This window comes from Nicotiana sylvestris, chromosome 10 (assembly GCF_000393655.2).
Source record: "Nicotiana sylvestris chromosome 10, ASM39365v2, whole genome shotgun sequence".
NCBI classification, from domain to species: domain Eukaryota; kingdom Viridiplantae; phylum Streptophyta; class Magnoliopsida; order Solanales; family Solanaceae; genus Nicotiana; species Nicotiana sylvestris.
Window position 1 is genome coordinate 22604391 of NC_091066.1, and position 72089 is coordinate 22676479.

General features: G+C 38.2%; 3 protein-coding genes across 5 annotated transcripts in view; 1 reads left to right on the forward strand and 2 right to left on the reverse strand.

Moving 5' to 3' along the window:
* Positions 1 to 7156: 7156 nt before the first annotated feature.
* Positions 7157 to 50682, reverse strand: LOC104249419 (ADP-ribosylation factor GTPase-activating protein AGD3-like). 3 transcript variants are annotated; one of them, XM_009805847.2, is made up of 20 exons: positions 50396 to 50681; positions 39048 to 39124; positions 37562 to 37662; positions 36984 to 37054; positions 36611 to 36670; positions 35683 to 35727; positions 35064 to 35129; positions 34896 to 34943; positions 34638 to 34733; positions 34482 to 34523; positions 14244 to 14459; positions 13990 to 14121; positions 13678 to 13911; positions 13500 to 13586; positions 13102 to 13416; positions 11578 to 11723; positions 11409 to 11499; positions 10485 to 10650; positions 10175 to 10412; positions 7157 to 8017 (listed from the first exon to the last, which is right to left on the reverse strand). In XM_009805847.2, the coding sequence occupies exons 1-20, from the start codon at positions 50450 to 50452 to the stop codon at positions 7903 to 7905; spliced, it is 2403 nt and encodes an 800-aa protein (XP_009804149.1). In that variant the 5' UTR covers positions 50453 to 50681; the 3' UTR covers positions 7157 to 7902. The 3 variants fall into 3 exon arrangements, with proteins under 3 accessions (XP_009804149.1, XP_070016122.1, XP_009804160.1); XM_070160021.1 differs by lacking the exon at positions 7157 to 8017 and having other exon boundaries at positions 10299 to 10412; positions 10489 to 10650; positions 50396 to 50682; XM_009805858.2 differs by lacking the exon at positions 7157 to 8017 and having other exon boundaries at positions 10299 to 10408; positions 50396 to 50682.
* A 1114-nt stretch (positions 50683 to 51796) lies between these two features.
* LOC104249439 (protein MHF1 homolog) lies at positions 51797 to 55121 on the forward strand. Its single transcript, XM_009805866.2, has 4 exons — positions 51797 to 51977; positions 52098 to 52169; positions 54035 to 54115; positions 54612 to 55121. The coding sequence occupies exons 1-4, from the start codon at positions 51857 to 51859 to the stop codon at positions 54758 to 54760; spliced, it is 423 nt and encodes a 140-aa protein (XP_009804168.1). The 5' UTR covers positions 51797 to 51856; the 3' UTR covers positions 54761 to 55121.
* A 15242-nt stretch (positions 55122 to 70363) lies between these two features.
* The window catches only part of LOC138879087 (uncharacterized), a 2328-nt gene continuing 602 nt past the window's right edge, over positions 70364 to 72089 (reverse strand). The window contains exons 3-4 of the mRNA XM_070158660.1: positions 72039 to 72089; positions 70364 to 70552 (exon numbers count right to left, since the gene is read on the reverse strand). The exon at positions 72039 to 72089 is cut by the window's right edge and continues 143 nt beyond it. Of these exons, the coding sequence (XP_070014761.1) occupies positions 70364 to 70552; positions 72039 to 72089 (240 nt within the window). The remainder of the gene's footprint in view (positions 70553 to 72038) is intronic.

The window sequence follows — 72089 nt, forward strand, 5'->3', positions numbered from 1 at the left end:
ACTTGCCCCTATAAACGGGCCCAAGTACGACCCGTGCAAAAATCCCTAAACAAAAGCAAATACAAACTAAGACTACACATCATCCCCAGCGGGGTAAGCTTCTTCATACCACGAATCTGAAGCAAAGTGAGTCGCATCATCAGAGTTGATACCACCCCCGTCAGGAGTAAGGGGGGCATACCCATATGATTCATGAGCGACATGAGCTTCGGCATGCACAACTTGAACCTCCGCCTCACAAGCCCTTCCTTCGGCGTGAAAAGCCTTATACACATCAAGTCGAGCCTCTACGTGGACCCATAACTCGTATAAACGACGGGGCACAACCGGATCGACTGAGGCACGAGACGTAGAAGGCTAAGAACGTCGACTCGCATCCTCCGCCCTCAGCAAGTCCATTTGTCCGTTTAGTCCGGTCAGCTCCGCCTCCAGCTCTTTGACACGCCCTTCGAGCCCTACAACCCGACAACCAGAGGCTTCCTTCTCCCCAACCAACTCTGACCTGGAAATGCGGAGGGCATCTTCCAAAGATATTGATTCAGAGATAGCTGCCGCCATCTTATCAGCGCTAACGTTCAGCTCGCCCTTAAGCCCCTCAATCTCCGCTGCCTTAGTACTCAACTCAGCAGTCAAGGCGGCCACCTTCTCTTATAAGTCGGCATTCTCAGTCGTCAACCCCGTGCTCAACTCGAGCTTGTCCTCCTTCGCCTTAAGGGAGACCTCCAACTCACTGTTACAGGCGACAACCTTCACGAGCTCCTCGTCCCTCTCCCTCAACTCCTCTATTTTGCGCTCCAACTGGTCCTCCTGCTGCTTGAGCCCCTCACGAAACACCTGAAACTTAGGGTCTTGATGATAAATGTCGGACATCGCCCGATGCTTAGCATGATACTACTGATACTTGGATGACATCTTCTCATAAAGGCCCATCCTTTTTCTCTCTCGACGCTTGCTCTCAATCTCCATGATGTGGGTCTGAAAAAAAGGGAAGGGCAGAAGTTAGAAACAAAATACAGAACGACGATTACCGCATCAATCCAACGACAAAAAGAGAAGGAAAGGAACCTACCTGCAGGGCTATACCAACGACCTTCTAAGATAACTCCATATGCCTAATCGCCCCAAGCATCTCGCTTTCAGGAGCGACACATAGATGAGCTAGGGCCGACGCCACCTGCTCGCTGTTCAACAACAAGTTGTATTTCCTCGGAATGACCACATAACGGTGGGATCCATCCATCCTAACCTCCACATGGGTATGGCGACCCACAAATTCATTAACATCCTCTGGGTCGATATCCGAACCCGAGCCGCCACCCTCCACACGATGCCCTCCAACGTTAGACGATGCACCACCCTCAACAGAGCGTACTGAGGAAACCTTAGGGCCATAACGTTGAACGAAGGTGGGCCAAGTTCGAGTTTCTACTGCATGAGGCAACAGGTGGGCTACCCAATCCTTTATACCCGCAATAGGGCGAGGTGGACGGCCTATAGCTGCAAAACGGCAAGCGAATAAACTTTACAGTGAATATAGAAGAGAGGGGAACATAACAAATGACAACACTTACGAGTCCCGTTCCACCGCTCAGGGAATCTGGCGGAGTCAGAAACGACTGCTTGGTCTTGACAAAGAAGTACTTGTGCCAAAACTTATGGCTCGTCCGGTCATCCGTTCCAACCACCAGCCCTTTCGTACCACGAAGCCTCAAATGCACCATGGTACCCCTGAGGAAGCCAGGCGTGAACAGGTGCAAAAGGTGATGGACAGAAATGCTACACTTCGTCAACTCCGCATACTTAGTCAATAGCAGAAGCACCTTGAGCGTGTATGGTGAAAGTTGTGCTAGGCAAACTTGGTAAAATCTATAGAACTCTTCCGCTAAGGGGAAGAGAGCAAGGGTGTAGCCGATCATAAAAAGGTACTCATAGAACCTGTTTGTGGACGTCTACGTGATCTCTCCCCGCTGGAACCATTTCTATATGAGCAGGAATGTCATACTTCATATGAAGGGCATCAATATGGACCTGCTCCGTCTTAGAAAATACGGGGTTCGGGATAGGAGGTGGATCTTTGAGGAAGTCACTCCGGGATAAGGGGTGCCTCGGTAGTAGCTCCTCCACCATAGGAGGGTTGTCACTCTCCTCTGCCACCATATCTCCGCTGTCGGAAGGAGGCACCATTGATGATGGGGCAGCTTTAGGAACCTCTTCGCGAGAACGACGAGACCTCGGTTTAATATCGTTTGAAAGAGTATCAACACAAAAGGAGGAAAGAAGAAGAAGTTTCAGGTGGTGAACAAAAGAAGAACAGAAGGATAAGAGAGCGAGAAAGAATGAAAGGGGTCTTCAAGGGAGGAATGGCTAAAGGTTTTCAAAAAATCAAATCCTTCACTTATTTATAGGATTGAGAGGTGCCAGAATCGAGGCGATAGGCTTCAAAGCAGCGCAAGAATCAAAGCACCAAGCCATCAGTCCCTACCTCGAAAACCTGCATAATGATGACGCACGTAAAGTTGACATCACTTCCTGGAGAAGTGTACCACGCGATGTTTTACCGAGCATGATGACCATCTCCCATTAGCCACGTCATAGCGCTCCCATAGGTCAAATTTCTCCAAAAGAATGCATGGAGTCCGCTCATCGAAGACGTATCCGGTCGCGACCCCGACAAGCGGAGGGACTAACTGTATGGGTCCAAATTTGACCGACCACGACCCACAACGAGTACGACAAACGACCGGGTAACTTCGAACCGGTGTCCTGAGGGAGACGACCTTAAGGCGAAAGAAGAAACTGTACGACCCTTGTAGAAGTGTAAACTCGTTAGGGGACATTAAGAATATTCAGCCGAATATTCCTTGTATTTTATTTCTTACAATTCAGAAGGGCTTCTCTCTAGTATATAAGGGGGAAAAAGGACCTTGTATGGGAAAAAAGACTGGGAAACTTATCAATCTTGAACAAAAAGAAACTTTGCAACTCTCTTCTCTTTACTTGTTATTATTCTAGAAATTACTATCTTCAGCTACGATTTACCCCTTCATCTTTGATTGATTTGTTCAAAAAGGTTTTAACATCTTTTGAGTCAAATACACGCAAGATCAGAAAGGGACTCCACCCTAGAGGGTGTGATGCAAGCAGCCTATCCTATTGAAGAAAAAATGACGGTTATTTTCATGGACGATAACTCTTTTAAACTTGGAGGCAAGTCTATGAAATTATCTATAATTATAAATTATTTGAAGTAGAAAAAATGAGTATTGTGTCTTCTAGATGAAACTGTGAAGAGAGTTAAAAACAGAATATGGTGGACCGCAGACAATATGAAGACTTCCTTCCCGAAATGTCAATTATAAAAAGAACTGATAGGTCATAAGAAGAGCAAAATCTGTACTTTTTGCTCTCCCAAAAATAATAGCCGACACATTTTTTTTCCTGCATATATGTGTTTTATATACAAACAGACATATTTTATATATTTTTTGACTAGTGAATGCAATTAATTTCTGCTGATCGACCTATTTTGTATTTTGGCCCATAATTGATGGCTGATTCAGTTATTCGACCACAAGCAAAGAAAATACTCTTTTGCGTTCCTTTGATTTATGGTTGCAATTTAATATGTTAAATTAGATAATCTACCCTAGTTGCCTGGTTATTAATTGACACCTATTACAAACTGTTGTTTGTAAATATCTTTTAAATGATCTAATAGCGTACAAATTCATGCTATCAGTTTAAGTTCTTATGAAATATGAAATTTAAGAGCAAATGTCCATGTCTGCTGCAAGCTTTCCCAGCCTAGTTAATTTTATGGGATTGTTACATAAATAGCCGGTCAAATTCATTGTTTATTTTTAGCCGGTATATATAAATTATGAATTGATTATATACAACTATATATATTATACATGAATTATACATATAATATACATCTATCTGGTATTTTTAATTTAAGAAATTAGGTGGAAAAATGCCACTGTATAGCCACCGGAAAAATAATAGCTGAAAAAATATATACTTTTTGTATATATATACATTTTGTATATTATATACAAAAATTATAAAAAATTTATACACTTTTCGGCTACCAAATATAAATAGTTTCTGGCGCGGGCTAAAAGTGATAATACCCCAAATTAGGTGATGGCTATTTAGGTTAATTCTTTTCAATTTATCGAGGAAAGCCCATATTGTTCCCCGCAGTCAACTTTGATCCAGCTTATATGCAGAAGAATACCAGGTTCATTCTTTAGTGATTAACCTTTTAAGTCTTAGTACAAAAATTGCAAAACTTTTGAAATTTAAAAATTTCTTTTTATTGGATGTTCCCCAAAGGAAAAATAACAGGTAACTAATAGTAAAATTTACATTTAACTAAAATGTCTAACTGCTATTCTTCGTGTTAGAATTTCAGGAGTTCTGATTTCAATTTCCCATTTTCAGCTATACTCCTTCTAATTCGGCCTATTTCATTTGTTAAAATAGTACGGGCTAGCCAGTTTTTAGACTGGTCATTCAAAAATAGCCAATGTTTGCCTAAGTTATTGAAAAATAGCCACTAATTTATTGCAACATAGACCGGTCCAGCATAATATACTGGAGTTCGACGCACCTGTGTATGAACTTCCAGCATATTATGCTGGATCAATATAGTAAAAATTGTGTGGGTTAGTCATTTTTTAAAGTGGTATTTACTTTTTATCCAGTATTTTCAATGCTTAGCAATAATAGCCACTAGTCTATTAAAATTAATATGAAAAGGCTGTATTACTCTTTCTTCTATCTATTTCATGTTAGGGAGAAGAACTGTGCCCAGGGAATTCATGGGGCTACATCAATGACTGAAATTGCTCTATTTTTCGACTTCAATTTTGTGTTCATTGACGAACCTTATAATAGTAGTAGTCTGAGTGTGGTTGGTCAAGTTTCTGAATCGCAAGAATACAGATAATTGCAAATTATTGGTGGATCTGGAATTTTTAGGCTTGTTCAAGGTGTTGCTACTGCTAAGACTTATTTCTCAAGCAATACAACTGTTATTGTTGAATATAATGTCATTGTACGTCGTTACTGATTATTTTTGTTACTTATTTTTTTGTCTTAACATTTGGGGGAACAATAAGCTTAGTTCCGAAAAATTGAACGGAGTAATGTTTGATAAATATGTTTCTTTGAGTTTTAGATCTCACGGTTCTTACAAATAATGTTGGGAAAGCGATTGTGATGTTATTGTTTATATGTATGTGTGTATATATATATATATATATATATATATATATATGGCTACTTGTTTAATGAACTTAGAATTATAAGTTCAAAAGTTATGGACATTTGGTCCTGAACTTAGACTAACAAACTCAAAAGTTAAGGACAATAGGTCCTGAACTTACAGTTGCAAGCTCAAAAGTTAAGGACAATAGGTCCTGAACTTAGGCTAAGAAGCCCAAATATTAAGGACAATAGGTCCTGAACTTAGACTAACAAGCTCAAAAGTTAAGGACACTTGGTCCTGAACTTACAGTTACAAGTTCAAAAGTTAAGGACATGTAGTCCTGAAGTCCTGAAGTTAAGTTCAAAAGTTAAGGACATGTAGTCCTGAAGTTAATGACATGAGCAGAAGGGTATTTTCGTCCGGGCAGTTAAAGTTTATTAAAGCAATGGCTAAAGACTAAAAACATTTTAAACAGTGGCTTAAAAGTAAATACATATGTTATTAGTGGCTAACCATGCACTTCCCCCATCAATATACTTTGCTGGCTCCAGTATATTATGCTGGACCGGTATATTATATTGGAACTCCGGCATATTAGACTGGAGTTCCGGTATAATATACTGGAACTCCAGTATATTATGATGGAGTATTTTTCCGAATTTTGAACATTTTTTTCGTTTAGATTTATCTTTACATGAAAAGTGGCTAAATTTCAATTACTTTTGAAACTTTGGCTATTTTTGAATGACCACTCGTAAACCTGACTATTTTTGAATTTCTTCCATTTCATTTGGAGCATCAAATATTCCTAGAAGTGGGGCTTAAGAGTGAAGACAGTTAAGGTTCTTAACCTGAGGTAAATAATAGTTTAAACAAATATTTCTTATGGTTAAGACGGTTAAATATCTTTCTCAAGGAGTTTGCAAAAACCTTAAAAGACGTATAATACGAACCAGGGGGGTATTCTTTCGTATATTACTAGGAAGCAAGAATTAGTGTGCCTAAGTCCTACCTGCACTTAATAAGAAGCACAACTTGGTAGCTTGCACTTTCCAATCAACATATATGTTGTAACTTTTGAGTAAATGTAGAATACACATAACCGAATAGCAAACTTATTCTTTTTTGGGAACATACATCACCAGCAGATAGCAATTGGTATTGGAGAAAATTAAACTCGTTGAAAGGCCAAAGGGTGATTACTCTGTGACCAAAAGATATGTAGCTATGCTTGGGGAACAAAATAGAGTGAAGGAAGCTGACTTAATCTGGAACTTAGTTATGATGGAAACTGTTGTCTTTGTGAGGAAGGTGTTCCTGAAACACAGTATCATCTATTTGCAGAATGTAATTGGATAACTCAAGTGAACAATGCACTGGTTAGTTGGGCTGGGATTTCCATCCAGAAGAAAGGGATCATGCAGAGTTTACAATGGTTCAAAAGAAGACATTGGCGGCAGTATAAGAAGGAAGTGATGACTGCTATATGGGGGGCTATGATCTATCACACATGGCAAGCCAAGAACTGGAAATTGCTTAGGAATGCCACTGAGTATACTATAAAGCAGATTCAGAATGAGCTTAGGGAAAGAATAGGCGAACTGCATAGATACAAGACTACTCTTAGGAACAACTGTTTCATTAATAGATTATGTAACTAGTTTGGGACTCCAATAGTGGACTTTGCCTTGTATTCATAGTTTTCGAGGTCTAGTTGTTAAGAACAACCTTCCTAGAAAGGGGTTATAACACTGGATGCTCTTTTAAGTGTACAAAGTTTTGTTGTTAATGGTAATTTCACAGGTTATTACCAAAAAACTTGTTCTTTTTTCCTCCTTAATATTAAGGAACTAGATATGTTGAATTAAGTGAACTTTTGCACCTTTGTGGCCTTTGATGCTCATCTCAAAGTCTTTTAATTTATATCTGCATTACAAATAGCTAGAACTCTGATAATTTTCCAAAAAAATTAAAAGAATAATGATTAAATATTAAAACTACAGCTCTTATGGCAAGGCACATACTATACTCAATTTCCCATCAATTGCTTTAGGTACAAATGAATTATGAAACTATCATTTACCAACCTCTTGATCTTGGAAAATTAACCAGTAAGCTATTTTGAATACTTCTGGCAATACAAGCAAGCTATGTATCGCATGTCTCCTCGATTTCTTCAGCTCAATCAGCAAGCTGCTATACAAAAATTTCACCCACTTCATAACTGTTCAAACCATCAAAATCAATTCATAATGCATGTATAACTGCTCCACAGTGCCTACTTCTTCGAGAGCTGCAGAACTAGGATAACAAAAGAAACCAAAGGAGAAAAAACTAATAATGAGGAATACAGATGAAGCAGCTTAATGCATGGCCTCAAACTCTTTTACTAAAGCTGAAATTGTTGCATTTTGTAGGAACAACATGCCTGAAGCACAAGCTAACTGTCTCTCATAGCTTTAGCAATGTGGTACTTGATGTGTAATTTCTAACCTCAACTCCGCGGAGGAAAAGCACCAGTTCTCTGAATCATTAATGTCAGAAAGCCTGCTTATTTCAATATTCCTTTGGCAGAATGAAGCTAAGGATTGAGAAGGCTCTAGCACTTCCAAATAACTCCAACGTCATTTTTGAAGATAATGCAATTCTAAGTGGTCTACCTCAGTGTGATCTTTGTGCTGGTGCTATCCTATTGCGACTTTCAGGAGGGCGAGAATCTCCACATCATCCAGGGCTGATTCTTCGACAAGGTGGAAAGGAGTCTTACCTTCCTTATCAACAGCTTGTGGGTCAGCCCCTCTGTTCGAAAGAATATTATATTGGTCAAAGAACATTGCAGAAATTTATATAACTGATTGCAACTGTAAGTTATCGATTTCAGCAGCATTACAGAAAAGACTAAAACTGTCAGTTATCAATTTCAGCGGTATTAGCTAATTGTCAACATTACTTTAATGATTTATATATCAGAATTAACTCCATTATCATTTCAAAATCATCAGTTCTCCTTCAAATCTGAGGCCACTATCACCAATAGAGGATTTGAAAGTGTAATGGGGTACTAACTAAGCAGTAGAACGTTTATGTCATTTATCTATACAAAGAACATAATCCTCCAGCAAAGTCAAGGAATAGAACTAGACATTAAGCTGGCTCTACTACCCGATGAAGTAAAACAGTAATCAACTACCATTCTTCCATTTTCTAAACCTTAATCAGATGGAAGCAGTTTTGAAATTTGAGAGCAGAATTTGTTATGTTCTAGCTCAGAATGAAATTAGTGCATGGTAAAAACCATTATATACGCACCCTATAAATCCTGGAGAATTGGTTTAAGCTCCTCTACTTGTATACTGAACCCGAACCTCAGAAGTTGTCATTTGTAAAACGAGATATTACAAAACATCAACATCAATAAATAATTCTTCTGTTTTACGCTATAAAAGGCAAGTTCTACAAAACAGTTATGTGACCATCAATGTTGTGCAGATGTTAATGTGGATGTGTGGCCATACGAGTTTATACAAGATTAGAAATGGTCAATTAACAGAAGGTACAAGTAGCTATAGATGAAAAAATGAAAAAAGCTAGCCTAAAATTGTCTGGTCATATTCTACGTGGACCTCCAAATGCAGCAGCATGCAGGATGATGCCAAAATGATTGAAGGTGTTAAAAGAGGACGAGGGGGAGTGTCTCTCCAACAACTTAAGATGAGATGGTTAGAGACTTCAGCATTTGTACCCACGTGGGGCTGGAATCATTGTGGTTCAGTGATTGACCGAAGGGAAACATTCAATAACTAATTCCTTTGTGATTTATGAATGTTAGCATCAAACTGCTTGATAGAAAGTCATAACCTCCCTCTGACTCTGAAAAGCATGAACTCAATTGCTTTCCCCTGAAATCCAGCTGGAGTTTAACGATCATGCATTAATACAGCGATTTGATATCTTCTAACTAGTTCCCCGTTCTACAAGCAATACAAAGTGCAGAAGCTACCCCAATCTTACTCCTTTATCGGACTCCTTTTAACATGCTTGTATTCCTTAAATGACAATTACAACTTGGCTTCAATTTCTATAGTTTTTTAATTATGATTTAGCAGCAATTTGCTAATGTGGCTTCTGTGTATGTGTTTCTCTCACAACTGTATGTCGGGAGTCTAATCCATGAACATATCCGTACTTGGAAAAGGGGAGGATGTCTTTCACTTAGTGATAGGAGACATCGTGCACGTGTTACTCAAGATCTGATTGCCTAAATGTGTGTCATAAAAGATTTTATATATTATTTTATTTTCATCATTTTTTGGGGTTGTTGGGGGGAAGGGGTTGTTATTTAGACCTATTTTAGTATCTAAAAGGTGATCTCACATGTAGAGACTCAAGCCAGGAGGAGGTGAGTTTGATATTTCCCAAGCTGTGGAAGTGCACAAAGATTCTGGTATTTGGTATGTGAAGGTCAACCTCTAAGAGGTTTAGCCTACTACTTTATCCATATTTATCCCCAAACTGAGCACAATGTACCCGAATGGTAAAAGAGGCGCATGTTCAGCATGAGAAAACTTTACATGATTGCATCAGCTGCAAGTTAAAATTGTGACTTTGTAACTAGTTCCCACTAAATAAACTTTTAGAGGGTTCCATAGTTCCTGAACCAAACTTGGGGTAATAATTACGACGACCAATAAGATAGCTGGATTTAACCAGTAAAAACACACCATCCTAGTGCTTGGAATCACATTCTCTGAGTACAAACATATAGCTGTGGACCTCCCCAATGTTTTTACCTATATGGATGTATAGGATGCAGTAACCTATAATGTGAACCTCTTAGTAACTTCTATGCAAATGCAGATGTCGGGACATCAGCCTCACAGCAAGAGTTTTATTATCAAACTGAATATAATTAAGAGAAAGAAAGGATTAGCACTGGTCTTAGAACCAAAGAAATACCTTGAAAGTAATATTTTGGCAATTTCAGTTCTTCCTCTTAAGAAACTATGATGTAATGGGATCTGACCACGTGAATCGCAGGCATTTATGTTAGCACCATGCTGCAGAAGCAGCTCTACCATGCCAATATCAGCAGTTTGGCAGGCTAGGTGAAGCAGGGAACAGCCATCAAGAAATTCATCAGAGGAATGGTCTTCACTTCCACTTTGTGGGTTCAAAGAGCTTGAACAATCACTGCCTAGGAAATTGAAGTTATAATCAGGGTTTGTATGTCAATGCAATATCAATATATCACAAGAGAAAGATGTACCAACTGATGCTTGCGTGTAGACTGAATTAACATCTGCTTGATAGACAACAATTAGTCGGTATACAGTTTTCTTGTCATTTTTACGGACACCTTCCCACAACTGTTGTGCCACAGAAAGCAAGTGCCCACTGTCTGCCACTTTGTGAACAAAACGTTTTTCTGCATACTGCAACCATAAGAAGACTTAGCAAGTGAAGATTAACGACCTTGCCAAATATGCCATACAGAAGCGTATGTTTTAAAAGAGGTTTTCCCAAAAACACATACATACAGAACCAGCATACCATTACCATATATTTGTTCATTCATGGCACTAGAAAGTATGCAAATTGCATTGCGTGAGACCATAAGATTATGCAAGGCCATTAATCGCCAAAAAAGGTTGTAGCACTTTACTAGAGGGACTAAGTTAGTAGGCCAGACATGCTCAACAGCATCATGAGCCAAGGGGAAATTCTTCAGTTAACGCACCTGGAGCAGCCAAACCAGACCTTGGACCAATGATGCTGCGAATTGCAGCAGCCGTACTGTAGGAGGCCTACATCTGCTATGCTCTGAACTTTAGGTAGGAGACTACTAAGTCCCAGATAAGACCTTAGCTAATACTAGGTCACTCCACATGCATAATGTGCAATGCCAGTCCGCTAATCAGGTGGGGCAGCCGTACAGCAGAAGGCTCATGAGTTATGGTCTGACGTATAAGTGGGAGATATTATCTATGATAATAAGCCTACATAATTAGTGAGTCAACAAGACGGGCATAGTGTGCAATATCCACCAATGGTGACATTAAGGGCTAACCAAATGATTGAACTAGAGGGATAAGGTAAAAATATAGACTTTAGAGGAAAACAAATATTATGTGAAGCTATCACTCGAGGACAGAGAAACGGCTAGGAGAACATGTTGACAATGTAGTGGTACCTTTGCATGGATGAATTTCTCCTTCACCGAAATATGATCATGGTCACTGGGTTTGCAAAAGAACTGTTTGTGTTTCTGGGACTCCAAAAACCTAGAGCAACCAGTTGACACTTTTCAATAAAGAAGAACAATAACAATAATTTAAATCATGCTGAATTTTCAAAGTTACCGCATTGGTATTTCATCTGCCTGAAAAGTTCTTCTTGGATGCAACAAACCCTCCCAAACAGAATTCACGAACACATTACCAAGTGCCTGGAATAGGGTTATGACTGAAGGCTCCCACACTTTAACATCAAGTGTCAAGGATCTTACCTAATTTCAAAGTTGCAGTTAAGCTGTTAGGAATACTTCAAATTTTGCATAATCATCTGAAAAGCTCTATAAAATGCAATGCTCTAAGCAAGTCCAGTGCATAATAAAGGAGTTCAACTATTTTCCATCCAAACTATAAAAGGGAAATGGACAAAGGACTTGAATTTAACTGAGAAAACATTTTTTTCATCCAACTCATTTTAGGGTATTATCCTTTGGATACTCCAAAATTAACAGAATATATAACTAAGCTTTCTTTTCTTCTACTTTCACTTGTCTCAATTTTTTCAATGACCATCATTTATATCACATTACAGGCCATGTAAATCTGAACTTGTGTTTATGCTAAAAACAAACTGGTCTAAACATGATTCCTTGGAGAAGTATAAGATTTTGGAGTATAGAGAGAAACAATATATAGAAAAGATCACGTATTTTAAACTAGGAAATAGTAGAACAATGACCTACCTGGGAATGATCAAGTGGACAACCCCTTCCATAAGTTTAAACATAATGAGATTGAATATAAACTGAAGTATCTTAACCATCATGACCCACTCTCACCTATCCTTTAACCTATCTAGGTACTTCAAAAATTTCAGGAACAATAAGAGTTCCTATGTGGCATCAAGAAGTTGAGCAATTGTAGATGAGCTATATCCTTTTACCTTGATCTCTCATATCTGCAGAAATTCTGTTTCACTTATCCTTATTTTTTATCTAATCTCCTTTAACTTAGCAGCTGAACCAGTACAGAGAGAATCATCGAAACTATGACTACCAATCACATAATTATTCAAGAAGCTCGTTTTTCGAAACTGTATTCATGTATGTTTTAGCACTACATCAGATAACCTCTAGTTTCAGAGAACCTTATATAACTACTTAAATAAATTATTTACCACTATTAGAATGAGATGGGCTCAGAATGGTGCAAAATAGATATAGAGGATTCATATAACCCCAACTTGTCTTGCATTGAGGCGTAGCGGATAGATTGATGTTGTGTCATGTTTTAGACAGACATGCAAGTGGTTCTAGTTAATCACCAGGTTTATGAATTACACTACATATTCCACAAAAGAATCCATTCTCTTCTCATGAATTGAGTTGTCTTGATAAATCTAGAATAAACATTGGATTTTCCAGCTTGGCTATATTCCCCACATATAATATAGAGAAACACCACATAGACACATAATCTGATATAATGACTATCAGAGCATGTGTGGTGTAACATGATGACAGGTCCTTTTACTGGGGAGAGATTTAGGAAGGTGTCTTGCCCCTAACTAAAGACAAAGTGGATAAAAACAAAAAGCCTGATTATTACAAAAGTAAAGAAGCTTGGGTGCAAAAGGCAGCACATTTGACTTGCCTTTGATATATGTACACCAAGGTTACGGTGAATGCCAGAACATTCAATGCATATAAGAATACCAAGATTTAAAGAAGCCCACTCTGGTTCTGGAGAACCACAATCAGCACATTTATCGTTCCCAGGTATCCTTTTCAGTACTTCAACTGGTTTCACTGTTTTCATGCTGGGGAGGTGTGATGCACTTTTGGATTGGCGTATGGAACTCCTAGCAATGAAATCCCTCCCGGATGTGCACTCCTCCATCTTCCTTTGACCATGACTGGTGGGACTTCCTATAGACCTACTTTTCATAGTGGGACTCACGGAGAAATGCTACAACATGAACCAGTATCATTAGGAAGTGACAAAAACTGGAACTGGAGTAACAACATTAACGTTAACACTTAATATTTTACCCTTTCAGGTGTCTGGGAACTCAACAAAGAGGTAATAACTCCTGTTATTTTTTCTATCCAGTCCATTTGTTCTGCTGCGCTCTCTGCCTGGATGTCCAAAAGACAACTTTACTAAAAACTGTTAATGACATAATGTGTTGAAAACAAGTTCTCTCAATGCAGCTCTTGCTTAGTTCACCTGCAAAGTATAACTCTTTGTAGGTGAAATTATTCTGAAGCAAAATCTCAGATCCGATTGCTCTGCATCCGCTTTTATTGTTGATGTCAGTAGGTTCACTGTACGACGTGCAACAGGTTTTTCATCATGTACACCTCCATGATAATGAGAAGAAAGCCAACTACTCCGGTGCGCTGCTCCTGGTTCTGTGGAAAAACTTCTATGTGGAGAGAGTGGATTGGCAGATCCCTGAAACTGCACCATCCGCTTTTGAGTGAGCATAAATAGTAGCCAGAAGAACGTTCTAAAAGACCAGTTTATCTGATAACTTACAGAGGACCTGCTCTTTTGTGTTCGATAATAGTACAGAATTCCTCGGCTATCTAGAACAAAGAATCTTCTCTTCCAGTCACCTCTTAAATTAGAGGAACGCTTTGAGAGATACCCTTGTTTTATAGTTTGTACCTAAACTATTGAAATCTTAGCTATAGAAATGGTAATTGGAAGAGCTTTTGGAAGAAATAATTAGAATCTCAAAAACATCAGAGAAAATTATTTGCCTATGATTGCAGCCTCAAAGCGTGTACCTTTCCTTCTGAAGTAGACTGCATTACTGCCTCTATCAATTTTTGAGAACTTCTGGAAGAATGTTGTATGACATCAGCATTTGAAGAACTGTGAGGACCATTGAATGACCGCCTGCTTTCTTGATCGACTTCTCTCCTATACTCTTGCATTTTTCCATTGAGAACTGCCTGCTCATGTGTGGAGCTTTCTCTAGACCTTTGTGCATAGGCCAAGACCTAGAATAACCACAGACCTTGTAACCCATTAAGAAAGGAGAGAAGTAACTGAAAGGTGCCATAAACATGACGTCAGTTTGTCATTGAGGTAAACTTCCTCAATGTTGTATACTACCAAATCCACTGTGAATAACAAACGCACAAAAAGAATAAGGAAAAAGAAGGATTCACCAGCAGAACATTCAGTTTAGGTCAGTCAAGAAAGAACTTTACCATAGAAACAGAAAGAGAAGCTGAAAATTTTAACAATCGTGTTAGCTCTTGATAATTAAGAAGTCAAAACTGCTCCAGTGCCTATCTAGCAATGTTGGGGTTGACAATGGAGTAGGTAGCCATCCCCATGACTCTGATAACTGAAAAAGTACCCCAACTTACCATTTTTCGGTTTACCCCCTTCAACATCCTAAATCTATTGAATTGGCTAATACTCAATGGTCCAAACACAACCCAAAAATCAATGACTAGTGCACAGGCACTAATATTAGACTGCAAAGCTCGAAAAACCCTGGATTAATGAGCATTGGCACAACAAAAATGGTCCGCCCAAAACCACTGAAAATGCAGATTGCAAACTAGAGTGAGGCTAAACACACCAGTATGTCGAAACATAGATCTTAGCCATAACAAAATGAGGACAAAATTCGGGCCTGAAGTAATTTTGGGTCTCATTCTTTAAGTTGGCCCAATCTTTTTTTTTAAAATACATGTAGTTAGCCTATCCTTTGCAAATTAATGGACATCAAATATTTTCAATCGCTAGCTTTAGGCGTACTCTTAAATCTACTATCGTGATTGTGTACTCGTCCACGTGACATGGTTATGATTTCTAAAAATAAATCAAGGTATGCATTCACGCAACTTGGGGCAAGCTTTTTCCTAAATAATAAAGCATTAGGAATTGTGGACACGTACGCGTGACATGATTTTGACGCACCAAACAAATGGGTACACGTGCGCGTGACCTGTTTTAAGATAATTTCTTAATTAAAAGAGGTAAAGCACATAGGTTCTTAAATAAGTAATTAGACAATTTGATTAAGCCAAGTATGATCAAAGCGACCGTGCTAGAACCACGAAACTCGGGAATGCCTAACACCTTCTCCCGGCTTAACATAATTTCTTACCCGGATTTCTGTGTTCGCGGACCGTAAATAGAGTCAAATTTCCTCGACTCGGGATTTTAAACCGGTGACTTGGGACACCATAAATTATCCCAAGTGGCGACTCTGATTTTAAATAATTAATCCCGTTTCGATTGTCACTTAAATTGGAAAAAACTCCCTTATACCCTTCCGGGGTAGTGAAAAAGGAGGTGTGACAGCTTAAACGACCCATTTTTAGGCCTAATTTTCGGATCTAGCCCATAATTCCTAGGCCCATACCCCTTAACCCAAAAAACCCTACAAAAACCTATATCCCTACACTCTACAATCAGCTGAAAAGGACAGAAAAAAACAAAGCCTAATCCCTAGATTGGATCCGCCGCTGACACCCCAAAAGAACCCCCCCTACGTCGTTCTTCTTGAAGAGAAGAACTTCCCATCAGCCATTTTTCAAGACCTAGGCAGCGCCGCAATACACAATACACGCCTTCCTCCCTAACCTGATCTTCTTCTTCACAAAGACAACATCAACCCTAAGGATCTTCTTCATCTTCAGACCCAAGAGAACAAAGCATGCCATAGTTGCAGATCTCCAACCATCGACCCTAAGCTTCTTCTTCTTCTTCATGGAGTCAAAACCGGCGAAGAACAAAGCTCCCATCCATTCCTGTTTCTTCATCTCGTAACCAGTGGATTTTCTCTTCTTCATCGCCCTCAACTCAACTCGCTGGAACATGCACACACGCAGTCACGTACCAAAACAAATGCGGGACAGAAATCAAAAGAGGTCCATGGTTCTTAGAATCTTTGGAAAATCGGAAAACTAAAACAAAACAAAAAAAAAGATATATGTTCTTCATTTTTTCATCTCGATGTTGATTTTCCAAAAACCCATGGATTCCGTCTGAGCCGAGTTTGAGTCGAGTTCGCGTTCGAGATTCTGTCCGCGTTGATTTCTGGATGTAGTGACTCATTCTGTTCAGCTACTATAATTTGCTGGAGTTATATTAATTAAAATTCATTTTTTCCAGGTCCATCTCTTTCCCTTTTACTGTTTATGTTGGAGTTAACTCTTATGTGTGACATGCCTGCTTTTAAAAAGCTTTACTGCCTATCTTGCCATTCTTGGCTCTTTATTGAATCTTGGCTGAAAATGAAGCAGTGATTTGAAATGTGAAGTTGGTTTATTTTAGTAGTATCACCTTCTGTCTTGATCATGTAGTAGTAGGATCAGTTTATCAAAATTTCTTTGCCAATTTTCTCGTTGTCTTTAGATGTATTTGTTGTTAACTTCTCCGAATTAGGCCACATTTCTTGTTTGGCCAGTGCAACTCTTAACTTTAGAATGAGCTCATATTATATTTTAATCAGTTTTTTTTAATCATTGTTCTCATTTTAGTTCCCTGATTAAGTGTTCTTTTTAGGACCTTATTTGTTTGGTTGTGCTGTGATGTAGTTTGGGTAATCGGGAATTCATGTTTGGAAACGGTCTTGCAATTGCTTTAAATTTGAACAGTCATGTATTAATATTTGGGGAAGTTGCATTTGATAATGTTGACAAGCAATCAATGTATCACTGGGCAATATAGGTTAAACGCTAATTGAGCCTTAGAATACAATCATCACTCTTAAGTAACAAATGTGTGGTTATTCCAACAAATGATTTCCATAATTTTGGACCTTCACATGTAATCTTAAACTGCAGATAAGTAATTTAACTCATGGATATTCGTAGCTGCCTTAAGGCGCATTTTTAATCTAACATCGTGATTGTGTACACGTTCGCGTGACATAATTACGATTCTTAAAAACAAAATCGGAGTATGCGTTCGCGCAACTTTGACCAAAATTTCTTAATAATAATAAAGTGTTATTAATTGTGGACATGTTCGCGTGACATGATTTTTGACGCGCCAAACAAATGGGTAAACGTGCGCGTGACCTGTTTTAAGATAATTTCTTAATTAAAGGAGGGAATGCACATAGGTTCTAAAATCAGTAATCAAACAATTTTAATAAGCCAAGTATGATCAAAGTGACCGTGCTAGAACCACGGAACTCGTGAGTGCCTAATACTTTCTCCCAGGTTAACAGAATTCCTTACCCGGATTTCTGTGTTCGCAGACCATAATTGAGAGTCAACTTCCTTGATTCGGGATTTTAAACCGATGACTTGGGACACCATAAATTAACCCAGGTGGCGACTCTGATCTTAAATAAATAATCTCGTTTCTATTGTCACTTAAATTGGAAAAAACTCCCTTATATACCCTTCGGGGGTAGAAAAAGGAGGTGTGATAGCTCTGGCGAATCATTCGAGGTGGTTTTCCTTTATTGAATTAATATCTAGAAATAAATTTTTTTTATTTTATATTTTCTTTAGTATATTAGGACTAAAAATTTAAAAAAAAAAGATAATTATCTTTTAGTACCTCTTTAAAGAGTTTTCTTTAAGGTATTAATTTCAAAAAATCCAAAAAGATTTTCTTTTGAGGTTCTTCTTTCGGAAACTAATGAAAAAAAAAATCTTTTTATTTTTACTAGAACTTTAGGATATTGTACATAGAAGAAAGAAAACATACTTTATATTTTTCTCTTCTGGGTTTTTTCCTTAATAATTTCCCAAAGAATATTTGTTTCAAAAAGAAAAAAAAGAAAAATATATGCTCGATAAGCTTGAGTTTAGAATAAGTTATAGAACATTAAGTCTAGACAATTAGAAAAAAAAAAAAGAAGATTTGCTTCTTTTATTTCTCTTTTCTCATCAGAATAGTCATTAAGGGAAAAAAAAGAGAACGTTAGTTTGTTTACTTTATTCCCGATCTTCCCGAACTACGCAAAGATCTGATTCATGTGGCGTCATGATACATAGGCAACCTACATAGGGTTCGATCGAATCATTTTTTTTATTATTTTATTAAAAGAAAAAGGAAAAAGAAGGAAACAAAAAAAAAGAAAAAAGAAAAAAAAAGAAAAGAAAAAAGAGGATGAAGTTGTGGGGCGTGAGAAATGAGAGGAAAGAAAAGAGTGATAATGAGAAAGAAAAAAAGGGAAGAAAAATGAGCAAGCCAAGAAGTGCTAGAAAAGAAAAGAAAAGAGGAGATTGAAATGAACAAAATTGGGATGATGCCAAGTGACCTTGTGACCCTCGAAGTCATTCTAGAATCGTTAATTGTTGCTAGGTGCATTACGCACAATGTGATATTTTTAGCTGTTAAATGCGCTAACGCTAACATGATGACTTCATTTTGTTCCTTTTGTTATCTTCATTATAGCAGAAGGGTGGTTGGTTTGTGGTTCTTAAATTGGTAACTCTTCTCTATAACATAAAGTCGAAAGGCAATGGCAGACGACAATAGAATTGAGTTGGATGGTACTAGTACCCAAAAGCAATTGGTTGAACAGTGCAATGGGTTGGTTGAAGAGGTAAGGATGTTAAGACAACACATGGCGGACATGTATCAGGCTTGGATGACTGGGAAGGCACCACCCCCGCCACCACCTAACTTCTTAGATACTACCCTTACCCAAACTCCGGCCATAGTGCCACATGATCCCCCATACTCTCCAGATCCACCCGCTTATCACAGCTTTCCCAACCACCCTAGTAGCTCCATCACTCATACTCCAATTACCTCTCCCCAAAATTGTCCTCATGTCATATCTACTATCCCCATGATCACAACTTCTCAACAATCTTCCCTTCATAGATCCGACAATGAACATTCACTCAAAGCCCATGATGCCCAATATTACCCCTCAGAGGTTGCCCACAAGGTTCCTGACTCATACAATCAGAGCCTTCGGAATGAGCCTCATGTTGAAAATGAAAAGTTCACAGGAAAAAAGGGCGAGATGAGCTATCCAGAAAGCTGAAAGGGTCTAAAACGCCAAAACTTAATTTATATGATGGACGTGGAGATCCAGTAGCCCATCTGAGAGGTTACTGCAGTAAAATGAGAAGTGTTGGCGGGAAAGATAATTTGTTGATGGCGTATTTCAGTGAGAGCTTGACTGGGGTAGCCTTGCAACGGTATACTCGTCAAGATGTCAGTAAGTGGAATGTATGGGACGACATTGCTCAGGATTTTGTTCGACACTTTCAGTACAATCTAGACATTATCCTAGACCGCTTCTCCCTATCTAAGATGGAAAAGAAGCCGGGGGAAAGCTTTAGGGAGTTTGGGCTCAGATGGAGGGAACAAGATGCTCGGGTCAGCCCCCCGATTGGTGAAGAAGAAATGGTTGAGCTTTTCCTACAAGCCCAGGGGCCCACCTACTTCAGTCATTTGATCCCGGCCTTGGGTAAACCTTTCAATGATGTGGTAAAAATGGGGGAGATGGTAGAAGAGGAATCAAGTCAGGCAAAATCATGAGTTATTCTGCATTGAAAGACACTACAAAAGACATTCAGAACATCTCAGTAAGTTTGGATGGAAGAAAGAGAAATAGAAAAGATGTTGTTGAGCCGCGTCAACGACAGGATCCAGTGGGCATTCCTGCTCAACGCTTCTAGCCTCGATATCAACCCCATGGATATCCCTGTGCTCCAAATAATCCTCCCAATGCTACTTCTCTCCACAAAACTCCCAAAGGCGTACATCGCCTTCCCAGTACCCCGTCCACAATGCACCACCATATGCTCCACACCCACGAGACCCGCGATGGCCTGCACCACTTACATAAATGTCTTACCCGCCCCCTCAAGCATATTAACCACCTACCCACAAAAGGTTCCAACCGAGCCAGAGTACAAGATGAAAAGGCAAAAGCAAAAGGAAAAGACTTTCACTCCCATTGGAGAATCATATGCCAGTTTGTTCCAAAGATTAAGGCAATTGACATGTTGAAGCCGATTCAGATAAAAATGCCGAACCCTCTTCCAAAGAATTTTGATTATTCTCAAAAGTGTGCATATTGCTCTGATGCCCCGGTCACAGCATAGAAAAGTGTTGGCATCTGAAAAGAGCAATTCAGAAGCTTATTGATGCAGGTGACATTGTCGTGCAAAATCCAGATGCAATAGACACTAGCCAAAGTCCATCGCCTGTTCATAATGAGACGCATATGGTGGGTATGATTTGTTTTGAAAAGGAATATGATAATTCTTCTGAGATCCTCGAAGGCCCACGTGCTGCAAAGCTTTCAGCGCTATCAGAGGTTGATCTTAAGAATGAGCCGGTAAAAGGGACACAAACGCAATTTGCTAAAGTCAATGTGATGGAGACTTGTGAAGGTCCTAGTAATGTTGATGCGGAACTCAATGGCTAAAATGTTGTGCTTGGTAATTGGAAATACGCTCCATCTCTTGGCTAGCCGGGGAGGAGTCTTGGTGGTTTATTTTGTTGTCATTTCTGTTATCCGGGTTATTTTCAGGGTTGTAATCTGGATATTGTCTTGTGACTCAAACTCTTTTATCCTTTTATTTTGCTTAGTTTGTTTAGTCGTAGTAGCTCGTTTAGTGTTGTCTAGTGTTGTTCCAGGGTTGTAATCCCCGCTTATTTTACTTGTTTTGTTGTTCAAACCCTTTCAACATCTGTCTAATGCAATTTCCTATTTTCTGTTATTTCTAGTCAGTGTTTGTTTAGTTCTCTTTTCCTTTTATAGTTTTTTTCCTGCTGACTCTAGTGACATGACATGCACGCATAATTCTAGGCCTGGTCTTAAAAGTTAGCCTAATCATAGAGCAATGAAACAATTTTGAAGATGATAGGGACATTTGAGGGAAGTAAGTAAAGAGATTTTGAGATTGCTTAAAGCCCGAATTGAGTGAAACTGGGATAGATAATTTGGTAAGTTAATGGGGTGACAAGAATTCGTTAAAAGAGAGTCCATCCCGGATAATTTGAAGCAAACAACTTTGAGTTCAAGTGCATCTCAAGTTACAAGATAAAGTCAAGAAAGTTTTCTCCGAATTGACGGAGGATATCCATTGTGAAGAGGGAATCACCTAACGAGGGTTCTGTACTTGACAAGGTGCTAAAGAAAAGTGGAAGGCATACCAATGATATCAATGCCGAAGTCACAAAAGAAATATTATGCATGATCTTCAATTTTTATCCTCAGGTTGCATGTGTTGTACTTTGCATTTTCAAGGATTGAGAGGCCCTCTTTCAGCTACCCAAACACTTATACCCTTCGATCCCCTTTTGAGCCTGTACTGATTTCTTTGACCTCCCCTCTTTTGGAATCAAGTTAGAGTCATACAAAAAAAAAAGAAAAAAAAAAGAAGAAAGAAAAGGAAAAAAATTTGTCCCCGTAAGTTTATTTTAGAAAGTTCATTCCAAAAGGAATATTTTAAGAAAAAAGAAGAAGAGAAAATAGAGATAAAGAAAAAAAAGAAGAAAAAAGGAGAAGAAAAAGAAAAAAGAAAAAAAAAGGGGAAAATAAAAAAAGAAAAGGAAAAAAGAAAAAGAAAATAGCAACAACAAAACGTATCTTTGTGAACTACGTTTGACCTGATTCTTGTCACCACAAGATACGTAGGCAGCCTTACGGTTCGGTCATACCAAATAAAATATTTCATAATCCCACGAAGTCGAGAGTGGGGCAGTCTTTCCTAGAAATTCCATATGAAAAAAAAAGAAAAAAATTCAAATTCCCTTGTTTTGGAAATTGGGGCAAAGTTTTATAATGGATTCCAAAAGTTGTAAATAAATTAACCATGTTATCTTAGTTATTTTGAGCCTTTATGATATCCTTTCTTTCTAACCCTGTCCAAAAGCCACATTACAGTCCAAAAAAGACCTCCCAGATAATCTTTAAGAGTGCCGAGCTAGACGTGCCAGGAGCATATGATGTTTTTACTCTGGTCAATGCCTTGTCATCTACAGAATCAGAGGAAATAAAAAGAAAAAGAATAAAATGAGAGAGTCTTATCGGTGAAAACCTTCACAGGCACCATAAGGTAATGGTGAGTTGAGAGAAAGAACAAAATGAGAGAGGCTTGATGGTGAAAACCCTTCGGGCACTACAAGTCGAATAAGGATCGTGAATCAGAGTGGATAATCAGAGCGTTGAAGCCCAGTTTCACGGTTTAGGGGTATAACAAGAGTTGAACATCAGACTTGCTTGACAGATTAGGCCACAGGTGCATGTCATGGTCATTAGAGTTTGGTATCCACATCTGATAAATTTCTACTTTGTAGTTTTCTTGATAGGAATATCTCTTTCCATTGTCCTTTACTCTGTTCCTTTTGTCTTGTTTACTTCCTCTTCCGAGTCTGTTTGGTCAGAACAAATGAGAAATGACTTCAAAATTTGCTACCAGCTTTCCAATTGCACAAAATGGGATCTGGCTAGCACATCAAAGTAGCATAAGTGAGGAAAGAACAACGTGCGCACTGAGTTGGTAACAATCAACGTGCTTTGAAATACAAAGGTTTGGTATATGTCAATTCATGAACAATGCAACAGATAGAGGATGTTGGGTGAACGGATCAAAGGTATTTTCTGTGATAAGGTTCAGAGAAAGTGGTTAACCAATAACAAGCAAGGTCTTCCAAGCGGAAATCAAAGTAATCATGGCAAGTGAAGGAGCAATAGACCTCAAGGCCAAGGCCAGTAGTTTAAGTCAGGAAAGAACAGCATGCACACTGAGTGGGTGGCAATTGACGTGCTTTGGGATTCATGTGAAACACAAAGGTTCAGTATATGTCAATGCATGAGCACAATGCAACAGATGAATGGTATTGAGTTTGAATGGATCAGAGGTATTTTCCGTGATAAGGGTGACAAAGAAAGTGGTTAGTCAATAAACAAGCAAGGTCTTTCGAGTTGAAATCAAAGCTATCGTGGGAAGTGAAGGAGCAATCTCCCTCAAAGTCAAGGCCACAAACCAACCACCATATCTATAAACTAACACGTTTTCTTTGTTTGAAACAGGGACGAAAATTGTGTCCAAATCAAAGCTTGGAAGTTTGAATTATTTTTCAAGTGTCGTGCCCAAATTTTGTCAGCACAAAGGAGGATTGAGAAGGGGAAAGAAACTTTGTTCGATCTGCAGGAACCCTCCATGAGGAAAGGCATGGTTCAGGGGCAAGGAATTTTGTTCATTCTGCGGAGATCCTCCAGGAAGAAAGCATGGCTCAAGTAAGTTCATTCTCGGCTTTTCAGGACCCTCCTGGATAATGAGATTTAGTTTTAAGTGTTCAGGACCCTCCTGGATAATGGGATGTAGTTTTAAATTGTCAGGACCTTCCTGGATAATGAGATTTAATTTTAAGTTTTAGGACTCTCATAGATAATGAGATTTAGCGTAAGTTTTACTGTTAGGAAATAGAATTTAGCTTTCAAGTTTTCACTCTTAAGATAAGATTTAATTGTCAGGACCCTCCTGGATAATGAGATTTAGCTTTTAAATTCTTAGAGATTTTAGGTAACATGATTTGATTAACACTCACAAATGCGCTCAGATACCAAACTGGGGCAGAAAAATTTCTTTTGTTTTGTCTGTTTTGTTGTAATCAGGCGCCCACCTGGAGAAACAAGGGAAGACAGTTCAAAGAAAAGCAGTTTCAAGAAGAGGACAATTCAGGTTCAGCAATCAGGCACCCACCTGGAGAAACAAGGGAAGACAGTTCTAAGGAAAAGCAGTCTCAAGAGAAAGCAATTCAAGTTCAGCAATCAGGTGCCCACCTAGAGAACAAGGGAAGACGACATAAGTTCAAAGGAAAACGGGTCAAACTCAGCAATCAGGCGCCCACATGGAGAACAAGGGAGAACAGCTCAAGTTTCAAAGGAAAACAGTGCAAGTTCAGCAATCAGGCGCTCACCTGGAAAGCAAGGGAAAATGGTGCAAATTTCTAGGAAAAACAGTTCCAAGTAGCAAGAGAAGATGGTTCGAGTGTCTGCAATCAGGCGCCCGCTTAGAAAACAAGAGAAAACAATTCAAGTTTCAGAGGAAAGGAATACAATTCAAGTGTTGGAAATCAGGCATCCACCTGGAGAACAAAGGGAACGCAGCAATGTTCAAAGGAAGACGGTTCGAGTTCAGCAATCAGGAACCCACTTGGAGAACAAGGGAAATAAGTCAAGTTTCGAGGGAAAAGTATGGTAAGTGTTGGAAATCAGGCACCCACCAAGAGAACAAGGAGGAGCAGTTCAAGTCTCAAGTAAAAACAGTGCAAGTGTTGGCAATCAGGCGCCCACCTGGAAAACAAGGAGAAACAGTTCAAGTATCAAGGAAAAACATGTGCAAGTGTTGGGAATCAGGCACCCATCTGGAGAACAAGGGCAAACAATTCAAGTTTCAAGGGAAAACAGTTCAAGTTTCGAGGAAAAGCAGTGCAAGTTTCGAGGAATACAGTTAAAGTTTTGGCAATCAGGCGCCCACCTGGAGAGCAAGGGAATACATTTAAAGTTTGGCAATCAGGCGCCCACCTGGAGAGCAAGGGAATACAGTTAAAGTCTTAGCAATCAGGCGCCCACCTGGAGAGCAAGGGAATACAGTTAAAGTTTTGGCAATCAGGCGGCCACCTGGAAAGCAAGGGAATACAATTAAAGTTTTGGCAATCAGGCGCCCACCTGGAGAGCAAGGGAATGCACTTAAGGTTTTGGTAATCAGGCGCCCACTTGGAGAGCAAGGGAATGCAATTAAAGTTTGGCAATCAGGCGCCCACCTGAAGAACAAAGGGAAAGCAACAATGTTCAAAGGAAGATGGTTCAAGGTCAGCAATCAGGAGCCCACCTGGAGAACAAGGGAAAACAAGTCAAGTTTCGAGAAAAAAGCAGTGCAAGTGTTGGAAATCAGGCACCCACCTGGAGAACAAAGGGAAAGCAGCAATGTTCAAAGGAAGATGGTTCAAGCTCAACAATCAGGAGCCCGCCTGGAGAACAAGGGAAAACAAGTCAAGTTTCGAGAGAAAAGCAGTGCAAGTGTTGGATATCAGGCACCCCACCTGGAGAACAAAGGGAAAGCAGCAATGTTCAAAGGAAGATGATTCAAGTTCAGCAATCAGGAGTCCATCTAGAGAACAAGGGAAAACGAGTCAAGTTTCGAGTGCAAGTGTTGGAAATCAAGCACCCATCTGGAGAACAAAGGGAAAACAACAATGTTCAAAGGAAGACGGTTCAAGTTCAGCAATCAGGAGCCCACCTGGAGAACAAGGGGAAAACAGGTCAAGTTTCGAGGAAAAATAGTTCAAGTGTTGAAAATCAGGCGCCCACCTCGAAAACAAAGGGAAAAACAATGCAAATTTCAGAGGAAAGGAATACAATTCAAATGTTGATAATCAGGAGCCCACCTGGAGAACAAAGGGAAAACAGCAACGTTCAAAGGAATACGGTTAAAGTTCTGGCAATCAGGCACCCACCTGGAGAGCAAGAGAATACAATTCAAGTTTCGGCAATCAGACACCCACTTGAAGAACAAGGAAAGCAGTTCAAGTTTCAAAGGAAGGCAACACATGTTTCAAGGGAAAACAGTTTAAGGTAACAAAGGGAATACAATTCAAGTTTCGGTAAACAGGAGCCCACTTGGAGAACAAGGGAATGCAGTTCAAATATTGGCAATCAGGCGCCACCTGGAGAATAAGGGAATTCACTTCAGAATGCAATTCAAGTCAGCAACAAAAGAAGCTCGCGGCAAGAATGTGAGTCAACAGTCCGAGATGATCAACAGAAGTTAGTCACAATCCAGAATAAAAAAAAAGAGGGCAAGAAGTGAATCCAAATGCAGAAGTTGATGAAAGATGTGAACTGCTCAAGACGTGATTGAAGTCACAAGCACTACATGCCCGGTCTTGATCCGAAAAGCTAAAGAAGAACGAGCTAGCACCTGCAGTTAACAAGTTCCAAAATTCAAATCTAAATTCTGCATGAAGAACCATTCAAGACTCAAGATAAAGCTTCAGAAGACTTATAGATAGAAATTTTGTAACTCGTAGTTGACAGGCTTAGCTAGTCTTTTTCATTTTTTGATGTAATAACAGGACTGCGGACTGGAACCTCGACGGAACGACACCTCGACCGGCTCTCCACCTCGGTATACTCCATCATCTCACTCACTTCTGAACTACACGTGGCCTGATTCCTTTATAGCCAAGGATATGTAGGCAGCTCAGATACCAGGGCTCGGTCACATTCTCCTTCCTCTTAGTTTTTAGTCTCCTTAAATAAGGGTCGGGTCAAAAAAACCTGTCTAGTCGTTCTTTGTCTGACAACTCTTCGCGTTTCCAGTCAAAGAGGGGCAGCTGTAGACATGTGATTTTTGACCCTCTCCAAGATTTTTTATATTTTAGCATGTAAATATTTAATTTAGGCCTAATATCGCTATTTTAACTAATTTTGACTCTTTTACTTTATTTTATTACAAGAAAATAAAAATTACAAAAAACAAAGTTAGATTAATGTTTTGTAGTCATTTTTATCTTGAAAAATACCAAAAAATAATTTTATTTTAACGGTCAGTCTTATTTTAATAGTTATTTTACTTAAGTAGGATTAATTAATAAATGAGATCGTATTTTTAGTCTCGTTCGCGGGGAAATGATAAAACTTGGGCTCAAACGACCCATTTTTAGGCCTAATTTTCGGATCTAGCCCATAATTCCTAGGCACATACCCCTTAACCAAAAAAACCCAACAAAAACCTATATCCCTACATTCTACAATCAGCTGAAAAGGACGGAAAAAAAAAACCAATCCCTAGATTGGATCCGCCGCTGACACCCCAAAAGAACCCCCCCTACGTCGTTCTTCTTGAAGAGAAGAACTTCCCATCAACCATTTTTCAAGACCTAGGCAGCGCCGCAATACACAATACACAACCTTCCCCCCTAACCTGATCTTCTTCTTCACAAAGACAACATCAACCCTAAGGATTTTCTTCTTCTTCAGACCCAAGAGAACAAAGCATGCCATAGTTGCAGATCTCCAGCCATCGATACTAAGCTTCTTCTTCTTCATGAAGTCAAAACCAGCGAAGAACAAAGCTCCCATCCGTTCCTATTTCTTCATCTCGTAACCAGCGGATTTTCTCTTCTTCATCGCCCTCAACTCAACTCGTTGGAACATGCACACACGCAGTCACATACCAAAACAAACACAGGACAGAAATCAAAAGAGGTCCATGGTTCTTAGAATCTTTGGAAAATCGAAAAACTAAAACAAAACAAAAAAAACTGTTCTTCATTTTTTTTCATCTCGATGTTGATTTTCCAAAAACGCATGGATTCCGTCTGAGCCAAGTTTGAGCCGAGTTCGCGTTCGAGATTATGTCCGTTGATTTCTGGATGTAGTGACTTGTTCTGTTCAGCTACTATAATTTGTTGGAGTTATGTTAATTAAAAGTCATTTTTTCAGGTCCATCTCTTTCCCTTTTACTGTTTATGTTGGAGTTAACTCTTATGTGTGACATGCCTGCTTTTAAAAAGCTTTACTGCATGCCTTGCCATTCTTGAGTTATTTATTGAATCTTGGCTGAAAATGAAGCAGTGATTTGAAATGTGAAGTTGGTTCATTTTAGTAGTATCACCTTCTGTCTTGATCATGTAGTAGTAGGATCAGTTTATCAAAATTCCTTTGCAATTTTTCTCATTGTCTTTAGATGTATTCGCTGTTAGCTTCTCCGAATTAGGCCACATTTCTTGTTTGGTCAGTCCAACTCTTAACTTTAGAATGGGTTCATATTATATTTTAATCAGTTTTTTAATTATTGTTCTCATTTTAGTTCCCTGATTGTTTAAGTATTCTTTTTAGGACCTTATTTGTTTGGTTGTGCTGTGATGTAGTTTGGGTAATCGGGAATTAATGTTTGGAAACGGTCTTGCAATTGCTTTAAATTTGAACAGTCGTGTATTAATATTTGGGAAAGTTGCATTTGATAATGTTGACAAGCAATCAATGTATCACTGGGCAATATAGCTTAAACGCTAATTGAGCCTTAGAATACAATCACTACTCTTAAGTAACAAATGTGTGGTTATTCCAACAAATGATTTCCATAATTTTGGACCTTCACATGTAATCTTAAACTATAGATAAGTAATTTAACTTATTGATATTCGTAGCTGGCTTAAGGCGCATTTTTAATCTATAATCGTGATTAAAAAATCTCAAAGGAATAGTATTGTTAATGGGTATCAATTCTCTCTAAAATGGCAATTCTCTCTCACTGCATGTTAACTAACTTGCGCCTACCATGGGTAAAAGAGCACGGATCCCATCTCAGAGAGTACTAATGGTGAAGGAAGCAGCGGAATTATGTAGCAAAAATCAACGAGGAACCAGAGGAAGTGTAACAATAACTGAAAATTCTAGAGATAAACAATTGAGCCCTAATGTCAATGGAACAGTAACAAAAATGCTTGGAAAAGAGAAGCAGAAAGAAATCGAAGCAATTCAAGTATGGGAAGAAGTTCAGGAAGCATCAACAAGCAGTAATCCAATGGTGCATGCGCGAGATGGAAGGAAATCATGGGCTGATGAGGTAGAAGAGATGAACGAAGTACAAGGGAAGAAGACTTCAGTGTGGGACAACTTTGATATTACAAAAATATCAAATGCTGGGTACAAATTGGAGTATGTCCAACCGAAATCGACAGGTGAGCTTAATTTTGTTGAAATTGAGTTGGATAATATAAGTACAGAAGTTGAATACTGGAGAAATGCTGTGATATGCTATGTGCTTGGGGCTCATCCACCATTTGCAGTAATTCAAGGTTACATACAGAGGTTGTGGGGAAAACATGGGGTTGATAGAATTGCAGTGCTTAAAAATGGTGTAATTGTTGTTAGATTTGATGCTACAATAGGGAAACAAGAGGTAATTGAGGGGGGCATATATCACTTTAATAATAAGCCACTTATTGTCAAAGGTTGGACACCTGAGCTGGAATTCACTAGGTAGGAACTACTGACAGTACCAATTTGGATTAAATTACCAGATTTGAACTTCAGAAATTAGAGTCAAAAAGGGCTAAGTAAGATAGGAAGCTTGATTGGGAAACCTCTAATGGTAGACCAGAACACAGAGAAGAGGATTGGATTGAAGTTTGCAAGGCTGTTGGTGGAGGTTCAAATGAATACTAAACTACCTGATGTGGTGAAGTTTAGGAATGAAAAAGGAAAAATAATAGAGCAAGAGGTTAGTTATGATTGGAAACCATCTCTATGCAAACATTATTTTAAGTATGGGCATGAGGAAGATGTGTGTAGAATTAAGAAGAAAATTCAAAAAACTGAAAATATGAATAAAGACAAGGTGTCAGATACACATGTGGAAAAGCAAGGTCAAGGGCATAATGAGAACAATGCAAACCTGGAAGTTCAGAAAGCAAATGGACCAGAGAAGAGATATGATGCAGGGAAAGGAACAGTAGGGAGAACTCAGCAATATGTTGTTAAGAATCATGGGGCACAAAAGGAAAGAAATAGAGATCAAGACCGGCAAACACCTAATAAGTTTGGTAAAACTGTGGTGAGGCAGATGGAACAAGTGGAGAAGTCCAACTCATTTCAGATACTCAACAAGCAAGAGGAACTGAATTTAAGTAAAGAAGGGGGAGAATGAAGTAATGTGGGTGGTCTAAGCATCCCTCACAATGGGGATGATTAGTCTACTAAGCTGGAATACAAGGGGGCTTAATGCTCCTAATAAGCAAAAGGAGACTAAACTCCTTTGCAATGAGGAAAGAGTAGGGTTGATAGGTTTATTAGAAACAAAAATCAAAAAAGAGAGAATGGAAAAGATAGCAGAAATGATGTTTGCAGGATGACAATATGTAACAAATCTTGAATGTCACTATAATGGTAGAATCTGGATCACCTGGAGGCCAAGTTACTACCAGGTAAAGCCTAAGGAAAAAACTGCTCAACTAATAACATGTGAAGTTTTGTATATACCACTAAAGCTAGCTTTTGAGGTAACATATGTTTATGCTTTTAATACAAAGGAAGAGAGAAGAGGACTGTGGGAAGGATTAGTCAATCAAGCCATGGATGGTAATAGGTGACTTCAATGCAGTGTTGAATGCAGATGGCAGAATAGGTGAAAGGAAGTGACATGGGCTGAAGTGGTGGATTTTCACAACTGTGTAATGGAGTGTGGATTAATGGAATTGCCAGCACAAGGGAATAGGTATACCTGGAGTGATAAACATGAGGAGCATAGGATATTCTCAAAAATTGATTGGATTTTTATTAATGATTAATAGCTTACTACTATGCCAGAGTGTGCTGCCAGGTTTCTGACTGAAGGAATCAGTGATCATTGTCCAGCTAAGGTGACCTTTGTAGAAGAGAGGCAAAGAATCAGAAGGGCTTTTCAATTTTGCAATATTTGGACAAAGCATCCACAATTCATGAGGATAGTCAAAGAAGGTTGGGAAATCAATCTGGAAGGGTGCAAATTGTTTAAGGTTGTTAAAAGGCTGAAGCTGCTAAATAAGGGACTAAGAGCATTAAATGCGCAGGCTTTTAATAACATATTGACAGAAGCAAATGAAAACAGGGCTAATCTAAAGAAGGCTCAAAAGCAGTTGCAGAGAAGTCCCTTAAATGTGGAGTATCAACAAGCTGAAGCTAAAACATATCAGAAGTTTAGGAATTCATCCTACTTAGCTGAAGTATATTTACAACAAAGGAGCAAAGCAACATGGATAAGATTGGGAGATGATAATACTAAGTATTTTCGCTCAGTAATCAAACACACGAAACTGAAGCAGGCAGTTACTCAGATAAAAGACAGCTCTGGTAATTGGCTAACAGATCCAGATAGAATTGCAGATACTTTTGTTGAGTATTATGAGAACTTACTAGGGAGGACAGCAAGTGATAGAGTGGTGACTTTCACGAGTATAATTAGAAATGGAAGCAGATTATCAGAAACACAACAAGATGAACTAATACAACCTTTCTTGAGAAGGGAAGTGAAGCAAGCTATGTTCCAGATAGACAACAATAAGAGTCCTGGTCCAAATGGATTTGGGAGTGGTTTTTATAAAGCTGCATGGCCAATAGTGGGAGGAGATATCACTGAAGCAATATTGGAGTTCTTTCAGAATGGAAGATTGCTTAGACAGATAAACACTACTAACATTGCTTTGATACCTAAAGTGGAGGCTCCTGAGAATGCAAGCCAATATAGACCTATTTCATGTTGCAATGTGTTATATAAATGTATATCAAAGATGATATGTTCTAGATTAAAGCCAACAATCAGCTATATAGTAGCAGAAAACCAATCAACATTTGTACAAGGAAGATCTATGATGCATAATGTGCTAATATGCCATGATCTACTTAGACATTATAATAGGAGGACTACTCCTAGATGCATAATGAAGATTGATCTAAGAAAGACATATGACATGGTGAGTTGGGAGTTTCTAGAGGAAGCATTAAGAGGATATGGCTTTCCTGACAAATTTATACAGTGGATTATGATATGTGTTTCTACTGCAAAGTTCACAGTCAAAGTTAATGGAGAAGGGCATGGATATTTTGATGGTAAGAGAGGACTGAGGCAAGGTGACCCTATGTCACCATTGCTATTTGTCTTGGTCATGGAGTATTTGCCCAGAACATTGAGTATAATCAGCAGGTTACCAGATTTCTGATTTCATCCTATGTGCAAAGAGATCAAGCTGACTCATCTTATTTTTGCTGATGATCTGATGATATTCTGCAAAGGTAATACTAGTTCTGTGAATAGAGTGATGGAAGCCCTAGATCACTTCAGTAAAGCTTCAGGATTGATTGCCAACATGGAGAAGTCAAATATCTTTGTAGCTGGGGTTGAAGATGAAATTAAAGCACAGTTGCTGAGTAGAATAAATTTCACTGAAGGAGTGCTTCCTATCAAATATTTGGGACTGCCTCTATCACCTAAGAGATGGAATAAGATGGACTGGTAGATGCTGATTGGAAAGATCACACATAGAATTAGTGTCACATATTCTAAACAGTTGTCATATGTAGGAAGGCTTCAAGTAGTAAATGCTATCCTATTCTCTATCCATAGCTTCTGGGGGAATGTTTTTATCCTCCCTCAAAGTGTGGTGAAAGGAGTAGACAGGTTATGCAGAGAGTATTTGTGGGGCAAAAAGGAGGAGATGAGGAAGGTTGCCTTAGTTGCATGAGATAAAGTTTGTTGTCCTAAAAGCATGGGAGGTCTAAACATCAAGGGATGTAAGGAATGGAATATAGCTTCAATTGGAAAACTTGTATGGCAGTTAATATTGAACAAGGAGTCTCTTTGGGTAAGGTGGGTTCATAGGGTTTTATATGAAGTCAAATCAAGATATATGGACACATTCACCACCTTTAGATAGCAGCTGGTACTGGAGAAAGCTAAACTCAGTAAAAGAAGGGATGAGGGAGTGGTACTCACAGGGCAGATACATTCTAAATCCTGCAGGGGAGTACTCTATTAATCACAACTATCTTGCAATAATTGGTAGACAACAGAAGCTGGAAGTTGCAGATTTAGTATGGACAGCAGTAGCTCAACCTAAACACAGATTCATAGGTTGGCTAGCAACACTAGAGAAATTGCTGACAAAGGATAGGATGATTGGGATGCAAATACAGGTTGAAAATGTTCACTGTATTTTGTGTAATGAGGATGCATTGGAATCTCAGGATCATTTGTTTGCTAAATGTGGATGGATAACAGCAGTAAGGCAAGAGTTGAACACATGGACAGGGCATGATGTACAATATACAAGAGTGAAGCAAATGTTGGAGCAGATAAAAGGAAGCACTGAAAACAGTTCAAAAAAGAAGTGATTGCTGCAGTGTACTTAGCGATGGTATACTATACATGGAGAGCAAGAAACACAAAAAATTTTCAAGGAAGGAATGTAAATATTGAAGAGGTAGTTATACAAATCAAGAGAGAAGTGATAGAAAGGATAGATTTACTTCAATAGTCAAAGAAAGCACAGAAATGTAGGAATTTTATTAGACAGATTACTTGTAATTAGATTTTTCTGTTTGTAGGAGGCCTAATTTTTGAGTTCAGGAAATTAGGTGCTCTATAAGTGTAATTGTTGTTGATGTTAATGGTAATTTCACATTGTTACCCAAAAAAAAATGAGGACAAATAGATGCTTCTTTCCCAATTTTGGTCTCAACCACGCTGCTGTCAGCTATCTACAATCTCTCCAACACTTAAAACTTAGTGGTTGCAAAATCAATTTAACAAAGATCACCACATGCAACTAACGGTGTACGGTGTTGACCCTGTTGAATTATTTTTATGTCTTTTTTTATTTCGTTGAGAGAAATAATGACACCCCTAGGCTCAAATTATATGGAAATGCATTAGCCCTCGAAACCTATTCAAGACCCCATGAGATTTCCATGCACTAACAGATAGAGGAAAAAGGCTATGGATTAGCGAAATGGTTTGATCATTTTGGCTTTTCCAGTTCAATAGTTTCTGCCAATCCCCAGCCTTGTTGTGGATGACGAATGCTTTTTTGGCATGTACTGCTATTTAAGTGCTACTAGAGTATAGATCTAAAAACAAAGATTTCCTCTTCTTATGCTGCCTACAGAGGAAGAGAGAAAAAAGGAACAGGATACTCGCTTCATCATGATATAATGAAAAAAACAGCTGGAGTACAGTTCCAGTTTTATTTTTTATTTTTATTTATTTATTTTTTGTGGTCTAATAAGAAAATCAATATGCATGTTCAATATGTATTCCTAGGTTGCTATACCTGGTTATTTATGGAATTCCAAGCTCACAATGAGCATCTTTTAATAGATTATTGGAGAACCAATAGTAAAATAATTTGAGGGAGATCTATAAGAGATGGCACTCATGATCTCATGAAACTGAACACGACAATTTAGTTTCGTAAATGGACCGTTATCATCCCTTCCAATTTAGAAGGGTAGAATGCCCTCATGGAAAGAGGAGAGTACAGAAATATTATTTCACAACTAGCTTTCGAACAAGAATAATGACCTGGTTGATATAAGGCTCCATCTGATGCAACAGTTCATACCCCTGTACATGGCGTAGTATCTTAGATTCAGTCATGACGTACTCCATAATGTGAATAACTCTTACATTTCATCATTTCAAGACCTGTTTGCCACTCAAAAGAAAACAGAAAATGACCTGTTTGAAATACTGAAGATGAGCATCCATAGTCAAGCTAACAGCTTCCAAAAATTCGTACTTCTTTTTGGCCTCAACAGAAGAAAGAGCTCCAACCTGATCTTGTTTTGACGAATTGCAAATATTAGATGGTTGCTATTTGTCAACTGAATCATTATTTAGTTACTGACTCCCAAAGAATGTACATACATAAATATGTCTATAGGTGTGTTTGGGAGGAGGGCTGGAATTGAAAAATTGCAAATTAACTTAGTTTACCAGATTAAAGCGGGCATGCTCAAAAGCCGACCTTGCATAGTAAAGTTCCTGGAGCAGATCTCCACCAAATTAGAATTTAAAAGAGAATAGTTACCCATAAACTACCTGATCAATCAATTACACAAACAGGGAAACTGATCTTCAATTTTAAGAACCAATATGTGGTACCTCCTCAATGGCTGCAGCTATATCCATCCTAGTACTTTTCCTCAATGATAGGAACTTCTCGCGGACCTGAACAAAAGCAGTATAGGGTATTTTCAGTAGGCTATAACCCAAACAAATGTCAAGATATTTCCATATGTTTAGACAAGGGAGCAAGAAGTAGAATTAGAAAGGCCATCTTCTGTGCTGGATCCTGTAACCAAGGATATTAGGATCTTGAACGTCTGTCATGCAGAAAGGAAATATCCAAAGATCCATTTTCTGAAAATCTCCATATTGAAACGATAAAATTTTACCAGATCCAATTCAGTCAATGCTTGACAACGGGGACAAAATGTCAACGTAAAATAGGAAATCTTTTCCGACAAACAGCAAAACGAACTTGATCACTCCGCATTGCCTATCCTTTCACTAATGATATTCAAGAGTGCTAGTTAAGTCAGCCATTTCAAAGGGGAAGGACATTTATCGAACTAGGCAACAATTACATTCAGTTTCAATTAGAAATCGCTCCATTATAAAAATAATTGTACTTGTCAAATTGAATGAGTTATTCTCATAAAAACATGCAAGTCAATCACAAAAAAGATATGCAGTGTGACTAAAGGGATGTTGTATCCACCTGATCATAAGCTACATCAGCTTTGTCAAAACGCTTCCGAGATTCCTGAAAGTATTGGAAAGTCGTGCAATATCAGGTGAAATATGCATTTAATGTATATATATATATATGTGTGTGTGTGTGTGCAAGGCAAGAGTGGGAGAAATGAAAAAAGAGATGTAGATGGTTGACATGGGAAAATTGGGTTGTTTAAGATCAGACTGGGCTGGTCAAATAAAGGTTGAGTATGAAACATAGCAAAAACTAACCCACTGAATGTTATTGGTGGGTCAAAATTGATTCCATTCAACCCACTGATAATTAGTTTCCACTGCAGACAGGGGCGGATTCAGGGGGCGGAAGGGGTTCACGCGAACCCCGCCGAAAAATTACACAGTGTATATAAGGCAAAATCTGTTTCTTACCTCTATATATTAAGTTTTGAATCCCCTTAGCACAACCCAAAAGTGCAGTTTAGTGGTCATGGGAGTTCAAAACCTTCATAAGGTTATAGGTTCAATTCCAACTAGCTACAAAATATTTTTGAACCCCCTTTGTGGAGATCCTGCCTCCGCCACTTCAAGAAATTTTCCAGTTGAAATACAATGTCATGAAAGTAAAAACTAACTATTTATCAAAAAGTCAAAAATATACCTATTTAGAAACTACATGCGAAATGTTACAAATTAATATGTCTTTAATTTATTATAACAAATTAGGCAAAATTTGATATAATAAATACATTTGCTTAATTTATAACTCAATCTGAAACAGAGAACATAAAACTCATTTCAGAAGCTTTAAGAGAAAAAGTTTCCTATTTAGTTAGGAAGCCTTATGGCCTAAGTAGGACCCATGGCACGGGAATAATGGGAAATTTTACCACGTCTTTGGTTTTTCGAATTTAGTTAGAGCCATAAAGCCTGGCGGAAGATTCAGCCAATTTTACCTTGACTTGATGATCAATGCTAGCCATATGTAGTAATCGATCATTTAATATTTGCTCTACCTAAGAAAAAAATTGAAGGTGTCAGTAAAAGATACTAACCAGACAATGATATTTCAAAAGTCACACACCATAGTAACTTAGACCTTGCTGTCAAAAGAAAATTCTAGAATAGGTATATGCACTTCTAAAGTCAGATTGGCATAGGAAAGTTAAAACACTTTTTAAGTAATGTAGCAAATTAACAAAAAATCAATGCATAGAAATTTGGGAATCAAATATGATAATGCAGAACAAAAGACTCTAAATCACCACTAACACTTCGATAAATGGCATAATGGCTGAACAACAGATAATATAGGGAGGCAATTGCTACCTGTGATCGAAGAACTTCTTTGTATGTTCCAATCTCTCTCAGGGCGATAGCAAATTTAACCATATCAGAGCCTAAGAATGCAAATCACATGTATCAATATAAATTGGCTGAGGAATTTGACTCTAGATTCTTTGTTAAGTAGAGCTTACTGCAGAAAATCAATACAATGTTTGCAAACAAGGTTAATTGAGCTTGACAAGGATAGCAAAAGATGCAAATTTGTTCCATACTTCCATTCACCTTTTAACTTTTAGCTAATAATAGAAACACCAGAAGTTGATTAAGAAAAATCAGTGATAACAGCAATTCATAACTTAGAATTTAGAAATTGCTACATACTATTTGTGGATAAGTAGTCCTATATCCTAACAAAATACTTCCTATGAGAAATGAGGTTTTTGTTGGTCGTAAGTGTCCTCTAGATGATGTCTTCGCAAGTGTAACCTCTATATAGTTAACTTTCTCATGATGTTCATGTTTTTGTTGTCCGTGTTCAACAATGTCTTCCCATGAATGTCTTCACAAGAGTAGATCATTTATATGGCAAGCTGTACGCAAAGATAAAGACAAAATGGAACCTCCAAATGAAACACCAACAGGATCAGTGTGCCCTCCTCCAAAGGTTTCAAGAGAACTCGCAAAAGCTATGTCTCTATCATATGCTTCCCCAAGACCTTCTCTATAAATTCGAAAAAAGAATGAATGAATCTTATAAACAACACAAAACTTGTGCAAGAGTTAGGATTATTTATGGAATAAAATCTTACAAAAACAATTTCAAATTCTAACTTTGATGTTTGATGACATCCTTGAAAAGAAGATCATATATCTATTTGCATTAAGTGTACATAGTGGTGCGACATTTTATACTCATTAAGTGGAACACACTGCAGTAGTCCATCCATAAGCCCAAATAGTTCGAAGACGCAAATGTTGAAAGATACAATCAGGTAAGCAAGTACAAAATTACTTGCCAAAGGAACTTCAATTAAGCGAAGGAGGGATATAGAAGATAGAGGAAAAGCACTGTCAAATGAATACAGATAGGAATAAGACCATAATATGCTTTGCAGATAAAATTGGATGTCAATATGACAACAATATGATAATGAAACTGAATGGGACTTAAAACTGTTAAAAGAAGAGGATTAACATACAGATTGATGAACATCTAACATACTGGGCATCAAGTGAGATGATGAAGTGAGGCTTGGAGATTAAACCTTCTATGTTGCACTTCCACGACTATCTATTTTCTTTATTCTTCTCATCAATACCCTAATCACAATGTCAAAATCTACTCAGGTCATGTTAGGACATGGAAAATCCTTCATTTCTTTTTTAATCCCTCATGGTGTATGTGCTCTTAAAACCTAAAGATTAAGGATGTGTTGTTAGCAGAAAGTCATAAATACACTAATATAAGATTCTGTTTAAACGATTCTACGTGTTGATTGAGCACAATATGACTTATTACACATTCTTGCAATGTGCTACGGCAAGGGCAATATTTCATGAAAATTTTTTCTTCCTATGTCCCAAAAAGAATGGCCAGGTTCGAGGTATGAGGATCAACACATCTAATTTTCAGCGTAAATGCGAATAAAAATCCTGAAACTACATAAAAAGTACAGTAGATAACAATTGTTGAAGTCAAAAATATTTCAAAATGTTTTAAAAATCATAGCAAAAGACAGCACCGTTCGACTCTCCAAATAGTAATAGCACCATATAAAATGGAACAGAGGGAGTATAACAAGATATTATAAAAGTTTGGGGCTATGATAAGATAAGAATGGTAAGATTTTACGAAGTTGTATTCAATTTTTTAGAAGATGATGTATGAAATTGCTACCCTTATGTGCAACAAAGTTAAAATACTTTTTGCTGCTAGAGCTTTGTTATTGAGTTTCTTGTTGTTATCCATACAGACCTTCCTCTCTTCCAACCGTTATTCTCTCTTCTCTGCTAATCCCTTTATACATAAGAACCACTTAATAATGAAGCGTGCCGTGCAACACAACTAATGAAGACAAGTTGATAGAGCAACATAAAGAGACTTACGTGTACTTTCGACATCCTTTATAAAACTTTAGACATTTATCCCTCAACAATTCGGAATCTTCCTCCAAAGCTTGGATCTGTTCCACCAAGTACAATATTTAAGGACCCACACTCGTGGTCAGAGAAAATTAGAAATGATTAGCATATTCTTCAGCCTACAGATATCCATATTAAACTAAAACATGCCATGGGAAAGGCTTAAGCTTTTATGTGAGCCAAAGTCATATCAAACTGCATCTAGAAAATTCACACAGGACTAGATACACCACCTAGCATCTAACTAATAACTATACCACATATAAGTAATAATTGCATTTAAATCTTAGACAACATGTTTTCATGCTGATAACATGGAAAACAAGTCTCCAAGTCTCTACTAATGGAATGATATCCTTTGCAACCTCTGTTCCATACACTATAATTCCTTGGTTCCCCCTTCAAAAACACCTTAATCATGATAACCTCACAGTTCATACCAGGCAAACCACGGTCGGGAAATGCACTCAACAATAATAAGGTTTTCAGTTATACACACACACACACTTACTTTCTCAACATACATAAGTACATACTTTCTCGACATACACTTCACTTCTTAAGACTACACGATCTAGTTTTAATATAAAACTAAAAAAGAAAGAAAAGGGGTAAAAGAGAAATAAAGAAGTATGTCCATAATTGAAGAACTAAAGTATTACTATAGTAGTATTGATATTCACAAGCACAAACCTCAAAAAGTCAAAGTTTAAACTAACAATAAAATAAAAGGTTTGATTGCTCATCTTTCATCTACATCTTACTTTAAACCTCAGAAAGTCAAAGTATCTATCAATCAAATTTTAAATAGAAAAAAAATTAGTCAAATGTTGATTACTCTGCAGTTATCCAAGCAGAAAACGTTCAACCAAAATTCATGAATTACTATTCATTTGGCAGAAACTTATTGTAATTTCTTAACAACTAATCATCATGAGGCTACATGCACACTGTTATGAATGAAAATAACGTGTTGAGGACGTATTGGGAAATTTAGCAAGTTATGTGCGGGACCCAGGTTAGAGAATGTTTAAATAGCAGTAGGTTAGTAAAATAAAGTAGACAATTGTATTGTGAAGTTCCTTTCCCCTCCTGTGAGTGTGTCTTCTCACCCCCTTTCTATTTCTGTATGTCTGGCTTCTCTTTCCCTTCTGGTTATGCTCCCTTGTTCCTCTAATTCTATTAGTATTTCTTGCTTCCACTGTAATTCAATTCAGTAATAATAATATACAAGTATGTGTTTGTGTTGAGAACTTGGGTTCATTACATTGGTGCTTTCATCGTTCATACTCCAGTCCCAATGGTGATTTTAGATAGATTCAGTGGAGGCGACCCAGAGGATTGGATTTTTCGGGCTGAACGATACTTCATCTTTCGTGGTTTCTCTGAGAAGGACTGGTTATTTCTCGCTTACCTCTACCTTGATGGCGATGCATGGGCTTGGTTCGATTGGCTATATCGGAACAATCAATTTTGGGATTGGAAGCATTTCACTGAGAAGTTAATCATGTTGCGGAAGCCAAATGTATATAGTGTGAATAAGTCACAACTACTATACCAAAAATTATGACAACCACCAAATAATAAATAAGACAATAAAGCAACAATAAAAGGAACACCAGAATTTACGAGGTTCGGCTAATTTTGCCTACTCCTCGGACACAACCAATATTTTATTTCACTCCAAAAATACAAGTGAAATAATACTAAAGAGAGAAGATACAAATGTCTTAAACAGATGAGAAGGCAAATGAGAGGTGTGTTTAAATCCTAAACATTAAGCCTTCTTTTATAGGGGGAAAATCCCCCCAACCCTTCTTTTCCCACCGATGTGGGACAAAAGATTTGCCAAATTCAACAAATCTCCACCTTGGCAAAATTCCACATCTTCAATCTTCTCTCAATAACAAATTTTGGTTGTGTCTTCATCTTCAATCTTCAGTGTTCAACAATGTTGATCAAATCCAAACAATGTTGAAACTTGACCGCAGTCACCACTTTTGTCAGCATATCAGCAGGATTCTCTGTAGTATGAATTTTCTTCACCGTGACTCCACCTTCTTCTATGATTTCTCGTACGAAATGATACCGAACATCAATGTGCTTCGTCCTTGCATGATAAACTTGGTTCTTCGCTAATTGAATAGCACTTTGACTATCACAAAAAATTGTGATACCTTTTTGTTCAACACCAAGCTCCTTTAGCAATCCTTGAAGCCAAATTGCCTCCTTCACAGCCTCTGTAATAGCCATGTACTCTGCCTCTGTTGTAGACAAAGCAACTGTTGACTGCAAAGTAGACTTCCAACTAACTGGTGCCTTTGCAAAAGTAAACACATAACCAGTAGTTGATCGTCGTTTGTCCAGATCACCCGCAAAATCTGAGTCACAATATCCAACTACAGACTGATTGTCTTCCTGCTCAAAAACTAACCCGACATCTACAGTATTATGAATATACCGTAGAATCCACTTCACAGCTTGCCAATGCTCCTTTCCTGGATTATGCATATATCTGCTAATAACTCCAACAGCTTGTGAAATGTCAGGTCTCGTACAGACCATTACATACATCAAGCTACCAACAGCATTTGCGTATAGTACCTTTGACATATACTCTCGTTCAACTTCATCCTTTGGCGACATAGTAGTACTCAGCTTAAAATGGGGAGCAAGTGGAGTACTAACTGGCTTAGTCTTGTCATCTATGCCAAAACGTTGAAGTACTCTCTTCAAATATTCCTTTTGAGATAAACAGAGTTTCTTTGAACGTCTATCTCTTATTATCTCCATGCCAAGAATTTTCTTTGCCTCACCTAGATCCTTCATCTCGAACTCCTTCTTCAGTTGAATCTTCAACTTATCAATTTCTTCCGAATTCTTGGAAGCTATCAACATATCATCAACATATAGGAGAAGATATACAAAGGAACCATCTTTAAGCTTGCGCAAATACACACAATGATCGTATTTGCTTCTCTTGTACCCTTGCCGCAACATAAACTCGTCAAATCGCTTGTACCATTGTCTAGAAGATTGTATCAATCCGTACAACGATTTTTCAAGTTTGCACACCATATTTTCTTTTCCAGCAACTTTGAATCCTTCTGGCTGAGTCATGTAGATTTCCTCCTCCAAGTTTCCATGTAAAAACGCAGTTTTTACATCCATCTGAACTAGTTCCAAATCCAATTGTGCTACCAAAGCCAACATAATTCTAATGGAGGAATGTTTTACAACTGGAGAAAACACTTCATTGTAATCAATTCCCTCCTTTTGAGCATATCCTTTGGCCACCAATCTTGCTTTGTAGCGAACATCTACTTGGTTAGGAAATCCTTCCTTCTTTGCAAATACCCATTTGCACCCAATTGCTTTCTTTCCCTTCGGGAGATTGGCCAATCTCCATGTATGATTCTGATGAAGGGACTGTATTTCATCATTCATGGCAATCCTCCACTTATCTTCTTCTGAACTTTGGACAGCGTCTTTATAAGTAGTAGGAACATCATCAGCTACAATTGAGGTTGCACAAGCAACCGTCTCTATGAGACGAACAGGTTTCGTTATTGTTCTTTTTGGCCTGCTGGTTGCTATTGATTCAAGTTGTTGTTGAGGTTCCTGAGTTGGAATCTCCTCTATTGGCTCTCCTTCTAGAGGATAATCTTCATTTGTTTCCTCCTCTGCTTCTTGTGTAGGAAAAATAAATTTTCCCTCAAACTCCACCTGCTTAGAAGCACCTTTATTTTGTTTGGTATCTTCTGTTACCTTATTTACCATAGCAGATTCATCAAAGGTAACATCCCTGCTGAATATTACTTTCTTTGTCATAGGACACCATAAGCGATATCCTTTGACTCCAGAAGTAATTCCCATAAAAATAGCCTTCTTTGCCCTTGGATCCAATTTTGACTCTGTCACATGATAATATGCAGTTGAGCCAAACACGTGCAAAGAGTCATAATCTACAGCAGGCTTTCCATACCATTTTTCAAATGGTGTCTTGCCATCAATAGCAGCAGATGGTAAGCGATTAATGAGGTGGCATGCATATGTAACTGCCTCAGCCCAAAATTCTTTGCCCAAGCCAGCATTGGACAACATACACCGTACCTTCTCCAGCAAGGTCCGGTTCATACGTTCTGCCACTCCATTCTGTTGTGGTGTATGTCTAACAGTAAAGTGTCGGACGATGCCATCATTTTCACAGACCTTATTGAAATGATCATTTTTGTATTCACCTCCATTGTCTGTGCGAATACACTTGATTCTCCTGCCTGTCTGATTCTCCACCATCGTCTTCCATTTGAGAAAAATTCCCAACACTTCATCTTTGCTCTTCATTGTATACACCCATACTCTTCGGGAAAAATCATCAACAAAGGTTACAAAATAGTGCTTCCCACCCAATGAAGGTGTTTTGGAAGGACCCCAAACATCAGAGTGTACATAATCCAAAATGCCTTTAGTATTATGGATCGCTGTACCAAATTTAACCCTTGTCTGTTTCCCTTTAACACAATGCTCACAAAACTCCAAGTTGCAAGCCTTGACTCCTTTTAACAATCCTTGATCTGATAGAGTTTTCAAGGATTTTCCTCCAGCATGTCCCAAGCGCATGTGCCATAGCTTGGTTGCTTCTGCCTCTTTGTCGTCACTGGATGTCACTGTCGCTGTCCCAATAACTGTACTGCCACGATAGCGGTACATATTATTATTCTTCCGATTAGCCTTCATTACCACTAGTGCACCGGAGCATACTCTCATCACTCCATTTTCTGCAATGATTTTGAACCCTTTTGATTCTAGGGCTCCCACAGAGATGAGATTCTTCTTCAAATCCGGTACATATCGAACATCTGTTAATGTTCTGATCATTCCATCATGGTTCCTTAATCGTATTGAACCAATGCCATATGAGGTAAGAGGGCTGTTATCCGCTGTGTGGACGACTCCATATTCTCCTTCTTGAAATTCCACGAACCAGTCCCTGTTGGGACACATATGATAGCTACAAGCCGAGTCCATCAACCATATGTCTGATGATGTTGATGACTCTGTTGTAACTAATGAGAAGTCTGAATCATCACAATCAGCTACATTTGAATCCATAATGGCCTTTCCATTATTATATTTGGCCTTATTCTTCAACTTCGGACAGTCTTTCTTCCAGTGCCCTTTTTCTCGACAAAAGGCACATTCATCTTTGCTGGGTCTGGATCTTGACTTGGATCTTCCCTTCTTTGTCCTCGTTTGATTTTGAGGACGACCCCTCACAAATAGTGCTTCTCCTTCTCCGCCCTTCTGTTTTTCTCGCTTTCTTTGTTCATAGCTGTACAAAGCCGAACAAACTTCTCTGAGAGAAACTTCGTCATTTCCATGGAGTAGAGTAGTTTCAAGGTGCTCGTACTCATCAGGAAGTGACGCCAACAACATCAAGGCCAAGTCACCATCATCATAAGTTGTATCCATATTTTGCAAATCTGTGACCAACTTATTGAAACTGGTGATATGTTCATTCATCGTGGTACCAGGAACATAGGTGAAGTGAAACAGTCTCTTCTTCATGTACAATTTATTTTGACTGTTTTTCTTCAAAAATTTATCCTCCAGTGCTTTCCATAATTTACTTGCAGAAGTTTCCTTTGTGTATGGATATTTCTGCTCTCTAGCAAGGTAGGATCGAATGGTACCGCAAGCAACACGGTTGATAATTCTCCAATCTTCTTCTCCAATAACATCTGGTTTCTTTTCTTCAATGGCCAGATCTAGCCCTTGTTGAAAAAGGACATCTAGAACCTCGCCTTGCCACATCCCAAAATGTCCGGACCCGTCAAAAATTTCTACCGCAAATTTCGCATTTGACACAATTCTTGTCATAAGCGAAGATGCCAATGATGACGTATTGTTGACACTTGATGTAGATTCTTCTTGTTTATTGTCTCCCATATTTGACACAAATATTATTTAATAGCTGACGACACAAATCAAGATTATTTCCTTTCTGATGTAGAAGATCAGACTAAGCTGCAACTACAGAGCATACTCAGACAGAACCTTGACTCAGTTACCAAGATAAATCTTTTCTGATGTGGAAGATCAGACTATGCTGCAACCACAGAGCATACTTAGACAGTACCTTGGCTCTGATACCAATTGTTGCGGAAGCCAAATGTATATAGTGTGAATAAGTCACAACTACTATACCAAAAATTATGACAGCCACCAAATAATAAATAAGACAATAAAACAACAATAAAGGGAACACCAGAATTTACGAGGTTCGGCTAATTTTGCCTACTCCTCGGACACAACCAATATTTTATTTCACTCCAAAAATACAAGTGAAATAATACTAAAGAGAGAAGATACAAATGCCTTAAACAGATGAGAAGGCAAATGAGAGGTGTATTTCAATCCTAAACATTAGGCCTTCTTTTATAGGGGAAAAATCCCCCCCAAACTTAACTCCCAACCAATGTGGGACTTTGGCATTTTGCCAAACTTCAACAAATCTGGCGTACAGCCGTTACTGCACCGGCTCGTGGGGACTATGTTGGTTATCCTATCTCGATTCTGACAGAAGCGCGTGTATCTTCCTTTGCTGCTCCGAGCCATAATTCCAACTTGCATAATTTTGCATCTGGAAAATCAGACACACAACAAGTGTTCAACGAAACACTTGCAACAACAAGTCCCGGCATTCATTTTCTTTCCACAGTAAGTTCAATTCCTTATCTACAAGTCCTTGAACTTCATGCTTTTGATGCTCGAGTATCTCATGGAGACAAGTCCACCATTGACGAAGACAAGGTGTTTGATGAAAGTCCCCAGCCGACCACGACTGCTGTAGCATATGATGATATTTCATAAATCTATATTTCCCCTATGGTTGATGAAGAACCAGATTTTGAATCCTTGAATAAGCATACAGACTTTGTAGACGCAACAGAGGCTCTTGATTGTGAAGCTAAATCAATGCAGGAAGGTGCAAATGCCTTTTCTGCTATTCCCTCGGCAGTGGCTCATGGACAAGGTGCTTCTATTTTTTCCGAGCTACAACACTTAATAGAGACGGACAGCAACACAATTCCCGTAGCCAATGGTGTTGCTCATCCAAAAATGCTAGGTCCAACACTCAGCAATGGCCAGGTGTTCGACAAAATTTCTCGATGGAGTGAAACATGCTCACTGATTAGCCTTCAGCTTGCAGGCACCAGGACAACATTTAAGGATGTATTGGATCCCGGTGGTGAACTGCTTTCAATTTTCAATCAATTGTTACTAGTTAACGATTACGTCACTCGATTCCCATTCGACCCCGGGGTGGATTTACTCATTGTGAACCTTGATGGACCTGCTACTATTCTTGGCGTAAATTTAAGCCCTTGAGTCTAACCGGTCATACCGAGTACATGCAGGCAGTACTATTGTTGGGATTTGTTGTCAAGTTGTGCTCATTTGCATTTTCTAACTCTACGACTAAAGTGTGGGATCCCGGACAGAAATGGTATTTATATTCCTACATTTTGCAATTTAATTACTGGCAGTTACATCTCCAGCTTTCCATCACTATTATAATGCTGGAAAAGATCCTTCATCCGACTTGAAAGAGTTGGAACCAGGAGCGACGGTATTACCCTGGAGACAGAACCTTCTTGTTTTGTTATTTGCAGTGCATGCTGAAATTATGTTGCGATACTATGACAAAGATACTTCAGCGAAGTGCGTGCTTAATGCTATAACAGAAAAAGGCGTCGAAGTTTCAGTAGACGAGGTGCTGAAGTTGTTCGATCAAAAATTTCAAAAGGCCGACACAAGGTTTGCAAGAACCAGTACATGTAATATGAGCTATGGACTTATACTGACAATTAACAAACAGATAATAGTTGAGCTCAATGACTTCCTGGTAGTTAAACCATACTGTCCTCACAAGGTTGCTAACCTTTTCTTGGGTGAACACAAGACAAAAGCAGGGGATCTATTTGATGTTGTTGTTATTACTGCCTTCATCGTTCTCTTGCAACTTACATTGGGCACGAATATGCCACAACTTACTAGAGTTCTTAGAGCAACTAAGAGAAGTGATTGTGCCGATAACATTATTCTGTTGCTTTACCGTGATTTTGGAATACATGTCTACAATTGGGTCGACAGAGGGCATATACTCGAGGTTGGTAATTTTTGTTCAGAATTGTTTATAAACAACAGTCGGGCTGGTATATGTGCTAAATATAAATGGTGGTACAAGGCATCAAACGATCAATTTTACTTGAATTACAACAGAAGGAATGGGGATGCACTTGGTGGAATTCTCTATTTTGTTGGTAACGATGATGAAATAATCAACACCGTGAAAACCTGCGAGTGTGAAGATAAAGCAGGTTTAGAGCAAAAGATTGGAGAAATGGATTCAAGGCTCGACAAACTTAAGAAGGAGTTGAGAAAAGTAGTTGCCCTTGAAATTGTTCTTTACTCAATGGTATCTAAGCATGGAAGTTCTGTCTACCAGTTGCACGCGCCTGCCAGGAACTTTTCTAGACTCTACCTTTATGCTTGTAAATATTGGTGTCTAGACAAAAGAGCTACAGTTGCTAAAAATACTGTTTCTGGCCTTGTTTTAGTTTCCATTATCCTAGGAGGCCAAGCTTTTCAGGAGGCTTTGAAGAGATTATGTCCTGTTGTCAATGAATGGATGATGGAACAGTGTGTTGTCAGACTAGATGGGGCTAAGCTCAATATGGTTTTTCATGAGTTAGCCCGTGCGATCCCAGCTGCTGCTCTATGTCTAATAGTTGACTCAAGGGTGTTACATATAATGCTGCTCGGTGGGCCGGGCCTGAACCGGACCGGACCGGGCCCGCGGTCCTAACGGGCCTGGTGGGCCTGGTGGGCCGGTCCTGGGTGGGCCGGTCTTGGTGGGCCTCCTGAGCCCGTCACGGGCTGGTCTCCATGGTTGAGCCCACGAGCCCGGGACCGTTTAGCCCGGGACCGGCAGGCGGGCCTGGGCCGGTCCTGGCGGGCCCAACGGCTATTTTTCAAAAAAAAAAAAAAAAAAACTCCAACGGCCATATTTAAAATCTAGCCGTTTGGGCTGAAAATATGACCGTTTTTTAAGTTAAAAAAATGGTCATTTGGCCCCCAAACTTTATATAATTACACTTTTCCCCATTTCTCAACTATAAATACCCCCTCATTCTTTCATTTTTATTCATCAATTCATCAATATCTCTCAATATCTCTCAAGATATGTCATTTTTTGGTAATAAAATTTATTGCTTCTACCCATGAGCTTCTTTTCGCAATATTTCTTTGTCTATACTTAGAATTATTTATAAGCTACAATATATACATAATATACAATATATATACTACAAGAAAATATATAAGAGAATATATATACATAAGATACAATATAATATACTACAAGAAAATATATTATGCGAAAATATATACATAATATACAATATATATACTACAAGACAATATATTATGCGAATATATATACATAATATACAATATATATACTACAAGAAAATATATTTATAAGCTACAATATATACATAAGATACAATATATATACTACAAGAAAATATATAAGAGAATATATATACATAAGATACAATATAATATACTACAAGAAAATATATTATGCTAATATATATACATAAAATACAATATATATACTATAAGAAAATATATAAGAGAATATATATACATAAGATACAATATAATATACTACAAGAAAATATATTATGCTACAATATATACATAATATACAATATATATACTACAAGAAAATATATTATGCGAATATATATACATAAGATACAATATATATACTATAAGAAAATATATAAGAGAATATATATACATAAGATACAATATAATATACTAAAAGAAAATATATTATGCTACAATATATACATAATATACAATATATATACTACAAGAAAATATATTATGCGAACATATATACATAAGATACAATATATATACTACAAGAAAATATATTATTATGCGAATATATATACATAAGATACAATACATATACTAAAAGAAAATATATAAGAGAATATATATACATAAGATACAATATAATATACTTCAAGAAGTGATATTTATGCATGACAATTTAGTGTTTTACTATTGTTTTGTTATTTTCTTTTTCGTCAAGCACTTTAATAATTAGATATACATATATACTACATATATATTTTTAATATAGCCATGATACTACAATAAATTGTCTTAAAAAAAAACCGCTAGGCCCGCGAAGCCCACGAGCCCGGCCCGTTAAGCACAGGACCATGTGGGCTTAGGCCCGTCACGGGCCGGTTCCACCCATTAGGCCCACGAAGACCGGGACCGCCAGGCCCGGGACCGCCAGAGCCCGGGACCACGAAGCCCGGGACCGCGAGGCCCGGCCCGTTAGGCCCACTAAGGCCCGGGCCCGGGACAAAATACAGCATTAGTTACATATTCCAACATTGTGCTTTGCAACATTACTCTCATGTGATCCGTTTGATAGCCGTTTTTCAGACCCATTTCTTAATGTAACACCCGATCCACGTTCAAGTCTTGGCATACTCACCGCTATGACATCAATGTTGTTCTACTCGAACCTTGAGGATAAGGTTCTTATTGAGGATGAGGGTATTGTTATGAATGAAAATAACGTGTTGAGAACGTATTGGGAAATTTAGCAAGTTATGTGTGGGACCCAGGTTAGAGAATGTTTAAATAGTAGTAGGTTAGTAAAATAAAGTAGACAATTGTATTGTGATCTTCCTTTCCCCTCCTGTGAGTCTGTCTTCTCACCCCCTCTCTATTTCTGTATGTCTGGCTTCTCTTCCCCTTCTGGTTATGCTCCCTTGTTCCTCTAATTCTATTAGTATTTCTTGCTTCCAATGTAATTCAATTCAGTAATAATAATATACAAGTATGTGTTTGTGTTGAGAACTTGGGTTCATTACACACACCAAATCATCACTACCAACGGCAGTAACGGAGCTAAAGGTACGGAAGGTGGCTCAATCAAATTCCCTAATTGGGCCGGAAATTACACTGCAAATAGGGTAAAACATTTTTTTTTTTTGTATATAAATAAACTGTTGAATCCGCTTAATATAAGGGAAGCTACTAGGTACAGCATTTAAGCATTTAATGATTCCTAATTCCGTCAGTGACCAACGGTAGCAACCGGCTCTACAAGCAGTATTTTGCACATGGAGATTTGCGTTAATGAACACACACACACAAAAATCACAAGATCAGAATGCTAAAGTTTAAAGAATGAATATTTTTGTTACCTGCTGACGAAACATGGGCGAATCGTCAAGCCTGGCAAACATCATTCCCCCCTGCATCTGACTAAAACCAATATCACTCACTCGACCAACTAATAAACTAGACCGAATAATACAACGTTAGTTTCTGGGCCCAAATTCGAACTGCAGATCAGCCAAATACATTAAGTTAAAAAAAAAAAAAAGGAAGATCAACCAATTACATGATCCCCAGAAAAAAAAAGGCCGACTTAGAAAAACAGACCCCTTATACGTAATTTTTTGTTAAACACTAGGGAGAGCGAGAAAAAAATATGGAAAATATGAAGTGAGATTAGTGTTTTAAGGGAGGTTAACGAAAATGAAGGGAAACAAATTTTGCTGAGCAAATGGGGACCAATGTGCGATATTTCATGGCTGTCACTCAAATACTATAACCCACATCTCCATCTATCTCTTTCGTTTCTCATTGGGGGTTGGTTTTCGTTTTTAATGCAGAAGAGGAAAGCGGTCTGATCTGATGATTTCAACTGTCCAGCGCGCCATGGCATGGCTCGCGCTTCTTCAGTCTATTAGGCTGCGTACAATGTTTTTTTTTTTGTTTTTTCATTTTCCTTATAATATCCCATAAAATCATAAATAATGTTTTCGGTGTAACAACGTCATTTTCTAGAATTTCTTTTTGAAAACATTATATAAATTACTTCAATTAATAATTAATTATTATTATTATTATTATTATTAATTTTTAATGCACAAAATACACTTGTCTATTTGCTAAATTTGTTAATAACCTTAATAAATATTTTTTATGAAATATTTTTCACTCACTGATTAAATATTCAATTTTTTTCCATGGGATATGACTTCTATCATATCAATACACTTAAATAGATAAGTTTAAGAAAATTTAATGAGGTGGTTGGTTTCCGCCATGCTATTTAAGCTATATTCAATTTTTTTAAAAAAAAATATACTTGTGACTAGTGGTGATAAATTCATGTTATTTACTCCTCCCGCTTCTTATTTTTCTACCTAATCCAATTCAAACGTTGCAAATGGATCTATTGGATAATGCAAAACAAGAAAAATTGTAAGTGGATCTAACAATAGATATTTAATCCAATCCAACCAAATGCTAAATAAACGTAAAAGAGGGTACTACTGAGTTGTACAATAACCATACCAGTTACCACCTGTATATCTGAAGTTTTGTAACTTCAGACTAGCGAGATTTAACTGATTAAATTTACAAAAAATTACGAACTTCGGCTATGCTTTAAATAGGGGTCCTCAAAGTGGCTATCTGTGCACTTCCCGCCAAACCCAAGCCCAATAAAAGGTACATAAGGGAAGCCCATAAGTTTTTCCAGTCCATAACATAAAGGGAACCCGTTTCGACCCGCCCTCCTATTTCCCGCGCATCCTTCGCAATCGGCACCTAGTTTGCGAGTGCAACTATACTCTAACAATTCTCCTACTACAATGGAGGATATCGACGGAGGAGAAATGGCAAGCGAATTAGACAGAGAAGAGGAAGAATCAGCCACCGACTTACTCCGTGATCGATTCCGATTATGCACTATTTCCATTGCTGAAGCCGAGGGTAGTTTTTTTTTTAGTTTTCAAAACACATACAGTAATTTCGAATTTTTCAATTTTCAATTTTCAATTTTCAATTCGGTCTTTAATTTGTTTGTTTTGGTGTATAACTGTTTAAGTGCAGCGAAACAATGTGGTATGGAGGTTTCTCAACCGATTATGGCTTGCATTTCTGATTTAGCCTTCAAGTTTGCAGGTACTTTTTATCGTTTCTACATATATACATGCATTTAGTTTGGAGAATTCAAATTTTGAAGGCACTGGTGCAACACTTAATGTGCAAACATTTTTTTACCACATTTTATTTAAATTTTCCATATACATATATACTATTGTCTAAGCAAGACAGTGAATACACCTGCACCTGGCTTCTAACACATTTGGCTGTTCGGTCAAAAATAATTACAGTCGCTAGCCAAATATACAAAAACTATACTCTGATTATGTATAAAATATGTATATTATACATTAATTACAAAAAATATAAATTTGCTGGGTATTATTTTGGAACGCGGCTATACTGTGTAGATTTCCCTTGCTTATATGCTAGATTCCCATTGTGGACACCTGCTTCACGACCCATGTCCTGTGTTATTTCTTTGTCCTTTTCTTTTGCTTCTGGTGTTGATATTCTAGAGAAATTTTGATTTCCATTAGATTGTTGATGATGGTCATAATTTGCTCAAATGTTTTTCCAATTAGACACTGTTAGCAAAATATGGTTGAGTTTTCATTCTGGAAATCTCAAGCTTCTGTATGTCTCTTGCTAAATGTGGAATAAGGATGCTTAACAGTTGATTATAGATGATGTATTTATGTATCAGAATTGCAAGGACCTCACCCTGATAATACTTAATCTAGAATATGACAAAATGGGGATTTCTTTTATAAGATAAGTTCAAGTTTGTTAGTTGGTTAGGATTAGTTTATTTAATCTTATCAATAGCCCTTTGTTTCGATAGCAATGAGGTTCCATCCCATCTTGGTTTATTCCTATTCTCACAAGAGGCTGGAGGGCTAAGGAAAATACATATAGACTTTAAGCAAATTTGATGTGACATGAGATATGGAGAACTTATAAGGAAAAGAAAAATGCCCTCAGATAAAGAGATATCGGTGGTTGTTTCATAGGATATTCAACATTCACTTTCTTTTGATTGTGGATGGCACCTCCAATCTAATGGGGTGATATGCTGACCCTGCATGTTGACACTCTCTGCAATTTCCATCACGAAGATTTCATTTGCCACTTAACACGAAGACTGTTTTATTTTCAATGTGTACAGTTATGCACTAAGGATACAGACACAGAAGGCATAAAAAAAGGTGCCACTATATGTAGTAGGCAAATTCTAGTCTGTTCTATGTGTGTATAGATGTGTGTATCAATCTTATTGATCTCGTTTTTACTGGCTGGTCTGTTTTGTACAAAATCCCATACCCTACAAACTCCATGCAATCTTCAAAACTGTCACCCAGTGTAGCTGCTAGTTTGAAAACTGTAATTCCTGCAAATTCCGCAAGAGCATTGCAATAGCTTCTGTTGGAATGGATGAATTGATTCTCACCAAACAAAGCACATTGAAATTAGACTAGAATTCCATAACATCAAAGCAATAAGAAAATAAGTGTTTGAACAAAAAAAACAATAACTTGGGGCTCTTGAGGTGGCTGCATCAAGGAGCAGCGGTGGATGGCGGTAAAGGTAGTTTACTAGTTGCGATGATGTGCTTTGGAGGATGGTGGTAGTGAATAGAGTAGTGGTAAAAAGTCACATTTACAGGAATATTTAAATAAACATCTTCTTTATGATTTTAAGACTTTTTATAAGATTTGAATGAACCAGATCTAGCAAGAGCAAACAAGTGGTCGTTAGAAAAAAAAAATCACTTAATGGGTTGAGATGTTAATTATTCAGATTCAGACCTTATTAAGTTGAAACAAATTAGGCCTTAGTTGTCTCATTGCTGTTTGATTGAATTTCATATTCAGGCATGTCTATAATTGTATATCTTGATTGCTGAAGCACTTAACTTACAGAGTACTTTTTCTTGAGAGCAGAACAGCTAGCAAAAGACCTTGAATTATTTGCCCAGCATGCTGGTCGTAAGTCCGTAAACATGGAAGATGTTATTCTTTCCGGTGAGTTCATCTGTAAATGTAATAGGTACAGCAGATCGTGGACATCAGTCCTTATAAGCACAAGTTAGCGTTATCTACTTGGCCTTGTCAATACTAGCAATCTAGCTTTATCTGCTTTTATTAATTTTACAGTCAGCTTTCCAGTTACTAAGAGTATTTTACAAGCTTTACTTAGCAATTTGCTTCACAAGCAATGCTGCTTCATGTATATAGAACCGTGGTGTTTCTCACCAGTTTGCAAATATATATTGTGTGTGTCCTTAATTTTCTTTCCCACCTTGTCGTAAGAAAGATTGATAATCATTTGCTACTACTGTCAATTGTTGCAAAATTGATAAGTTTGCCGTTAGCACAACTCATTTTAGGTTCATTCAAGACTATTCAATTTGCCATAAAATGTTTCTTGTCCGCGCAGTTCATTTTCAAAATTGATTTAACATTGCTCCTCTTTTATGAACCCATGAACTACTAATTTTTCTTAATATGTACTTCATAGCACATCGGAATGATCACCTGGCTGCCTCATTGAGGTCCTTCGGCAATGACCTAAAAGCAAAAGAGCCCAATTTGGAGAGGAAGAGGAAGAAGAGTTCCAGAAGGGAAGATAAAGTTGTTCGAGATGTACTTCGTACTCCAGACTATTAGATTAGAGGCATGGCCAGTTTCACTATGTAGTCCAATAGCCTAATAGCTTGGTGAGAGCAGCATCTGTGCAGCACTCACAGCTTTTTAAGGTAAAAACAGGTTGACAACATCATTGAAAAGCTACCTCAAAATAGCGCCTCAAGTGCAACATGGTGCGATAAATCTGGAGAATAGCAAAGCAACTAAAAGAATGTGGTCTGATAGTATTTATGATGTTGTAAAACCTTTCACATTTGTACTATAAAAAAAGTTTTGGATTTGAGCTTCCACCTCACATTAGTCTGGGCGGAGCTCACACCTTGGAACTTGGAATAGTATGAAAAATATCCGTGCCATGCTAGGCACATAATTTAGCTGCTGATTAGCATTCTTTGTACATGAATTAAAGCACTTTTGCATGAATCGAGTATTTTCTGTGAAAGTAATCAGTTGATAAAAGATTATCGAGCTTTTTTTAGCGGTGATTAGAATTCTAACCAAGCTATCTGAGCAATCCATCCTAGAGCCAGATAAGTTCCATCAACAATAGCCAATGAGGGATAATCGTTGTTAAAATCATTCATCAGTTGATTACGTTTTGGAAAAAGTACCTCTCATTATCTATATCAACAGCCACGCAAGAACCAATGGAAAGGATTTTGACATCCTTATTAAGGTATGAAGCAGAAATGGTCACCACCTACTGCCCTTTCCTATGCAGATTGATTTGGTCTGGCATAATCAGGAAGAGATTTACATAAACTGTTATTGTTCGGTAATCTCTTTTTATATTAGCAAATAGGGGTTGGCTTTCCTTTTTCTATTTTCAGAAAACGCAATTTAGAGTATTAGTTAACATTTTTTTTTTGTGTGCGACTCCCCTCCCCTTTGATTCCCCTCTAATCTCTTTATTGGAGTTATTGCTCCTTTGGTGACTCGTATGTTAGGGGTGCTTACCATCTGAACTAACCCTTTTATGGAGTATTAGCTAATATGGGTTGGCTTTCAGTCTCAAAAAACGAAAAGACGTATGTGATACAAAGAATATGAGGTCACCTATAACTGATTTTTCTTTCGGAATAAGATGGTCGAAATTTCTTCATCTTCCTTTTAGTGGGCTGGCTTGGTGCAAAATCGAATTAAAGGAATTATGAGCCGAAAAATTTAAAAAGAAAACGGAAAAGGGCTACAAAAGGTGAAATCATATTTTTGTTCGGGAGAAATTCAAAAATAGCCAGATTTACAACTGGTCGTTCAAAAATAGCCCAGTTTTAAAAGTAATCGAAATTTAGCAACTTTTCATGTAAAGATAAATCTGAGCGAAAACACTGTTCAAAACCCAAAAAATACGCCAGTATATTATACTGGAGTTCCAGCATAAGTATGCTTGAACTCCAGCATATTATACTGGAGTTCCAGGATAAGTATGTTGGAACTCCAGCATAATATGATGGAGCTCCAGCATAAGTACGCTAGAACTCTAGCATAATATACTGGAGTTCCAGCAAGTATAATTGTCCAGTATAATATACTGGAGTTTGGAGCACCAACACTCCAGTCTCCAGTATATTATACTGGAGTCAGCAAAGTATACCGGTCCAGCATAATATGTTGGAGTTCATACACAGATGCACCGAACTCCAGTATATTATGCTGGACCGGTCTCTGTTGCAGCAAAATAGTTGCTATTTTTCATTGACTTCGTAAATGCTGGCTATTTTTGAATGACCAGTCCGAAAATTGGCTATACCGTGCTATTTTTACCTTTTGTTCTGGTCTTACTTACTATGTGAATTTTTTATCCTTCTATTAAGCCCAGGGTCTTTCGGAAACAGCCTTTCTACCCTTTAAGGATAGGGGTAAGATCTGCGTACACACTACCCTTCCCAGACCCCACTAGTAGGATTTTACTGGGTTGTTGTTGATGTTGTTGTTATAGAAGGCTTAAATGTTAGTTTTATTGTAATCCTAATTGCACTTTAAGGAATCAGAGAAAATTTATCTTAATCAAGATTCACGTATTAACGTCACATAAGGAAGGCTGAAAATCACTATTTTCCTCGTTTATACAAAATTAAATTCTATAAAGGATTCAAAATATAAAGACAATATTTTCATTTCAAGACTTCCTCTATCATTTCTGTGGACATCCTTTAATTTATGTATATTTTAACCGCATATTCCTGAGATTGTCAATATATATATATATATATATATATATATATATATATATATATATGACGAGGGGTGTATAAATCGAACCGAAAAACCGCACCAAACCGAAAAGTCAAAGGAAACCGATTAAAAAACCCGATTTGGTTTAGTATTGAGTAAAAAAATTCGAACTAACCCGACATATAAATATATAATTTATATATATATATTTTTAAGATTTTATATAGAATTTTCTTTAAAAAAATGTCTAGAAATATTTGGGATTCTCATGCGGGATATAAATTTTAATAGAATATGAAGTGCTCCATATTTACTAACTTTAAATAATGGGTTGTATGATCACTTTCTTATCAAGTGTTACTGAAATGCATCTATCTATTTGTTCTTCCATATTCATATCATATGTTAAGATTTATTAAATTCTTATATCTTTTTCGAATGTGAAGTGATTATTAATATTTAGGTAACATATTGGTTTTTATGTTTAATTATTAAATTCGGTTAATCTGAAAGTGTATATCAACGAAAAATTATTGTCAGACGACCAAAAAAATAATTATTATGTGTTACTAATAGAATTCTCCCATAAGAATATTTTAATCGAGAATATGTTTGTCAATCTTTTATATTTTTACTAAATAGATATTTACTTATCAAATATTTAACAAAGTAAGAATATTGAAATAATATGTAAGTAACAAAAAAATCTGAAAATCCGAAAAACCCAATAAAACCGAACAAATCCAAACCAATATAGTTGGTTTGATTTAGTTTTGATAAAAATCGAACCAACCCGGTCCATGTACACCCCTATATGTGACCGTCTAATTATTATTGCATGTAGCAAAAAAAATATATATAAGAAATATTATAACATATAAATTATAGTTTTTAAGATTTTGAGTATATTTTCATGGTTTGGGGGTTGCCGGGTTAGGGAGGCAGGGGAGGGAAGGGTTGGCAAAGAGGGTTTTTTCCCTTGCTACCACGAAGAATTTATTAGGAGAAAAGGGTGGCATGTGGGCCGGTCCTCACGGTCTTGGTCCCGGTCCGGTCCCAATTTAAACGGGTCTCGCGGTCCTGGTCCTGATAGTCTTTTTGTAGGAATCAGCCAGGTACCGGGCAAAGTGGGTTGGTCCCGGGCCCAAGTGAGCCCAACAGATACTTTTTTTTTAATAGAAGTTAGAGAAAAAAAGATGGTAATAAAAATATTTAAGGCAATTCCTTGTAAATTATATTATAGAATTATGACCTAAATTTTTTAATTCACATTTAAAGACAAAAATATTGTAAAGAGATATTCAACGCAATGCGATATAATTTTATTATAGCATTAAAAAAACATGGCAATATCTTTCTTAGTCTTACTCCCCCTATGGAATGAGCATAACAAGGTGCTAATATCACCATTGAGAAGAAAAAAAAACTAATCAAGATGTGCCAAAATACAAGTTACATAATACATACTAATTTTTGTTCATACAAGTTACATGGTATCTCTTACAAACTTCATAAATACATTAAGGTCCGGAGGAATTTCCGTTGGTGGTGGTAGAAAAGAAGCTTGGTCATCACCGCTTCCGGGCGAAGCAGAATCCTCCACAAGTTCAGCTAGCATTTCTTCGTAAGCTCCGTCTACCTCTGGTTGTGATTCGGCAAGTTCAAAATTTCTTCTTTCCGAACGGATTCAATCTCTGAAAAGTATTAATTTTTTCAAGCTCTCCCTCATAGACGTTGTATGATCACCGAGTTGAAGTCTTGCTTGACTGAAAGCGCTCTCCGATGCCACTGTTGAAGCTTGAATAGTTAAAATTCTTGGGCCATGCTTGAAAGAACCAGAAAGTATTTTTCTTTGTCCTTCCACCATTCCAAAATATTTAAGGAGCCGTCGGGATTCACTTCCTCAATTCCCTGTGACAAATAAACTTCAAGCTCATTTAGTTGTAAAAAATCAGTTGTAGTAGAACCTTGAGAACCCCGGAACCCCGCCCAAGCACTAGGGTCAGCCTGACTAGGAGTAGGTACACTTGTACCCTCGGGGCTGGATTATCATCAATTGGGTTAACATCAGAAGCAGGACTAGTGGGTGTATCGTAATCCGGTTGAGTTTCATCAAAATCTATTTCCTCCTCATCATTTTCATCAATAGTTAGATTAGAATAAAGATCATTCAGTAATTCATGGTCTAATTGTTCACCAGCTCCAACATTATGGCAAAATTGACTCTCAGTAAATTATAATAAACTATTATCGCGTAACAAGAATAGCAGGTGTAGGACGGGTATGGGGTTTGGGTCGGGGAGTCGGGGGCAGTGGAGGAGGAATAAATTGGCCACTAGATTCACCACTATTGAATTTTTCCTTATTTTTGCCAAATAGTTTTTTAAGGAAGTCATCTTAATTAATCAAATAATAGAAAATAAATAAAACAAACAAAATTATAATATTAAAAATTAAGAGTTAGAACGAGTTTACCGAATTGACGAACAACTTGTTGAAAATTGATTATTGTTGAAGACTTGAAAACTTCAATTCACCAATTTCACAATTTTTTCACAAATTGTAACAATAAAGTAAGCAATATTAGCAATTATAGAAGAAAATTAGAGAGATATTGATTATTTTGTGAGAAAAATGAAAGAATGAAGGGGTATTTATAGTTAAAAATAGGAAAAAAATATAATTATAAAAAGTTTGGAGTTAAAAAAAAAGTTGGGGGGTTACATGGCTATTTTGTAAATAGCCAACGACTAGATTTGTACAAGCCCAACGGTCTATTTTTTTTTTAAAATTATGACTGTTGGGATAATTTGGAATAGTTTAGGCCCGCCAAGGACCGGTTTGTTCCTGGTCTCAAACGGTCCTGGTCTCACGGGCTTTTTTTGAAGAACCGACCCAGAAGACCGGCCTAACCCCCACGGTCCTGGTTCTAACCAGTTATGGCCCATTTAGGCCCATAAGATTGTTTAGTCCACGATCCCGGGCCAGTCCCGATCCTGGACCGGCCCACTTGCCACTTTTATTAGGAGATAATACGTATAGAATTATACTATTCCATTTATTTCAACAAAACTAATAGAGTTAAAGAATAGATAGTTTGAATTATCTAATTTAATTATACTAATCTATTGAAGTCTACCTCTAGAAAGTATCAAAATATATTGTCATTGTTATGAATTAATCCCAGTCCAATAAAAATATCAACACACAAATAGTTATTGGGCCGAGAATATGCAATACGGTTAAGCTAATTTGGGATCCGGGTTGAGTAGTGAGCCCAGGAACTATTCTATTAAAAGAGTAGTGGTCGGTGATTTTGAGATTATGCGAATCTTTATCTGGAAACTCCTTTCTCTTGGTCTCTCTCTCCCTCGTTTATTTCTCTCTGTGGCTCTGTCTCCTTTGTCTCTTTTCTTTCTATTACTATTTCCTTAGTTTATGACTATATCCTTTGCATTTATATTGTAATCAGTTATCTGGAAGTTTAAGGCATCGTTTTGTTGAGTTCATAACATAGGTGCTTTCATTGATTCAGACTCCAATGGCAGCGGTGATAATGGATAAATTCAGTAATGGCAACCCATAGGGCTGGGTTAACTGGGCGGAGCGTTACTTCAAATTCCTTGGTTCCTCCGAGGAAGACTGGTTACCTCATCCATATTTTAACCTTGAAGGTGAAGCCCTCGCTTGGTTCGATTGGCTCTTTCGCAACAAACAATTCTATGATTGGAACTATTTCAAGGAGAAAATATTTTTGCGGTTTCGGAAACAACCTGTCATAGATTCGAAGAGGAGGCTGGCCGATTCATCCCTGGCGTATCATAGCTACATTAGTCGCTCTACTTTGAATTCATCTGAGGCTCAGGTATCTCCTTTAGCTGATTTCTGCCATCATTCCAACTTATGAGTTAGAATCTGCATTCAAAGCTGGTAACTCAGAGGCCAAGCATGTGTTCGATGAATGTCTCCTGGAATTTTTGCTAGAGCAGTAGAGGAATATTCTTTTGTTACAAAAGTGTGCCAATACACAGATGCAAACGCTTATATCTCTCACCTTGTAGCTTATTTGGACGATATTCAGTCACTTAAGGTGTTCGATGCAATGTTACATAGGTGCTACCCCAATGTATTTGTCGACGCACAATCAGATGCTCCAATCGGCATGCCTGATTTAGACGCTACAGGTCCTGCAAGCAGCGAAGTCCAATTATTTGATGAAAGTACTCATAGAGATATGTCAGAAAGGTATGTTACTGCAACTTCCCTTGATCGTGGCACTAGTGAACAATACATTGAATCTGAGACCTGGGATGACCTGTATCTTGCTGACTTTTACATGGAGCTTGAGACTATTGTGAATCTATATCTTGATAAATTCTTTATGGAGAATGAGGATGGCATTCCAACAAGTGCAACGCCTTCTGATAAAATAATGCTTGAAACTGTGCATGGAAAATCCAATGGAGGAGTAGCACATAATGAAGATTTATTTCCAATTTGGGCGGACAACTTGGTGAGTGCCACAATTTGCTTTTCAGACAAAAGTATACAGTCCGTGCAAGGATTGTTCAAACATAGTGGTGGATGATTTTGAGGGAATCCATAGAAAATCAGCTTGTCATGTTGACACCATTTTCACTGATCAACGCATTTGGAATCAGTTTCTATTTAATCTTGCTGCAACTGATCTTTGCGTTTGGGATCCAGGAATAAGTTCTAAATTCATGGCTCTAACAGGTTCCATAGGGAACGTAGAAGGACTAAATTTGTTGGGATGTTTTAGCAAGTTTTGCTCAATTGCGCATTCTAACTCCATGACTACAGTGTGGGATCCCGGATAAGAATGGTGTTTGAATGCCTACATTTTGCACTTTGATTCGATATTGGCTGCAACTACATCTCCAGCTTTTCATTATTGTTATAATGCTGAAAAATACCCTTCATCCGACTTGACGGAGTTGGAACCAAGAGAAATGGTATTACCTTGGAGACTGAACCTTCTTGTTTTATTGTTTCCCTTGCATGATGAAACTACAGTGCAATACTTAGATAAGGATACTTCTGCAAAATATTTACTCAAGGTTATAACAGAAGCAGGTAGTAAAGTTTTACTCAAACCAAGGTATATTGAGAACGTAGATGAACTACTTTTGCTGGGATGTATTGGCAGGTCTTCCTTATTTTCATATTCTAACTCTACGAGTAGAGTGTGGGATCCTGGGCAACCATGGTGTGTGAATCCCTACTTGTCTAATAGGTTCTCTGTTGTCTATAACTAGATTGCATTCACAGGTCCTTTAATTGCATGGGAAGAATATAGTCCAATCTTAGATGAGTATTTTGATGTAAACTTTTGGTGGCAAATTTCAAACATTTATCAGTTGGGAACACAGTTTTAGTAATGTTCTTGACGATGTTCTAGTCAAGTATAAAGCTCTCGAGGGTAACATGGTTGTGGATAATTAAATGAAGTGGAGTTGACTGTTCTATATAGTCATTTATACTTTGTTCTTAGTACGGTTGTGAAAAATATAGCGAGCGATGAAAAGGTCCAATTGACAATGAAGCCACAAGATAGCGTTGGGAAGAAAAGAAAACCAACCTTGAGCTATAGAGGAGAAATCTCAACTACTGTCATGTTAACAGAAATAAACTTCGGCTTGATCTTATGGAAGACTATCTCAGATGGCACAAACCTCATCGAGGAGAATGGAGATGAGCTTTTTGAGTTTAGGAGAGATGTCAAGCAATTTATTGTTGGGGTAAATAAAGTTGAGATGATAAGGAAGAAAAGTGGAATTAGACATTCTCATGTTACTGATTCATCTATTTTTGTTGAGTTGTCTATTCAAATTATAGTAAACAAGATGAGCTTTCCTCTACTGTCAAGGAAATCACTGTATCCAAGGTTGTGGAATACAGCAGGAGAGTTGCTTTTAGTAGCCATGAGCTGTTGTATAACTAAGTTGGTTGGACTCTTTTATAACAGAATTACCAAATTTCAGTTGGCATTATTTGGGCACCACAATAATTAGACAATTCTGAACATCCCACCAAGCAATGGGGAGCAAATTCAGTATTTGATTGTGGCTAGTTTTGTTCACTTGCTACAAAATATGGAGTTTGATATTAAAAAGAAGGCTTTATTGGCAATCTCCAAGGCTACATCTGGTAGTACTAGTGAGCAGATCAACTACTTTAGTAGCCGTGGAGGCTTTACATATGAACTCTCACGAACATGGTTGGGGACAAGTATGTTGAGACTTTTGGAGATGTGGTTATTTCATTTTCCTATGTAGATTGTTCCACGGCGTTACTTCAAGCTCCATTAGTGCACGTCACCACTATGATATCATTGTCTTCGAACCTTGAGGACAAGGTTCTTATTTAGGGAGGAAGTAATGTTATGAATCAATCCCAACCCAATAATAGTATCAACACACAAATAACTATTGGGTCGAGAACACGCAATAAGGTTAGGCTAATTTGGGATCCGGGTTGAGTAGTGAGCTCAAGAACTATTCTATCAAAAGAGTAGTGGTCGGTGATTTTGAGATTATGAGAATTGTTATCTAGAAACTCCTCTCTCCTGGTCTCTCTCTCCCTCGTCTATTTCTCTCAGTGGCTCTGTCTCCCTTATGTCCTTTCTTTCTGTTGCTATTTCCTTAGTTTATGACTATATGCTTTGCATTTCTATTGTAATCATGTTTACCCTAAAATCTGAGTAACAATTAAACTTATATTGTAGTTTTAAAGATACATGATTTAGTCCAATACTAATTGATAAACAAGAAATTAAATATATAAATTGAAGAAATAAAGCAAGTCAAACCAGTATACAAGCCAAGTCTTGACCTCGAGTTAGGGTGGCCTCGAGGTAGGTCAGTAAGAACAATAAAATTATAAGGCAACTCTGATGAATAGTAAGCATGAAATGATGAATGTATATTCTCTTGTTAATGAAAAGATGCGTTACAAATGAGTGGGTTCTCCTTTATATAATAAGGGAATCCTAAATAAAGTACACTTCTAATTATAGTAGGGAATCTTATTGGACAGTTGTCTAACCACCAAGGACAAATACGTTCCAGAATTTATGCCATGATCTTAGGGTCATTGAGGAAATCTTGCTCTTTCTGTTATCAAACCATAACGATATTATCTCGAGGTTGGTCATACTCGACCTCGGTGTTCATCGAGCACTTCGATCTTCAAGTTTTGTACTCCGCCATCGGGCTCGAGCCAAGTCTGTTTTGAACTTATTCTCGAAGCGATTCCTCGAGCCTACGAAATCGGGCATACCTGATTTCGACCGTATATAGATAGTCCCCACATTTCTTAGAATAAAATAATAAGAAACGACTTGAGCCTCAATTTTCCGGAGTACCTGATGATGATGTCATTCCCATGGTGTAAGCGTTCGAGATGACTGAAACATCCTATCGGTTCACTTTCCCAAAACATTAAATGCCTACTAGTGGTGGTCGACCACTAGCGCTGCCGAACCGTCACCGTGTTCCTATAAATATAAGGCTTTTATTTGAATCAGGGACTTTGTTTCCATCTTCTAACTTCTCTGATCTCTCCCTCTCTTCATCTCTCTCTTTCACTACTTGCTACTCCATCCCTTTTAGTGCCAAAAAATATGAAACTCCACTAATTTCCGCTTTCTCTAACCTGAATCAATGGCAAAAACTTCCAAAATTGTTCCTCAAAAGGAGAAAGCTTCCTCCTCTTCTTCCCGGCCGGCCGGTGATAAAATGTCAGCCCTTCATGAAATTGTTCCCGGCCCCTGTGTCACAAAGAATGACTTCAAAGTCAAGAATCCCCCTGCAATCCCTGGCCGATGTGAGCACGTCTCGAGATATATTTGCTCGATAGCAGAGAAACACCTCAAGGCCGTGAAGAAAGATTGTGGCTGGGGGGATGAGGTCATAGTACATATCCCCGTCCCCGAGGTGAGTATGTACCCTTATGTGGAGGGGTTCCTAAGTGTTTATACTTACCCCTTCACATTGGGTACTATCGACCCAGTCGTCATTGACTTCTGCAAGAGGTACCAGGTCACCCTCGGCCAGATCCACCCTTCTTTCTAGCACATAGTGATCATGCTCTATTACTTCTCCAGAAAGGACGAGAGGCTAGAGTTCACCCTCAACCATCTCATCTGATTGTATCGGCCTCAGCTTTTCCGCGGGCGGATCAAGCTCCAATGCCGGTCGACCAAGGCCTTCTTTGCTAGCAACGATGAGGATAAAGATCGAGGTTGGATGAGCTGGTTCATTCGGGTGAGGACCGGCTGATCGGTTCCAACCCTATATCACTATAGATTGGCAAGAGTGGTCGATGCAACTTTTATCCGAAAGGTCAGGATCGAATCCACAAAGAGTTAATATTGGTTTGGAATCGGGTTTCTATCCAATCTAGCTATGTATTTTGTTCTTAATTGTACTTCTTAACATGTTTGGGTTTGTTACTATTCTAATTTAATGCTAATGAATACTGACTGGGAAAGTGACTTACACCTAGGCGAGTATCTAATGGGATCTAAAATTTAGGACAAGCTTGTTATATTTGGGGTCGTGATATAACCATTACACGTAATTACTCACTCTATACCTCTTGGTAGTTTGAGTGACTTTGCCCTAATTGGATTTCTAAGACCAATTGGGTGTTCAAACAAAACAAGTAAAATTGGCTCAAGTCGGGTATTACTATCTCTAGGTTTAACCCTTTAATTGGGGCTATCAATCTCTGAATGCACCCCAATTCCTTGTTAGCATGAATTTCCTAGACTTAGACCTTCTTTCTCAAGAAGAGTCTAAGTCATAAAGGCATGAATCAGTGTTTGCAACCACTAATTCTACAATTAAAGCATGAAACAAGCTAAATATCACTAACCCATAAATAATTAAGCCCTAAAATTGAAGACCCATTAAATATCCACACTAGGGTTGGGTCACAACCCTAGCTAATGGGTTTATCTACTCATAATCCAGGAAGAAATCAAAGATGGAGATGAAATATAAGCCATAAAAAGTAATTACAAGAGTAAAATCTAAGATTAACTGCTAAAGATGTTCTAAAATTACTCTAAAAAGCAAAAAGTGGTTGTTCACGTGCTCCACAAAACAACAGATGCCCTAAAAATCCGAAAAGATCTATTTATATATAGCTGAAATTACTGGACAAAAATGCCCCTACGGAGGTTCCGTTGACAACGTAAAACTGAGCGCCTCAGCGCTGGGACTTCCGTGTCCGTGCAAAAGTAAGCGCAAACTGCATTTTTCATCTCCTGAGCTTGGTCTGGACTTGATTCACTGGGAGAAGAAAATAATCACTTCAGCGTAGTCTTCAACCGCGGCCACAAAATAAGTTCGCGGACCGCGCTTTTCATTTGAGCCCAAAACTCTAGTCCTCTGATTCTAACTTCCGCCCTCAGCGGACTATGGACTACGACCGCATCAATAATTCCGCTGCCGCACAATTTCACCGCGGTCAGCGGTGTTTGTTGAGCCCAAAAGTGCATTCTCTAAACCTCAATCCACTGAGAGTGTGAATATGTTTGCCTCAACGGTTCAACTTCCGTGGCCACACTATTTATTTATTGTCAGCACTTTTAGCTCAGCTTTGGACTTGTGCAGGTTTCACTTCTTTTTGAGCTGGTTAGGATTTTGTTGCCTCATTTTGACCAAACACTGCAAACAAGAACAATAAGTTAGTTTTGGGAATACTTCTACACATTTTTTATCCAAAACCTAAGAAAAAAGGAGCATAAAATAGGTTAGAATCCGTAGTTATCAACTCCCCCAAACTTAAGTTTTTGCTTGTCCTCAAGTAAACAAAGTAATTTCCACCTCCACAAGGTAAAAGAAAGAAGAATTTCAGCTGTTCTAAGGTGACTTTAGCAAGCATCAATTGGGACTAGCAATTACCCTCAACACAAATGTATAATTGACAACACACAACCTTTTCAGCACCATGACTCTAGTGCGACACAAGAGCTTCAAGAGTTGACTTAACTCATCAAAGAAGCTCACTCTACTACATAGGTCACTGTGGAACCCAAACTCTTTCTCCTCTGCTCTCCATAAGAAAATCTTACTTTAGATTATAGCACGCATAACAAGGATTATGGACAAATACACTCATCTCTCTCAAAGAAAGGTCACAAGTCCGGCTCTAAGTACCATAACCTTGCCCCTCATGTGAATCACCACTAATGTAAGCTCACTCAACTCAAAATCATATAGGGCTTTTACGAGAATGTAATGAAGGCTTTTAGTTCAAGGTAGGATATATCGGTCTATGTAGGTTTCATCTTTCCTTAAGCACTTCATTTTCTTCATTTCGCCTCACATTTTATTGACTCTTTGAGTCTTTTGCTTCCTCCCTAGGGAACTAGAGAGACACACTGTCACTCTTTTTTGTTCATGCCAATTCTTTTTCTCCTTTCTAATCATTCCAAGCCTTTCATCTTTGCTTTTATTGAATCCCTTCATTTTTGCTACATTGTTCATCTTCTTTTTGACCTTTTGGCTTTTCTTTCTTTTTCTTTTGCCTTCCCTTTTCTTCACTTTGCACCTTCTATCACTTTTTCATTCCTCGTTTCTCACACAAACTTATACTTTTGCCAATTGTGCTAAGGAAAGATCGGGTGCCAAGAGAGGGTAATTTTAGAATGAATAAAGGCTTGTATCATGGCTATTGAAAGAACAAGGGTTTATGACTCAACGGGGTTGACTAGAGATAGCATATTTGGTAGGCTATGGATGCTTTCAAGTTTCAATTTAGATCAAGGAGAGCCTATAATCACTTCTTATGTCGAGCTACACTTAGGATTTTGCCTAGACAAATATTCAGGGCAAGTTCTAGACTTATTGGCATGAGACTTGGACTTGCAAATTAATACCTCACCACACAAGCTATTGGATTGCTAAAGAGATAGAGTCGAGGGCCCACAACAACCTTAGCTAAGATTTGAGAAACATAAATGGTCCCGGAAAACCATTCGATGATTGTTTAGTCAACACAAGAGTCTAAAGGTCACAATTATCACCATCCTTTACACCTCAATTTGTTTCTAACCATAAGGTCAAAGGTAAATGTGTTAGGCCCAAGTGAAGCTTTATCTGAGACACTTTTGTTCACTTGCTACTATTTATACAAAAACAAAAAGAAAACAGACTCAAACCCTTAAGAAGGTTGTCATGCCATCCATCATTGAGAAAAGCCACCCGGTTCACACAAACTCCACCTTTGGAAAGAACCGTGACATTAAGAAAACCAAAGGCTTATTGATCACGAAAACTTGTAAAAGTAAGAAGCTGTAAATTGAAAAAGAAGCTACTAAATGAAATAAGAAGCTATGCTATTAAGGAAAATTGCAAAAGAAGTTAGAAAGTAAAATACGAAAAGTAAATTGAATATGTACAATAGGGGATTTAGACGAATATACATAACGAGGAATGAATATATACATGGAAAGGTAACTCTATATACATATCAAAATTGAAAAATAATGAAAAGTGAAAAATAAAGTTATATACATACCAAAGTAAAAAATAACAAAGAAAAATCAATATCATAATTACAATCTAGTTCAAATCATCAAAATAGAACCACCCCCCGAATAAAAACTAGCATCGCCCTCAATGCTAAAAGCAAAAAATAAGATCAAGGAGGGGTTAGAGAGTAAAGAAAACTCCCTATGGGTCCTCTATCTGCATGGGGACCGGAACATTAGTGGGGTCCTATAGCTGGGTCCCTGGGTCACCTCCTTCGGGGTCCTCCAGCTGTATCTTCAGGTCATCAGTCTGGGAAATCACCCCTCTCCTCCTAGGCTCTCTATCAGCCTCCTGCTCCAGTACCTGCTCTGCCTGAGCTGCTGGAACTGGGTCCTCTAATAATATCTCCAATGGAATATCCCCAGCCGATCTAATCTTGTCCACCTCCTTTCTCAGCAGCTTCACCGACTCCTTGGAAGCCCGAGTCTTCTTCATCTTTTTAATCTGCTTGCTCAGGTCCGTGATTTCCCTTCCCTATGCCTCCAAAGCATCCATAATCTGCTTCTGGTTCTCCGAGAGCTTTTTCTGGTTGTCCAGAATCTCCTTCAGTGATTCCTCCACAGAAGCTGGCACCTGAGACCAAGCGAGAACTACCTGAGCTTCCACGGTGTTGGATATGACAAACAGCTTTGATGTAGTTGCATGCATCTAGTTGTTGATGCTTGATAGTGTCTGGTTAACCCTCAGTGTAGTGAGAGGGTAAGCTGAGGAAGATGGCACCACAGTAGGCATGGAAGTAGATGGAGCGGCAGAAGGCTGTGGTATGGCAGTAGGAGGCTCGGAACCAATAACCACCACCCCTGAATTTTCAGACTGGCCAGTGGAAGTGGAGGCTTTTCCTTTGGACTTGGGGTTGCCTGGACCCTGAAGACTGTACCATGAGAAGGACCTCTTGGGTTTCACCTTTGTATCAAAATCCCATCTCTCGACTTCCTGATCCTCCAAGTACATAGTGAGGAAGTTCGGAATGGGTAAGAGCTCTCATTTTTGTTGACCACTCTGGTGATCACCCTGGACATGATATTCCCGACATTGATCGGGTACCCCGCCATGATGGCCACTATAATCGCCCGGGAAACCGGCATGTCACTATCATGAGTAGTGGGGTCTAATCGGCTACACACGAACATCTCCCAACCCTTCGCTTTGAAGCTCAGGGTGTTCCTGTAGATTGAGACCCCCGCTATCAACCAAGCTGGAGTAGTCCCCGAGAGAGCAATTATTGATGCCAACCACAGGCGGGCCAACTTATCCATGGCCACCTTCTCCAAGTACAACGGCTCATCCTCATCATTGAATCCGGCATAGTCGTTCAAAGTTTTCCCATTAAATTTAATCTTAAAGTTCCGCACCTTGATCACAAATGTGCCGTTTTTGATGTGGGCGACATTGGCATAAAACTCTTTCACTAAGTACTCATTTGCATCCGGAAGATTGCTTGTAAAGTGTTTCCACCTCACTCTTTCATCAAATTGCCGCTTCACACTGGGGTTGTGGAGCAGAAGATCCTTTTTTATAAATTGACGCTCAAGTATGAGTGACCTCTAAGACCACCATTCCCGGAATTTGTGGTAGGCTTTCTCAGTAACGAATCTTTCTTGCCACACCATCGGGTTCCGTGTTCTCTCCAACCCTCCAGTCTGGGCAGCACCCCTTCTCCCGTCATCTGGTGTCTCAGTATCTATATCAATGGCTCCTGTCTATGTGGAGAGGCTGTAGGAGAGGCTGATATTGTGGACTCACTACTCTCCTCTGAGCCATTAGACAACTCAGAAGAAGTAGGAGAAGTAGGTGAAGCTGGGGGTGTAAGCACGTCTCTCAACAAAAACCTCCCTGGGAAGTCTGGGACATGAGTGGGCATAGACTCACCCTTTGAGGCTTCTCAGGAAGGAACATAGTCACTTCCCTCGGAGTGGTATGCGGCTCTGTCTGCAGCTTTGATATTCTTCCGCATTTTCCCAATGGATTGTCGTATTGCTAGGGGTAACTTGATTTGTCCTCGTCCCCTACCCCGTGAGGACTCTGCTTTCCCTTTTTGTTTCTCATTGCCACCTCTAGATTTAACCATTGTCTACATACACAATCAGTGAAAGATCATTAGTATTGGTGCTAAAAGAATCAGTAAAGGAAAACAGAAGAAAAGTTGGCAGTGATTCACAAACAAAGATCCGCTGACAGTAGAAAAAGGAGGGCGGTTGCGGAATGGGTACCGCTGATAGCGGAAAAAGGATCGAGGCCGTAGAGGAATGGGGATCAGACCACCCATCCTCTGAATCTACAGAACCGCTGAGCGCGGCCACGAAAGTTACACTGTTGTCCGAGGAAAAACAACCGCGGCCGCGAACCTATTTTTTGTACTTCTTTGAACTTAATTTCCGCTGTTCACGAAAAATAAAGTGTGGCTGCATAAACAGAACCGCTGAAAATGGAATTTCCACATGTGAGAGTGAAATTTAAACCATTTGCAGAACATGGTTTTCACAAGAATGCTGACCGCGAAATTCAAAAATCAACTGGGCAATCCTAGGGTTTCACTTTTTCAGCCATTAACAAGTATTATGAACGTTTCTAATTCCTCCTAAGCATGCCCAACAAGTATCATCATGTGTTTTAGCAACAACTAATTAGCTACTACTCAACCCTAATTGAAACTAAAAGAAAAAGAGGAAAAAGTTAAGCTAAAAGAAAGGGAAAATAAAATTATAGAAGAATTGCTATGCGTTCAGCATACTAGTAGTTTGAATTGATATTGGAAATTAACTTCTAATTGACGTTATGCAGGTTAGGGCTCAGAGGAACGGAGATGAACAATAGTTTTCTTTTGAGAATGAAAATGGCAAAAAGGGTAAAAGGTCTGATGACCTTCTATTTATAATAAAAAGCCTGGGACCCAAAAACTATACCTGGCGTGGCCGAGGAATTCCTCTGCGGTTCGCGCTTTTACCTTTCAGAAGGGCTGCCTTTTCAACAATTACGCTGAGAGCAAAAAAATGGGCGCGGCCGCTGAACTGCGTCGCTGACCACGAAAAAACCTCCGTGGATGAAACTTCAGAAAAGTCTCATTTTAGTCTTTTCAAGTCCGCGTCCGCTACAAAATTACGCCTCCGCAAAATGCTTCCACTGACCGCAAAATTTTGAGCGTGGTCAGCGGTCCAATTACAGACTTAGACAAAATTTTCCAGTATTGTCCTGCACTGCATCAATTATTCCTACACACATATCACAACCAGTTAGTCTAAAAGAAATCCTACACTAAGAAGAAAATCAAAAAGAAGAAAAACACATGGGTTGCCTCCCAAAAAGCACCTGATTTAACGTCGCAGCACAACGTATGTTACCATCAATCATTTTAGCTAGATTATTGCCACCACATGGCTGTCATCAAATTTTCCCAGGTAGTGCTTGACTCGGTGCCCATTAACTTTGAAAACTTCACCATTTTTATTCTTCAAATCAAGAGCACCAAATGGAGTCACATGTACTATTTCAAAAGGGCCACTCCATTTTGACTTGAGCTTTCCCGAAAATAGTCATAACCGAGAGCTGAATAAAAGAACCAAGTCACCCTCTTTGAATTCCTTGCTCCGTACATATTTGTCATGTAAGTA

What these genes read in the sequence shown, in the direction of transcription:
- LOC104249419 (XM_009805847.2), bottom strand. Translation starts at nt 50,452, where the DNA reads ATGCAGGGGGGAATGATGTTTGCCAGGCTTGACGATTCGCCCATGTTT. An exon ending in CGCCCATGTTTCGTCAGCAG is followed by an intron (nt 39,125 to 50,395) that starts GTAACAAAAATA and finishes TTGGTGGAACAG; the next exon opens with ATCCAAGCTTTGGAGGAAGA. An exon ending in GCATTGATCATCAAGTCAAG is followed by an intron (nt 35,728 to 36,610) that starts GTAAAATTGGCT and finishes CAATACTTTCAG; the next exon opens with GAATCTCGGAAGCGTTTTGA.
- LOC104249439 (XM_009805866.2), top strand. Translation starts at nt 51,857, where the DNA reads ATGGAGGATATCGACGGAGGAGAAATGGCAAGCGAATTAGACAGAGAA. An exon ending in TTTAGCCTTCAAGTTTGCAG is followed by an intron (nt 52,170 to 54,034) that starts GTACTTTTTATC and finishes TCTTGAGAGCAG; the next exon opens with AACAGCTAGCAAAAGACCTT. An exon ending in GGAAGATGTTATTCTTTCCG is followed by an intron (nt 54,116 to 54,611) that starts GTGAGTTCATCT and finishes TGTACTTCATAG; the next exon opens with CACATCGGAATGATCACCTG.